The 72,089-nt window shown below is 42.1% G+C and overlaps 1 protein-coding gene across 1 annotated transcript; it reads left to right on the top strand.

Annotated features, from left to right (window-relative positions):
- Positions 1–23,558: 23,558 nt before the first annotated feature.
- Positions 23,559–42,201, top strand: LOC148016518 (uncharacterized). The gene is made up of 5 exons (XM_087664570.1): positions 23,559–23,995; positions 40,098–40,236; positions 40,481–40,572; positions 41,488–41,593; positions 41,725–42,201. Exons 1-5 carry the CDS (start codon positions 23,585–23,587, stop codon positions 41,955–41,957), a joined length of 981 nt encoding a protein of 326 aa, XP_087520696.1. The 5' UTR covers positions 23,559–23,584; the 3' UTR covers positions 41,958–42,201.
- Positions 42,202–72,089: the final 29,888 nt, after the last annotated feature.

Genomic DNA, 72,089 nt, shown 5'->3' with positions numbered 1-72,089 from the left:
AACTCTAAAAACTCTTGTAAAAAAGTGCAAGCTCCCTCCTGTGCCATTTGTAAAGGAATAGACTAGTGTAGGCTTAAGGCATGAGGCAAGAAGAGGGAAATAGGAAAAAGGACCTTGCCACAACGGACGGTCATGTAAAAAGGGATGGGTGTCCATGGGATTTTAGGGCTTGTACATAAAGTTCAAAAAGTGAATGGAAGCTCATTCTTTGGTGTGTGGCAAAGAAGAGTCCTCTCTTCTTCTCTTCTTCTCTTCACCTTGCTTGTTTGTGTGCTCTTGAGAGAGGGAGTGTGAGAGTGTGAGGGAGTGAGTGTATGGGAGTGAGGGATCAAGAGGGTAAAGCTCGTCACCATCTCCTCTTCTCTTCTCTTCTCTTTTCTTGTACTTGTGCGGCTATGGTGGATGGATCTTGATGGAGGAGGCTTGAGGATACTTGAGCTAGCATCTAGGATCATGGAGCTATCGGTGTGTGCGAGGGGGAAGACAACTCATTTCGGCATCGAGGTAGGCTCACTACACTCGTAGGTACGAAGGCGTGTCATCTAGGTGAGAAATAGCCATTAGAGCTTGCTTGAAACAATAAGCGGTCCTTTGGTCTTGGCAGTTGAGTGTGAGCTCCCTCCACATTTTGGTTCCGTTGTGCCGGGACCAATGAATTCAAGCTTGGGCACTTGCGTGCCTCATATCGAGCATTGAAGTAAGGGATTCATCCCCAAAACAGAGCTTGAGATAGGTAGGAAGTTTGGGTTTTTTATCTTTGATACAAGTAAGTATTTTGGTTATTTTGGTTGTTTGATTATTGGAAAAGAAGAAGAAATTATTTCACTTATTTGCTTTCGATTCTTGTTGCATTTAGCATAGGTTAGGATTAAGAAATCAGATTGAAAAAGCGTAGGGTTTACTACTATAAAACAGGGCAAAACAGGGCACAAATCATGATAAATAAGGAAAAAAGAGCGTTTTAAATTATTAATGTCGGCAAGTGAGTGATTAGGGATAGCAAGACCTTGCCCGAAAAGGGGTTTAAGGGCCAGGAGACAATAAAAGAGCCCATTTTTCACCCTAGCATTGAGAGAGAGAGAGAGAGAGAGAGAGAGAGAGAGAGAGAGAGATTCCATTGGCTATTCGATTCGATCTTGCCATCGGGGAGTTCTTCACACACGTCAGGTATATCACACCCTTCCTCATATGTCCTTGTTGTGATCTCGAAGTTTGTGTGCATTGTGATTGCTTGGATTGCTGGATTTAATGAAATCATTCTTGGCGCTGACGTCGTCGTAAGCAACTCGGCCCCCATCCAAGTGGCTTGGTTTTGGGCCGAGTCCCAAAATCGGCCCTTGGCCCTCTTGCATTTGGCCAATTTGACCCGTCCAAATAGACAACTCGACCAACACCTTTAAATTCGGCCCTCGGCCCTTGCGCCTCGGCCCGTCTGAATGTACCATTTGGCCTTTTGGCCCTCAGCCAACTTCATTCGGCCCAAACCAACTCAGTCATTTCCACTCGGCCTATCCAAACAATTGACTCATCCCTCGGCCACGCCCATTCGGCCGTCCGAGCTACAAATTCATCCATTGTTCCTATTCGGCCCTTGGCCCATCCGAATCCACCACTTGACCTACAATTCGGACGAGTTGGGTCAAGTCAGATTTTTGCAAATTTTTTAGAAAATTGCACCAGACCTAGCTAGATTTCAACTGCGCAAACCTTTATGAGCCATCCCGACGCTCAGAACTCAATTTTGCCACAAGGAATAGGTGATTTCGCAAGACGCGGCCGCTTAACAACTTGAGTAGGTTGTTGAGAGAGTCAACGCCTTAACGGCAACCACCAGTAGAGTCATAGACCCCGAAATGAACCAAAAACGAGTAAGATGACACAACAAGAAACCCTCAAACTTGTCAAGACGGCCAAAAATTGATCGAACAAGCCTATCAGGCCTAAGACGAAACGAGAGTGCATAAGCCGCTTAGACACTGGTTCTTCACACTCACCTTGATTTCCAACACTTGAAATACACCTAAGAATAGCCGAAGCCTGATTGACCATAAGTGCACGAAAAAGAACACACACACACACACGCGTGCTGAGTGGAGATCATTTGAGGATTGTATGCAATAATTAAGGAACTCACTCAGATAAAAGAACTTGAAGGAACCCATCAATAGGAGAATATCCCAAGACATAGATGGGCAATCGAAGCCCAAACAGTGTGATAGAGGCGTGGATCTTGACTTAGGAGTTTTCCCAAAAGCGATCCGGCAGTTGGTGAATAGCTATGATTCTCACGCTCGGTATGAGCATTGCGGTAGAATGAAAGAAGCCATCATAGTTGACGTAGAGGAGGAAAGGAAGCTAGCCCACAAAGCACTGCAAGGCATAGTGGAATACAACCAAGACCAGCAGACTAGGAGCCTAAGGCAAAACACAAAGATGCAAGAGATACAGCGAGTGCTGAACCTAGTAGGCAGGAATCAAACTGACCATGAGAGAGCACTAGAAGGAGACTTGATGCTGAGTGAGCTTCTCATGAAGCGATTACTAGACAACACAGCAACAAAGCAAAGCATTGTAGCGTTAGCAACGTCACTACTAGCAGGGTTAGGGGTAAACCAAGGCTCCAAGAGCTAGTCTAAGATACCAGTTGTCGCTAAGCAGCTCGATAAGTACCAGCCCCATGACGATCCATACAGCTTCATAGAGCAGTTCGAGCAGGTCTGCAAGGCCAATGGTCTCACGGACTTGACTCAGCACTATCAAGCATTTGGGCTTTGCTTAGGCGACAAGGGTCGAACGACTTGGTACACGAGTCTAGATGCCGTAGAGTGAGCAAGCTTCAATGGCCTCAAAATCCTCTTCATTAAGAGATTTTTTTAGCCCGGATACTCTAACCACCTGCTAGTATGACTTATGAATGTCAAGCAGAAATAAAAAGAGGACATACGCAACTATGTGACCCATATGAGAAGTCTCTTCAAGAGAATCCTGATGAGCGAATGACCAACCGAAAGAGCAGTGTCGACGGTATTCATCAGTGGAATATGAAATGAGGAGCTTTATAAAGCCTTGGTAGACAACTCGAGCTTGCAGCGAGATGCACTAACTAGGGTATTCGAAGAAGTCATTCGAGTAGATGACTAGCTGAAGGAGAGGAGCTCTAAGAACTCAAACCAAGAAGAGACTAACTCTAGAAGTTCGAAGAGAGCTTCAACATCCAACAAGCAATCTTGCACAAGTACCCAAGATAAGGGAAAGGCCACGGACACCAACCGGGAATTGGCTGACATGAAAATGGAAATAGCCAAGATGCAGGAGATGCTAAGACAACCAATGCGCCCACATGTCCAATGTGTGTACTGTGGCAAAAACCACTTGCCAACCGAGTGTCAAGACCCCAGGTCACGACCTTATGCTAATTGCGATAGGTTTGGTCACGACGTTGTGCATTGTAGATTGCCTAGAAGACTTCTGTACTCACAACCACACGGTCAACCTTACTTAGCGAATAGGCCGCAACAATTCTTCGGAAGGGGAGCCCCATTGGTCCTTCCCATGCCAAACGACGTTAAGCTGGTTGTTCCTAGAATGGACATAAATCCTACTGGAATACCTAGACCACATAGTCCATATGTGACCCATTCACTGAGCAACGCTCCAATCAACTACATGGAAGAGCCAAATGAGGAAGAGACTTACGTATACCCTTACGTCTCGCACGAGATGAGGGCAACACAGTCCTTATAGACTATTGACCAATACCGATGATGGCGTTAGGTAGGGAACGAGGTAGAGGCCTAAGAGGGCGTACCCAAGAACCTGGACTTGTGGTCACCCAGGACACGTCTCATCACGTTGTCCTGAAAGGGAACAACAAAATAGAGACAAGACTGACCTAAGGTGCCCTGAGTGCAGAATCACTCATCTCTTCATTGATTGTCCAAAGCAAAAACCATCCTCGAGTTCAGCTAACGTGCCATTCGTCCCATTAGGGCTATTCGATGTCGAGAATCTCAATGGGGAGGCTACACCTATCCCATTGCATGTCATGCCCGTGCACAAACGAAGCAAGCCGGCATATCACTGCCAGGTCCTAGCAATCTTTACGCAGTCTTGATAGGAAAGAAGAGCCGTAGGTGAAGGAAGAAGAGACCTGAAGCTCAAGTTATGCTCAAAACTGAGAGTGCCACAATGCTACTTGCTGGAAAGAAAGTCACTAACATTGAGGCAAATACATCAACCCCAAAGATGGCTGAAAAGGAAAGTGCTAAGATTGCAAAGCACCCCAACCCAAAGCTCCAACTAGAGGCCATCGAGAAGGTGAAGGAGTGGGTAAAGGAGGCCCAAGAACACTTGAAAGATGCTGAGCCCATCTTAGAGGACGAGATAGAGTATCTCTTAAGCATAAGCACTGCGCCACAAGCAGTACTATTTAGGCAAAGCGTTAACCCTATGGGCCAGCAAATTAATCACAGCCATTGGCCAAGACAATCCGGAATAGGAGAAAGACGAGCAGCCAATGACCTCCTCACCACTCTAGTGACCACTCCTGTGACACTAATCCTGGGAGATCTGCTTAGGTAGCATCCGACCCTATGGCAAGACTTAAAGCAGTGGGTTAAAGGATTACGAGAGCAAGCTGTTGCTGCAGACTACAAGAATATGATGCAGAGACACAGGTACCAAGTTTGACAATGCACTTCATGCTTAAGTCATTGCACGTTAATGCTTCTTGGGAAGGCACCAAGACGCATGCGATCTTATCGAACTTAGCCCTAGATGACACAACAAAGAAAAGGATTGTAGACATAGGGACGGGAGTTAGTGTAGTGAGACACGCAGTGCTCCAGACTTGGGGCAACCCACCTATCGAGACTGCTAGGTTCAATATCACATTAGTTGACAGAATGAAAGTGAAGCCATTTGGGGTGCTAAAAAATAGGCCAGTGAAAAATAGGTCCAATTCTTAGTTGACTTTATAGTCATGAAGGGAGTGGACTATGATATACTATTGGGCCGACCCTGGATGCGCAATGCTAGAGTGATCGAAGATTGGGGGAATGGTCTCATCTTCCTAGGCAATAGAATAGAAGCCATAAGGGTAGAAATGGACTCCTGGAAGACTACACCAGCCGACCTCAACGCCATTTCCGTGATGCTTAAGGGTGATGCTCAGATCAAGAAATCTTACGGGCCCCTGACTAAGTATATCCCATGTCCTAGAGACGAGCGAGATTGGATGCATGTCCTTGCTACCATCGACCTGCCATTCTTGAACAATTAGGAGTACGAACAGGCCATTAAAATGATCGGCAAGCCCAAGGGTACACCCTCGGTACTAGTCTACATGATGGTAGGAATTCTTCACAGAAGACCCAACCTTGTCACTTTCCAAGTGCCAAACAACAAGAGGGAACTCTTGGAGTTTTTAGAGTATTTGACCGGCAAGCTAGCTGGCAATCTAGCAACAAATTTCAAGCCACTCCAATATCTCTTAGATGAACCAAGGTGGCAATGGACTAGGGTGCATGACCTAAACCTCATGTACAATTGGGTCATAGTCCTCAATCAAAGACAGGAGACATACCAAGACCTAGGAGACGACGAGCAGTCAAATGAAGATGCTTCCGATGACGAATACAAAGACTGTCACTCCTTTAGTGACGAGAGTGAGGGTGAGATAGATACCATAGAATACAATACTCAAGGACGAGAGGTAAAACAGATACGAGTAGACTCCAAGCCATAGAGAAAGAACACCTTCAAGATAGAGTGGGGGGTCATGCACGCGTGGATTGTGACCATGATTGGTTGGAACATATAGGAGCCATAGACTTTGAACAAGCAAGCCTAACCCAACTAGGTACCATGCCAGTGCTTAGAACAGAGTCACCCTTTGAGCTGCGACCACCGAGAGAGACTACCTCTTCTAGCAAAGACGAGGAGTTCATTTCTGAGTCGGAAGTAAGTTCACAGAGTGACTCAAAACTACTTAGGCCTTCCAAGACTAGACATACCAAGGGGGACCTACCCGTCCACTTGAGGCACACACGGTTAAAGGAAGAAAGGGCAAAACAGCCTAAGGATGCACGAGCAGACGAACAACGAAAACCACAGGACCTCCCTAAGAGATATATGAAGTTCAAGAAGGGTGATATGGTAGTGATCCTACTAGGTGCCAAACGTCAAGGGCAAGCAAGTGAACCCATCGAGGGACCTGCCAAAGTCAAGGAGGTGAACCTAGCCCAAGAAGGGGAGACACCCCGACCTATCTTTATTGGGAGGAAGAGGAGACAAGTCTCGTTGCTCTCTTACGAGAGTATATAGACATATTTGCTTGGTCCTTAGAAGAGCTTAAGGAGGTAGATCTGAGTGTAGTGACTCATAACATACCCATGAAGCCAGACACAATGCCGATCAAGTAGCGACCATACCCTATGAATCCAAAACACGCTCATGCGGTAAAGGAAGAGATTAACAAGCTGATGAGAGCGGGATTCATCGATGAGATTGAGCACACAGACTGGATGTCACCCATAGTCATTGTAATGAAGAAAAATGGAAAGATTAGAGTGTGTGTGTCAATCACAAGAAGGTGAATGCTGCCACTAAGAGGGCCAACTACCCATTGCCGTATACCGAGCACATGCTCGAGAGAGTGGCAAGCAAAGAGGCCTACAGTTTTCTAGACAGCTTCTCTGGATACAATCAAGTGCAAGTGCATCCTAATGATAGGCATAAGACTACATTCGCCACTAAGTGGGGTGTCTTTGCCTACATAGTCATGCCCTTCCAGTTGACTAGTGCTCTAGCCACCTTTCAATGCCTTATGTGCACTATATCTAAAGACGTGCTCAGGAAAGAGTTAGAAGTCTTCATAGAAAACTTGTGTGTTCACTCGACCTAGAGAGAACACTTAGACAAACTCTGAGCAATCTTTGAACGGTGTTGCCTATATCGTCTCTCTCTGAATCCCTTAAAGTGCCAGTTCTGGGTAAAGTACGGATGCATCCTAGGGCACGTGATGTAAAAGAACGGCATTGCCATGGACTTTTCGAAATTAAGGGTCATTGTTGATCTTCCACCCCCAACCAACTATAAGGGAGTTCGATGCTTCTTAGGTCATACAGGGTATTATCGGCGATTCGTGCTTTATTATGCATTGATTGCTAGACCTCTATACAAACTATTGATTATATTTGAATTGATTGAAGAATGCCAACATGCATATGAGGAATTGAAAAAGGCTTTAACCAGAGCACCGATTCTACGAGCCCCAGATTGGACCATTACCTTCCATGTCCATATTGATGCTTCGAAATTTGTTGCGGGGATAATGTTATGCCAACCTGGCGAACACAATCTCAACTATCCAGTGAGCTTTGCTAGCCGATAACTCACTAAGACCGAGATGAACTACTCAACGACAAAAAGAGAAGGTCAGGCCATCATATTTGTCGTGAAGAAATTTCTACATTATTTATTAACAATGCCTTTCACTTTCTTTGTGGACCATCAAGCCTTGCTATATTTAGTAAACAAACCTTGTGCTATAGGACTCATAGCTCGATGGCTCCTTCTGCTTTTAGAATTCGACTGCTCCATGGTTGTACGAAAAGGAAAGTAGCACTACATGGCTGACCACATGTCACGCATCCCCATGGGAGAGGCCACTGGACAAGGCATCGCCGAGGCATACTTGTTTAGCCTATCCAGTGAGAGAGATTTATTTTGAGCCGACTTGATGCCATATTGGGCAGACGACATAATCCAAGTGCTTGAGCATGGACTACCTAAATGAACGATAGAGAAAGCTCGACTTAGGTGACTTATCCTCAAGATCCAACCTTATCAATTGATAGCACACTAGCTATATAGCCTAGGGCAAGACGGATTGTTCCGTGAATGCATATGCAAGTATGAGGTGCACGATGCACTCTCAAAGGCACAGAACAAAATTGCTGGAGGACATTTTAGCGAAGATACAACATCCCGCAAAGGTGTTGCAGTCTCAACTGTGGTGGCCTATGCTTTTTCATGATGCGACACGATTCATTAAGCCATGTGACGAGTGTCAGCAGACAAAGGTCCTAATTCGCAAGGATCATATGGAGCTAACCCTTATAATTGCACGACAACCCTTCAAAAAATGGAGAATTGACTTCATATGACCCATTAGTCCTATGTCACAGTACTCGCAAGCCAAGTACATCATTGTAGCTACTGACTATCTAACGAAATGGGCAGAAGTAAGAGCTATGAGAAAGGATGACGCTAGAATGACTGCCAAGTTCCTATGGGAGCAGGTAATCTCACAATTCAATTGCCCCATCAAACTGGTTAGCGACCAAGGCATACACTTCATTAATGAAGTGATTGCACATCTTCTATCCACCTTTCTAATTATCCATCGGAAATTCTCGCCATACTACCCTCAAGCAAATGGCCAGGAGGAATCCACAAATAAAATTCTAGTAAACATCCTGACCAAGGTAGTCTCTGCTTCGCGCAGTGACTGAGATAACAAGTTGATAGCAGCCTTGTGGGCTTACCGCATAGCCTATAAAATGGCTGTAGGCCAAATGCCTTTTAGGTTGACCTATGGAACTAAAGCAATTCTACTTGTAGACTTCTTCGTTCATAGCCTGAGGATCGCACTTCATGAATGATGGGAAGGAAAGAAGGCATGGACAAAATGTCTAGTTGAACTCGAACACCTCTTGAAAACTCAACTTCTAGCTACCCATGCGCTCATGTGCAAGAAAGCACGATGCAAAAGCTGGTTTGACAAGCATGTCAAGCAGCATGACTTTGAACAGGGAGACTTGGTGCTCTTGTGCTCCGTTAAGGGGCATAAACATAAAATAAAGTTTAAAGGTCTAGGGCCTTTCAAGGTTCGTGCCATTAGCCGAACTGGTAATGTCGAACTCGAGACTTTGGAAGGCGAGGGCATAGGCTTCTTCAATGGCAATCGCATCAAGAAGTACTACCCTCCCACACATCCTCTACATGAACCACCAATGTTAGAACCCTCTGTCAAGGTACGAGTATCCACAATCACGGAGATTGATTATGAAATTTGAGGAAGCTGTAGAACTTGCTTACCTCTGCATCACGGTCACTGCCAAGCAAACATGCACTTTCAGCACCTTGATCGATGAGAGAGCAGAATTCAATGTCTTAACCCATGATCATTGGACCCACATTGGCAAACCACAATTATATCCCACTACCGCCAAACTAAGCCCATATAGGGGCCGATCGTACACACTCCTAGGGAAGTGTAGGGTCGCAGTTTCTATTGAGTCTGAGAGCATACCAATGATCTTTTATGTGTTGCCAAACACTAAAGATGCAATCATGGAGTCGCTGCTAGGTCAAACCTTTAAAAAGCAAGCTCAATGCAATGTCGATTATGGGTCGTAGCATATCCACCTAGCCATTGGCAATGTCCGCATAGTAGCAGCCTTCAGCAAGGGCTGCGCGACTCCTATGAGATCCGTAAAGCCACCAATAGAAACACCTACAGGCAAGTCTAAGGAGGGGGGTTGTGACTTGTTACAACCCGCCAAGCCTTTATGCTAGCAAACTACTAAGGCCAAAGCCAATGCCCATGAACCCCAATTCAGATGGGTACCTAAATATCAGAGCCTACCACCGAGGAGCAATCGATCATGCCTTTGCAAGGCTAAGAACGCAACCTCAAAACCTAGGAGGCCAAGACGAACCTATAGACAGCGATGTACGGTCAAGCTGCAATGGGTTTCTAAGACCCTATTGCAAGGCAAGGCTATTATGAGGGTAATGCCTGGATGTGGATCCCTAAGGCTAAAATAGCCAAAGGCACTTATCAAATGCCACCCTCGCGCTTAACCATACCCAGCCACACAACGTGTCAAGGCTTGAAGCCGCATAAGCCTCAAGACACCAAGCCCATAGACTCACAACTGATTATGCCCATGAAGACTGACCAAGTCTATTGGCCCAAATCTCAATCTGTTAATCCCAAACCAGTACCATGTAACTCTACCAAGACTCAAGAAGCCGCATCTACAAGTAGTAGTCCCCCATTAGTAGTCCAGTCCTAGCCCATTGTGCTACCACACTCTCTAGTTCTATCAAACCCCAACCACCCACAGGCCTTAGACCCTCCTATGAGCGGAAACCATTATTGACACTAACTGCAAATCTAGCCGAAGACACAAGGGATGACGTGATTGCTTGCCTTAGATGCTTAGATACCACATTCATGTCCCTGGCTCTAAGCTATGACCGCTTGGACTTGGACCTATTGCAAGAGCCCTTAGCAACCAAAGTACGATGCCTTGTTCATGGGACACATTAGAATTCGCATTCGTCAAAGCACCCCACTCAGCTGCTATAGAGTTGCTCAGCACTTAGATATCTAGAGAGCAAGCCATCAAACATCGTCTCATTACGTCATACGCTAAGCGAGCTACTTCTGCTATCATTGACCAAGAAATCGAGGAGTTGAAACAGCTTGATGAAATATAATCCCCGTTCTTACGGAATTGATACGCTCTTCGATTGTAATGGGAACTCGAAGGATGCCAAATAATGACCAATGCTAAGCAACAACGTGCAATCTAGACATCAGAGTATGACCCACAACTTATGTCGCTCCAACCTCATATAGGGTGTTAACAACTATTTGTGGCCGACCCATGGAAGAGCATATCAAAGGACGCCCTTACCTTGATCGCCTCCTCTTGGCCGAGGAAGAGTTGCATATTGCTAGCCGTGTCAATTATGGTGACTTCCTAATGGATATCCTTACTTACATCACACATGTAGGTAGCCGACCCTTCGATCTAGACCGCGAAGCTCAGTTGGAGTACAATCCAGACTTCTATGCTTAGCTCATGCGAAGGTAAACACTCGACCCGTACGTTGAATGCCCTTTTCCCGCTAACCTTCAATCCTAGGAAGGATTCTTCTCAAATCCAGAAGGGGAGAGGGTAAGGTGAGTCAAATCAGAATCAATCAAAATCAAGCAAACGCATAAACACATAAGAAAAAACACACGGTCGTGAAAAGCTCAATCTACACTTAAACGCAGAAAGGAAAGAAACATGTTAACTTGTGATTGAGGAAAAATGTCACAAAATTTTTGAAATAAAGGGTGAAAAGTCTGAAAGGAAAGTTTATTTTGGAGCTTGAATGTTTTCATTCAATAAACATGAAGTATTTCTTTTTAGCAAATAATTGTTTTGAAAGCACTAATGGGAATCATGGTTCATGACATGAACAAAAGATGTCGCAGCAAGATCGTGCTCACCGACTCCCTTTCACGGAGGAGGAGAGGACGCAATATGCATCAACTTAGAAAACTATGCTTATAATCAGCTGAAATTCCACAATATCCATAGCCTCGAGGAGGTGTAGCCAAGGAGGAGGCTACAAGGAGAGTGGTGGAATAGTGCAACCTCTCAAAGTACCTAGAGAAGTTTGCGCAAGAGCCTGACCACACAAAGTATGTGGACTTTCTCGGAATGTACAACCCCGATCAAGAATGTGGAATGGTGATTATGGGAAGAGGGGAGAATGCTAAACAAGTACAAGTGCCATTGAACCAGGCCTTGGTGGAGAAGGCACTAGGGTTGGAACCTAAGGTGGATAAGAAACATAAGAGAGATGTGTATGCTATGCTAAAGATGAAGAGGGAGGATGTTTTGACAAATGACAGCTTTGGCATGCAGGATATCCCCAATGCTGAGGCCTGTATGCAGGTAAAATTGGTGCACTCACTCTTCTCCAACCAGCGCTATAACTCCCTCATGCATTGAATCAATGTGCATGTGCTGGAGAATGTGGCATTCCACACCTTTGATGAGGTAGATTGGAATGGCTAGTGCGTAAGACTATAAACCAAGCAGCCAAATCACTAGCCTTGGGCAACAGCAGATCGACAAGCGGAGAGTCCCCAGCCTCTGAAAGTATTGAGAGAAAGAAACCTTCCTCGAAAGCCTCTTTCATCGAATATGAAAGTGTGCTGATAGCCATCATCCAAGAGCCTGTAAAAGAAGCTCAGCAAGGAGAAGAAGGAGAGAATGAGACTCCAAATAGGTTGCTGATCCACTAGGAGAAAGAGCCATCGAGCGACAGGATAGAAACTGAGACAAAGAAGGAGGATCATGAGGCTCAATCCATAAGGAACAAATCAAAGAAGCCCACTAAAAAGACATCTCAGAAGAAGAAATAGGATGACGACAGGAAGAAGGAAAAAGAAGATCTAGAGAGAGCCAAAAGGGAATTCCTAAAAGAGGCTGAAGAGAGGAAGAAGAAAGAGAAGGAAAAAGCCGAAAATCTAGCAAAAGAACCAAGGAAAACAGAGGAAGAGAGAGAGAGAGAAGAGCTGCGGAAAAGGAGGCAGAGTTGAGGAGAAAGGAGGAGGAAGACATGGCCAAAGCAACTCGCCAATCCATAGAACAGCTAAGCCGACTCGATGACCTAGGGGTTTTAAGTCTGCCCATGGATGAGGGACCTGGCTCAAGCACTCATGTACCTGAAGTTATACCACATGTGGTCATCGAAGGCAAGGGCAAGGCTCCCATCCATCCCATTCCGCCCCTCTTGGTGCCCACCAACAAAGCAACCACTCTCACTCCAAGCATCTTGGCTAGCGCCAATGTAAACAATTTTGTGGCATGGATGCAGTACTTCATTAATAAGGAACTAGCCCTAGGAAAGAGTGTGGAGACTACGGTCACTGGGTAGAAAAGACTAGCCGCAGATGCCGAGTTTAGGCAGGATCCAAAACGCCAAAAGGTGAAAACTTTGACCACTCCAATCCCTATTACTATGATGCTACTAGCAAAACAATGATGAATATGTTGCTGAACTGCTCTCTTAGCTAGAGAAGGAAAATGATGAAAGAAAGATAGCGATGGTCGAGTTGAAAGCAGAAAAGGAGTCGGTGGAAACCTTCTAGCTTGAAAAGACGAGGCAAATGGCTATGCAATAAAAGGAGATATTTGATCTAAAACAGGAACTAAAGGCCAAAGATAACAAGGAGGAAAGCTGGCGGCAACGGCTCGAAGATGAAAATCAAGAGCTAGTGAAAATGCAGAGAGAATATAAACATTTAATCATGCAACATGAGGATTTGGCAGCAAAAACAGTTCGAATCGAACAAGGCATGGAAGAGTTTGCCACAAGGGAAGAAGAAAGGAACCAAAAAGAGTAGCGACACCATAGAGAGATGGAAACCATGACCAAAAATTTGAGCCTTGAAAGAAAAGAGCAAGAGAGAATGAGCATGGAATTGGAAGACTAGGAGCAGAGACTCATGGCCCTGGTACAAAGACAAGGAGAAAGTATGGAGGAGATGAAAAAGAGAGCCGAAGAGTGGGCACGCCAAAATGAACGAAGAGTGAAGACCTTGGCGCGTCGTCTGGCTCTCGTGGAAAAAGAGAAAGTCCTAGTAGAAAGCAAAGTGGAGGTAGCCCAAGTGGGCTTCAATACTTAACAATGAGCTTTCCTGAATACTCTGATAGATGCCACTCACACAGAGGAAGGGGAGTCCCTTGAGGTGGTAAAGAAGAAGCTGAGCATAGCACATAGAGCTCTGAAAGTAGGGCTACACATGCCACCACAACTTGTTGCAGTTGGGTTGAGCCTTGATGAACAATGTAAGTACCTATTGTTGGCCGACCTAACCCCCCAGGAGATTGATGTACTAGGGTTTGTAGAGGAGATACAACAAGAAAATCACCAAAGGGGTGAAGATAAACTACAACTTGACATGGGAAGATTCGAAGAAGAAGTGATCCCACAACCCCCTTCATCCTACTCTGAAGAACAACAATAGTCAACAGACACATCCACGGAAAGAAAAACTGCCTCGAGGGAAAATAGAAAGAAAATGGTGGAAGAAGTCAGATAGAGATTGAGGGCCAAACCCATGGCACAACCATCCGCACCTCTTCCACCATGCCCAGGTGACCTGTCGGCCAGCTTCCATGCAAAACTCATAGTCTAGGAGAGTCAAGAAAAAGAGAAATAGCCTTTTAACTTCAACTTCCTCCTCCCCAATGACTTGCGCAGAGTCCTTCCCCTTAAAGTAGTGGAAGAGGTGATCGACATTGGAAGCGGGCTAGGCCAACAGTGGCTAGAAGAAAGAGAGAAGAATCCCACCCTCTAGGGCACCAACGATTGAAGTGCCTCGATCTGTGCCCAGATACGAGTGCCAACCACTGTAGCAGAGACACATTTGTGACAGCAATGTGTTATCATTGATGGCTTTTTATAATACCCTCCCCTCTGAGAGAAATTACCCCACCTTCATGGCGTATCCTTGTAGGGTAGGAGTAGATTTTGATACAAATATCCATGGTCACTACAACTTCCCCATCATATATAACCCCCGTACTACTACCTTAGCACAAGCCCTCACTTTCACCTCGAACAACCTAGATGCTACCATGACCCGCTTCATTGCTGACTTCTCCTCCTGTCGTCCCGATCTCGCCTTCATTACCACATGCAACTACCTTAGGCTATTAAAAATCTTACTTAAGCAGGATCCCACCCCGACAGAATGTGGTCTCCCCCCACTCTTATTTTATCCTAACGCCATGGATAGCTGCGCAATGACCCACCTAATAATGCAACCCAGCCTTCTACCTTCCTTCTGCCTAGCTATTCTTGAGGATATGAGTGACATCCAATTCACTCGCTGTAACCAATTATTCCTCTCCACCACCTCTCTCCATGTTCGCTTGAACCTTAAGGGTTACATGCAGAGCTGTAAATTTTTGAGTCACTCCATTAAATCCCCTTCCCCACCACATTCTGATGATGATAACTAGCAAATAGCTACTACTCGAATCATGTAACCTAGCAAGCAAAAAAAAAAAAAGAGAAGGCCAAACACAAAGACAACAAACAAATAATAATGAAAGGAGCACACGATACATCCAAACACAATTCACGGCACATAGCTCACAGTCACTGCACCTAGGGGTCCTCAAGTTAGGCATGTTCGGTGGCCTCCGTCGGCTGGCTCCATTCCTAACCCCTAACCCTCTTTGACTCCCCACTTCACGCTTAGGGCACCTCAAGGGCAGGACATACCTAGGGAGGTAACACTCGCCTATGGTTAGACATGTCACCCTAAGCTACACACACCACACCTCCCTTCACACGAACGGGGTCCTCAAGTGTGGGACATCACCCAGGCTTGCATGTGATTGGACCCAGATCCCTGTTCCACCACAATGAGCATAGAGCACTACTGCATAGTGAGGTAGACACTCCCCTTAGGTGGAGTAGTTCCTCCTTTCAGGTACAACAAGATGCTGCAAACCACCAACTTCGGAGGCCCCCATCATCCACTCAACATACCTTGGGTTCTCCATCCAAATCATTACCAAAGCTTCCCAATCAACGAAGTCCACATGTGGCCATATCGTCACCCCACCAGCCACTTGCCCAAAGCCTACCCTTCCACAACAAAGAGATCGAAGTGCCATAGGACTAGCATCCGTCTTGGAGGGGGACAATGTTAACCTCAAAGCCTACCCTTCCACAACAAAGAGCTTGAAGTGCCATAGGATTGGCATCCATCTTGGAGGGGGACAATGTTAACGTCAAATCGAGATGGCGAAAATATGAAGCAAATAGCGAAAAAATGAAAAGAGCAACGGCACAGAGGCGGGCCCTAAAGCTAAGCTGAGGCAAAAAGTGTAATTTTAAATGAAAGGTGCCTCAAAAAACTCTAAAAACTCTTGTAAAAGAGCGCCAGGCTCCCTCTTGTGCCATTTGTAAGAGAATAGACGGGTGTAGGCTTAAGACACGAGGCAATAAGAGAGAAATAGGAAAAAGAACCTTGCCACAACGGTTGGTCATGTAAAAAGGGATGGGTTCCCATGGGATTTTAGGGCTTGTATATAAAGTTCAAAAAGTCAATGGAAGCTTATTCTTTGGTGTGTGGCTAAGAAGAGTCATCTCTTCTTCTCTTCACCTTGCTTGTGTGTGTGCTCTTGAGAGAGGGAGTGTGAGAGTGTCAAGGAGTGAGTGTGTGGGAGTGAGGGATCAAAAGGGCGAAGCTCTTCACCATCTCCTCTTCTCTTCTCTTCTCTTCTCTTTTCTTGCGCGCGCGCAACTATGGTGGATGGAGCTCGATGGCGGAGGCTTGAGCTAGCATCTAGGATCGTGGAGCTACTGATGTGTGCAAGGGAGGAGGCAACTCATTTTGGCATTGAGGTAGGCTCACTACACTTGTAGGTTCGAAGGCGCATCGGCTAGGTGAGAGATAGCCATTAGAGCTTGCTTGAAATGCTTGAAACAATAAGCGATTTGTGGGTCTTAGCGGTTGAGTGTGAGATCCCTCCACAATTTGAGAGGTCATTGAGGATAAGTCCATTAAGCTTGTCAACAACTCAACTAACCAAAATCTTGCAAATTTGCTCATCACTAAAAGTCTCTCAACAGAGCATTTTGCCTCCTTAGGAAGTTGATAGTCATTGGATGAGATGGCATCTTTCCTCATCCTATTGTACTTATGTACATTTGTACTTTGTCACTTACTTCTTATTCTCTCCTCACTAGGGGCACATTCACCTTTAAGTGGAAGGTTGTTGGGGGTAAAGGCTCATATGCCTAGTCACCCATGTATTAGTTACATTGACAATACCCGCACCATACTTTAGTTACCCACACCGTGTATTAATTACCTATACATTGTAGGTAGTGGGCATTCATCGCTATCACTTTATTCTTTATTCTTTCAGTGACATTTGAATAAAGGAAAGGCCAGTCACACATTGTGATTGTTGGAGTTTCCACATCTTCTCTCTCTCTCTCTCTCTCTCTCTCTCTCTCTCTCTCTCTCTCTCTCTCTCTCTCTCTCTCTCTCTCTCCACCATAGCTCTTGCTTCTGGTCCATGCTTCCACTTCATGCTCACTCCCTTCAAATTAATCATTTTTTTGCAATAAGAACGATAGTAATAATACTTTACAAAGAGATGGTGCATCTACCATTTCATAAACAAAGAGATATGGTAGTTTATATTACAACTAATGTTTAATTACAATGAGTAAGCTACATTAGGTATCCCAATATAGAATGCCATAATAGAAGTAAGAGGTAGGTCTATTACATGCATCCATACAACAATACTTTGTTAGAACTAGTCATAATGTTGCGTTTTGCAAGTGTCTACAACCAACTTCGATTGTCATCAAGGTCTGCTGATGTAATGTATTACATTGTTGGAATCCATGACTGTTACTTGCTCGTGTATGCCAAACACAAATGTTGTCAACAGATGGCTACCAAGGTATCCTCTCAAGAGAAAGAAGCAAATGAGATTTAAGTACCTCATGACATCTAGGAGGTATTTATACATTTGTACTACTTAGGGTTTCATTTGGGAAATTAAAATGTATACAGTAACCCTAGAAAGGAATTAGATGGACTCTCCATGGACTTAAATTTGTTAGGCTTCTCAAGTACACACAATCATGTGAAAGACTAGGATAGGTAAACCAATTCACGTAGTCCCTTCATGTAAATTTGGATGGTTACTAAATCTATGCATACATAGTACACCGTTTTGCATGTGATAAACTAAATGTATATCATAACAATGTGGCATAACAGAGGTTCTTTGCCTAAAACATGCAGTGAGGGAAGCATCAATTCATGCATGAGAATGGGTATATGTAGCCATTGGGTGATCTTAATAGATGGGCCAATTGGGCTATGTCCATAGACCATACAATACCTCCTTAAGTAGATAGAATCAGGGGGTTGGCTAATAGATTATCAACTCTTGATCTAAGGGTGATGGGCTATCAAGGTTTTGCACTGTTTAGAATTGCATGTGCAGACCCCCTTCGTGTACAAGTACATTCCTGGACCATACCAATGAACCAATAACAACCAATGATAGAAAAATCTAGGGATAAAGCTTGGATTTATTGCAAAAGAGAGCACTCACAATATTACACAATAGATTTTTAGGAAGTGTGACTAAATAATTCCAAGGTTGGGTATGAAGCCATTGTACAATACATAGGCAGGAATAGCACATCGATTATGAATTGAGACCTCTTGATCATACCGCTTTAATATTGGCATCTACGGTGAATCAAGCGCTATTAAAGAGCCATGCTAGGTGATTCTTATCACAGCCCCATCCTCTATATCATGGCTTTTAATAGAGGGTAGGTGGCTCAATGTTTGTAAAGCACTTGAATCAAAGAAGAAGATTCATAGGAGAAGCCATTATCAAAGCCCCATCCTCTATATCATGGCTTTCAATAGCTGGTTCTATATTATTAAAGCAATTGGATCAAAGAAGATGATTCATAGGAGAAGCCATAACTTTGTTATGAAGGTATTTGGGACCACTTCCACACCATTGTAGCTTTAAGTTGTGTCATTGGTGTGGAGGAGGAAAAAGAGAGGGATTTGTTATGCAGGAGAGGGTATTAATAAGCTTCTGAGAGAATGTGAGGACCTGAGAAAAGGTGCAACAAAAACCCATGATGGAAGCACGTATGACCAGGCAACGACTTAGTTTATCTACCCAAGGTACCATTAATAGGATAGGTGGCATATTTCTTAAGAGTTAGAAATAAATAAAATAATTGGAAAAGCATGTTTGGGCAAGCAAGAACGTACATTTACCACCACTCTATTTTTAATTAGAAAAAAGAAAATATTTACATCAGCTAAAGTTTATCTAATTTTAATATGGGTGTTCCCATAAATTTCACAAGGCTTCTCTAAAGGCCTTAAATCCTGAAAAACACCACCTTTATGGGAAATTTTGTTGTGGAATAATGCTTAGTTAAATCATGTTCTATAAGTGTTTGATCTCCTAATACTCCTAAAGATGAGGGGAATTAGAGTAGTGCAAGTAAAATAGTAACATGTTTGAAGTGCATATAGTGGTGGGTGGTCATCTAGATTAAAGTGAACTTTAAAAATGTTTTGTGTTTTTTTATTACAAGGGCTTAATTATTTTTATTTTTATTTGGAATCTGGTCGTAAGGTTACACAATATATCTATATCTGTGAGCATTGTTTACATGTATTACTTGTGTCAATAATTGATACATTCGAGCATAATTTCTTTGTATTCTTTGATCTAATGTTTGAACCTATCAATATTTCAAAGGATTAGTTATCAATTAGTTGAATTAGTTTATATTTCTCCTAAGAAGTGGGAAGCTACTTTTTTTGGTTTAGATTGACATCTAAGGATCTACGGGGAAGGATTAGTTTTTACTTGTAATGCCTAGATGCACTAGTTGTATTCAACAAGTGGGAAATCTAGGACTAGTTGAGCAAGTTGTACTTATGATGACCCCATGATCTAATTGCTTGTCTACTTCCTTTATTAAAAAGGAATTACAATTTTGATGTTATGGGAATATTTAATGCTAATGTTCTAGGGATTTTCATAGATATAATTATGCTTTTAGGAAGTACAATAGAGATAAAAATGCTAAATGACTATGTAATGAACATATTATAACTCTAAAACAAAATAATTAAAATATTTTAAACTATGTAGGATCATCATTTTAAATTGGTCATGTGGAAAATTATTTGTTAATTCCAACTCTTTTTTATAAAATTAGCTGGCTTTAATTAATGATAAATTTTTAATGCACGAGGTTAATGTATTCTTTTCATTATAACATCTAAGTGGTTTTTAAAGATCACTTGAAGTTATTTAACTTTTTGTGTTCCTTCATAATTCTAACCGTTTGATTTTAGTTTATGAAATGTGTAGCATATGGTATACCAAAAATTGGATGCAACTTAATGATAATAGTCAATACAAGGAATGAGTTTAACTAAGTTTGAGATGAGTATGTAAGGAAAAAGGATGGTATCAACCACTTGCATTAAGTAATACCTTGCGTTCCATCACTATCACAAGATTTGCTATTACTTGAGAGTTCCTCATTTTGGCAACATGTTGCCACTTGAGTGATGTGTCGGTTGCTCTAGCAAGTAGAGACATTTGTATCACTAGGGTGGGTAGAGGAGCTATGAGTGAGAGCTTGCTTTAGTTGATATTTAAATGGGCTTTAAACATGCATTTCTATTAATTACATAGGAAATGAGAAGACATGTTCCACCTTGATCACTAGATTTTGAGCTATAGGGGATCTTGTCAATGGTTCTTGCTAAAGCAACCTACCTTCTTTATCCTTGTTAAGGAAACCTACCTTCTTTATCCTTGTTAAGGAACTGCTACAGTTGCTTGTGACTAGAGTTAAGTTATGCTCAATGGTTCCTGTGGGGGAAACAAGGGCGGACTACTACTAGAGCGAGAACTATAGATATATCAAGTGTATAGCTACAGCCAAAATCCAAGTGTGAGTGTGCACAATATAAGGTAAAGTGAAGTGTGTAGAGGATGGGGAGAGAGTGAAATGCACAAGTTAGTGATTAGAGACATGAAGTGGGGAGAGGCATCAAGCAATCTATAAATGTCACTAGGAAAAGACACCGACATTAAGGAAAATAGAAGAATACATATAGCAATTATATACTCAAAAATAAGAAGACAAGCAAAGAGAAATAGAGGACAAAAAACACTCTTGCTAAGAGAATAGTTCAATATATGAAAAGAGAAGAGAGAACAAGGGATGAAATCTAAGGCCAAATCAAGCCTTCTCAAATTAGGTTGCTACCCTTATGATAGGAGGTTATCCAATCCACTAGGGCCTACCCTAGTCTTGCCCCATCAAGGCAGGACATTAGTACTACATACCTCTTATCTTACAAAGATTAGTCTCTTGCATGACAACACGAAGGAAACATTTGGTTAACTATGAAGTGTATTATTGACATTTTCAATATATTAGTAAGGGATTCGTAATGATTTTGAACAATAGTGGTGCAATCAAGCAACCCTGCTGAACTAACCTTTTGAATTCAAAGAGAGAGGAATAAATATCATTCATGCATACCACTATACAGGCATTAGAAAAAAGTTTTTGACCTAGAAAGGTACAATAGGGAACCATTAAAGGGTTGCCATTGGTGGAGGACCAATAGTTCACAGCCTAATTCTTTGCAAATGAGAACTTGAACATGATTGAGGCTAAGTCACAAAGTAGTTAGAAATATGATGGTTGTTTATAATGAGTTTTGTGGGTTGTCAAGGTCAATCATCATCACCTCAATGATAGAGCTAGTTTTCTTTGGATTTAATGACTTGGCTGATTGAATTAAAGATTTAGGATTTAAACAAATTCAGATTGGCCAAGTATTTTGGTATCTTGGGTGCCCTCTTGGCATTGGAATACCCATGATGCAAAGAGAAAATTAAATGCAATTGAGATTTCAAGGTTAAATTTATAAATGGAAAGGTTGCCAACTTTCCTTCTCAAGTAGACTGCTAGTAGTGAAAGTTATGCTGATGTGTTTGACTATCTTTCTTACAACAATGCTGAATTTAAGCAAAAGCACTTGGATAAGTATTGAAAAAGAAAGCACAACCATTCTATGGATCTAGTAGTAGGAAGGACAAGTTGGAGCTCTATAGGCTGGTCATAGATCACAACACAATTAGAGGATGCTAGATTGGGAATTCCAAATTTAGCAGTGAAGGCTAAGGAACTTACGTTCAACTTGTTCAAAAGGGTGGAAGTAGACCAAGGACCCTACTTATGAGGCATCAGCTTACCAAGGTAAGATTGAAAGGGATCAAGGGTGCTAACCTCTAGTGGCTAGTGCCGCTATTGTCAAGTCAATGTACCAAGGTGCTAACCTTTGGTGGCTAGAGCCCCTATTGTCAAGTTAATAATAACACTAAATAGGTGGGAGCACATGATCAAGGGGGACTCTTTAATCATGCAAATGATTTGGATATTTGACGAGGCTTTTGACCCCCTTATAGGCCACTCGAAGTGGATGCGAGAATGACAAGGCTTCTATCTAAGAAGGGAATCCTGCATTACAAGGACATTTGGGATTTCAGGAGCATGACCCTTAGCTGGTCTTGGACATATTACTATTTGTTAATATAATCTATTTGCATTATTCAAGCAATATAATCTATTTGCATTATTTGTTAATATACTCTATTTGCATTATTCAAACAATATTTTAAGGATATTTGGCTCCTTCCCTATATTTTGCCAAAATTCTTACATGTTTGTTTTGTTACTTTATTTACCATATTATTAATAGGATGTATTATAATCACTATCCATTAAGTGCTCTACATATAGAAGTTGTAAATAGTCTTTTGGTTTACATCCTATTTCTAGTTTAATGTCCTTCTATCTACATGTGCTAGGATGATATACTAATTTTGGATGAGGCAAAAATTAGAAAAGGTTGTTCATCATGCACCTTGACCTATTATACGGTAAGGGAGCGTATACGGTGATGACACCCTATTCTAGAGCAGCACTAATCCTTGCTTTATCACACCTTCATTTGAATGTCATGGCATAGACACTCCATCATGGGAAAATAATGATGGTAAAAAGAAGAACCATTGATAGAAAAGTAATGCCTCATATAGGGTAAAGGAGCAATAGTATGGCAACTATTGATGTCCATAAAAAACTCTCAAGAAGTATAAATTTGTTGAGGATTTATACATCATAGCTTTCTTTCGAACATACATAGACTACTACAAAATAAATTTGCATACTTGGGATGTAGGCATTGAGAAGATTGACACAAGAATGGTGGTTCACGAGTAGGAAAAAACGCCCATTGAAGAAGTGCATATGAGGACCTTCCCTAAAAATGATACGGTGCACCATAAGCCATGTAAGTTTTGAATCCTTGTCCCCCAATAAAATAAGTCCACACACTTCACAACATAACCACTTCCACCATCCATTGTTCATTACTACTAGCCCTTGCATGTGACAACAAAATGCCACCTTATCGAGGGTTGCAACTTTAGCGGCCCCCTTACCCTAGGCCTTTTGGAAAAATGTAGGCTATAAACTAACGTGACATTTTACTCTGAGAACTACATGCTAATTAGGAGTACTATTATAGAGATTATTCTTCCAAATGACCTACCTAAGGCTACTCCTCAAAATTGAGGATAGTCTGACCAATGGAGTCCTACTAGGTTGAGTTCTACGAGGAGCTGTTCCTGCAAGGGTTTTTGCATGTGGCAGTTTCTCACGATTTTCTAGGAAAGGCAGTTTCTCACGATTTTCTAGGAAAATCGAAAACCCCTCCATGTCACGTGAGGTGGATTTCTGGTTTTTCCTGAAAACCTCCTATTGAGTGAGAAACACCTCGAAGGCAATTTTCCCTCCAAAAACCCTATGTGAAAATAGATATCTAGCACATGGGCCTTGTGGAGGTTGTCCAAATTGGATCTTATTTGGTAGCATATCTCTTGTTCCAAATAGATATATAGCTTTGTTCAAAGGTTTTTTTTCTTTTTAAAATTGGGGTGGGGTCTTATAAACCCTTTGAGTGGGGTAGATTGAATCTGCAAAATTGTAAATGGCACGGTGGTTTTTTGAAACTGTTTCCACTAAAAAACCCTAGCGGGAAGAACTCCCAAGTGTGTAAGTTCGAAACATGCAAGGAGAGTCGAGACCGCTCCTGCCAATGGCCATGTGGCTGGTGCCACGCAAGCAACGTATGATACCAGAATGGTGCCCAAAAAAAAGCCAGCTTTCTAGTAATGGTAGCTGGGGATCCTGGAAAATTGTAATGGCAAACAAGCGCCAGCGAGTAGCTCGCAAACGCTTCCGGGAGACCTCAGGCCGCAGTACCAATACAAAACCAACCAGCAGCAGCAAAAGCACTACACAGGATAAGCAGAAGTCGCAGAAAAAGAGGAAGAGAGAGGATGGAGGGGGGGCCTCCCCACAGGAAGGCCGGCTCACACTGAAGAAACTCAAACGGCACCCTCTCAGAGTTCCAGGCAAGAAGCCTGGCGAAGGCTGCTTCATTTGCAAGTCTCAGGACCACATCGCGAAACAGTGTCCTCAGAAATTTGCTAAAGACAGAAAGAAGGTATGCGAGGCTTTCCTTTTCCTAGCTAGGGATGGTTTGTTCTGGTATATCAATTAGCCGTTTTTGGCAGCTATGCACTGGAATGTCTGTGGCAGCAATCGGTTAATAAAACTGCGTTATGCATGGCATTCCATTCAGGCAGCCCTTCTTACTGTTCACAGATTTTGCACCGTTTCAGAAAAACTGCATTTCAACATTAGGTCTTATATCACGGTCCACATAAGTTTACAAAAGTCACGTTCATACAACTAAGTTCGAGTTCACAAACAGGTAAATTATTTTGAACAACGTTATGTTACGGATTGTCAGATTTATGGCGCTTCTTTCTGTATGAACTGACTGGACTCTGAATCTAGGTGGATATCAGTAATTCATAGCCTTTTATTAGGCGTTTGAACTGGTTCAACCTCCCTACACAGATCAGCAACTCATAGCCTTTTTGTTGTGCATAGGAAGGGACATGTTAGTGTTTGGCCGCATAGCTAGTGTGTTGGCACTTTAGAGCTAGTGGAGTTTTCTAGAGTTGTGGTCAATGGTTGTGTTGGCTGATGTGAGAGGAAGAGCGAAGGTGTGTGAAGCTCCATGGTGAGGTGAGAAATTGTTTACGGCGGTGGCTCGACTTTCCCAAGTGGTGCCTAGACACTAATAAATGATACAAAATAAAATGTTTTTGGGGCTGTAAATGGAAACCAAAATAGGAATTAATGGAATACAATGAACTTTGGTATCTCAACAACATTGCTTCTTTTTTTATTGTTGCTGCTGTTCATTGCACTTACGATTAGCAAGCTGAGCTAGGCCTTACAAGAACAAACACTGTCTTAGAGTAGTTGGTGAACTTATTACAGTCGGGAGAGGTGGATTAAGTGAGCAAGTCTGCTAGCCATAGCAGCTGTCAAGAGAGACATCAGGTGCGACGGAATAATGAGGTAAAAAAGCTGTTAGGCATGTGGTGTGCAAAGCTAGGTAGGGGTGGACTGATAGGATTTGCAGGGAGGATGAGCTAGGTAAGGCAAATAGGATCTCCAAGGCAGTGGTGCCAAGAGTAGTGGATAGAAGCCTAATGTTACCGGCTGTGGATGGACAGGAAGCAGGGGGTGCTACCAATGCAGAGGAGTTGATTGTTAGACTGGAAGGTGAGCCATGTAGAGGAGAGAAGGTTGGTTTTCAAGTGAGTGGTGGTCAAACAAGGACGGGGTGGTGATCAGGATACAAGCACAATTGGTAGGCACTTCTTTCAATGTGATTTTACATTCGAGTTCTCTCTCTCTCACTCTCTCTCTCTCTCTCTCTCTCTTTCCTCTTTCTCTTCTCTATTCTCTTCTCTTCTCTCTCCATCATGGAGCCTCATCCACTTTAGTTCTTCTCACATCAGCCTACATTTCTATCAAAGCTACAAGTCAAGTCATCTATGTTGCTCCAGTATATAGTGGGTGCCGTGTATCCATTTTTGAATCTATGCTATCGAGCCAACTAAAGCATTGCTTTTTGCCTTGTTAATTGCATTGTCCACTTGTTGCATCCCATTGAGCTAAAATAAGCATTGTATGCTGAATTAGCTACTTCAACAGCCCCAAAAATGCTTACTTAATGAAAACCTTAAAGTGATATGCGGTGCTAGAGAGTTTTAAAAGGGTGCATTGGATGAGGTTTGGAAACTTTTGTAAATAGGTAAGTTGCCCTCCATCTAGCTTAATCTCGTTTTGCAAGTTTCAAGCCCTCTAGCTTTGCTACCCACACCTTGTTCGCCGAGGATATCTCAGCCGAAGGTGCTCGTTGCTGTCTAGATCCATCAGGTGCTTCTTTCCAACTTCCAATGTGCAATTTACATCAATTTTTACTGCGTTTGCTGATCAGCCATATCGCCTATGTTGGCAACCTGTTGAATTGTTGTGTATGTGATGTGTGGTTGTTGTACAGATTGCCACATCATTGTACTTGTGTTTTTATTGTTGTCTACTTGCCACATTATCATACTTGCGTTTTTGTTGCCATTAGCCTGCCGCATTATCATCAGCTTGCTGTTTTTGCAGTTTTCTCTCTCCTTTACTTGTTTGACATTGATTTGGCACCACACAGTCTGCTGTTGTTCAACATTTGGAGGTTGCCTTGCTGCATTTTGGGATTTGCCAAGAGTATGACACTCTTTTGCTCATCAACTTTGCCTCGGCCCCCAGTTCTCGAGACATGAGAGTTCAGGGTATAGTTTTCATTCCTACATAGTTTGTTTGTTGCATGAGCATTGCTTATTCAATATTTAGTCATTCATTTAGATCTCCCCTGTTTTTGCGTTAGGGTATTTCTTCACATGATATTAGAGCAAGGTTCTCTTCAACGAAATCTCAGTATTTGAACCCACACTCTCTTCATTGTCAATTGTGTACTCTCAATTGAGCTTCGATTTGTCCCATCTCTCACATTTGGTATTAGAGCTTAGATTCAGCTCAGTCTCTTGCATCTCTCAATCCTGTACTGACAACAATTGGATTTGCAGACCTTTTACTCAGCTCTAGCTCCATCTTGGTTAGTTGCTGACTCTGCTTGCAAGACAATCCCCAGTTGCTTGCGCAATTGCTTGCACTGTCCAACTTGCGTCATGTCTGCTACCTGCGCCTTGCTCTAGCGTTGCTTGTAGCATAGTAGGTTGCGCCTCTTGGTCGCATGCACCACTTGTGCTTCTTGGTCTAGAGTCACCGCCACCTTGCCTGCTTGGTTCGCTCACTAGCTTGCCTGAGCAGCACCTGTCTCTGGTCCAGCTCCGCCATCATCTCTACCTATTGTAGTTGCATTGCCTATTCCAGGTCTCCTTCAACATCTCACCATCTAGCTAGTTGGCTCAAAGTTAGCATTAGAGGTAAAAGGAGACATTTATTCATTTTTAAAATTCAAAATTTGAATTTTAGACAGCTTTTTGCTTGGGTAGGCTATTTTTGCTCTTGGACATGTTTGAGACACATTTATTGCAAAAATTTCTTGAAATTCGGGCAAAAAATTTGGGGCTTTTTGGTTTAGTGCAGACGTTGGCATATGTACATTATATTCATTCTGAAATAGATTGAAATTGTGCATTTTGGACAACAAAACCTTAGGGCTTTTGCATTATTTATGTTGCTGAGTAGTGTTTGTGCATTGGACAGTGTGTACATTGGACAGTTTTGATAGTGTGATCAGATTTGTTAATTATAGTGTGGTGCTTGCTGCAATTTTTGGAAATTCTCAAGTTTTCGAGTTGGTGTCCAGCTTTAGGTCTTGCTCTTGTGCTCTTTGAAAAGGTGACATTTACCATGGGAAATCAGGGACAGAGTGATGTATTCACATATGTATCCAAGGAGGATAGATTGAATTGCAACAACTATTCTCTATGGTCTTTCATGATGAAAAATGTGCTGATTGTGAAAAATCTTTGGGATTATGTTGGTAATGAAGAAGTTCACCTTGGAGTTGTGGCTCTTCAAACACCTCCTCTAGGAGGACGTGGTCAAAGGCCCGCTCTAGCTTAGCCACTTCCCTAGAGATTAGTAGCACAAAAGGCTTGGGACACATGAGATGCTCAAGCATTGTCACTCATTGTATTGGCAGTTCAATGGTCTATTATCCCACACGTATGGTCTGCAACTTCTTCAGGAGAAGCATGGTTGACACTTGAGTATATGTTTGCTGGAAAAAATGAGACACGCATCTCTTTCTTGAAGAAAGAGCTTGAGAATGTGAAGATAGATGAAGGTGATTCCATGTAGGATCATCTTAACAAAATTTAGGACTTATGTGAGCAGGTAATGAATGTAGATGAGTATTATTCGAATGCACAGTTGGTGTCTACTACTCTGAATTCATTGCCGCTCTCTTATTTGGCATTTCATATGGCCCTTAATCTCACCATGAGAATTTCCTTGTAGCCACTTACTTTCCTTCAATTGGTTAGTTTGTTCTTAAAAAAAGAGCAAACAAGAAGGAATAGTGGGGTGGGCGTAATAGCCTCTGAGTAGGGTTTTATGGCGAGGTAGAAGGGCAAGGGCAGCCAGTGTAAAAATGCTGTGCAGAGTTCTTGAAGTTTTGGTACTTTGCAAACCAACAAGAAATAGGGGGGGCACACAAGCTAGGAAGGGCAAGTGCCACTATTGCAAGAAGCCAGGTCATTACATCACAGAATGTAAGAAGCACATAGCCAAGGAGGAGGCAGGGATGTCTAGTTCTGATGTACCTTCTATTGCTACCGAGTCCACGTCTTTTGTTGTAGTGACTATTGTTTCTACACTTGTAGTTATGACTCTTCTTGAGCATGGTATCAAAACCTAGTTTGTGAGCTTCCATGAAGGGTTGTACTTTATACATGGGCATGTAGGGGTGGTATTTTATTGTAGAGGGCTGAATTGCCATCTAGGTGTAGCTATGGCATGTGCCCTTAGGCTAGGATGGTCGAGGGGTCTTGTCGTGTCAATGTGCTCGTTTATAGGCAACATGGCTCCCTTATTCATGCATTCATCATGGATCCATTGTGATCATTAGATCAGCCAGCCCTCCTCATTCCTCTCTCATCCCCCTACTAGTGTATGGCACCCACACTAACGTTAAGTGCTGTGTGTTGGGGCTGACCATTGCAGCCTTGTATCTTCAGCCATCAACCAATTTGTTCCTTCTCTCTTGTGTTTTGTTTAGTCTTTGCCTTTGCTATTGTGGCTATGGATTCCTTGGGTCCTTTGGGGGATTCGTATGATCTTGAGAAGATTCTTTAGGGATTGTAGTCTTGTTTGGGACTTTCTTTCATGCGATGATCTCTTTCCTTATCATGGAGTCACCATCCCCTACTGCTTGCATACCCTTTTCTTGGCCCTTGGTCCATATTGTTCTTCTTTGGTAGGTTACAATGCCTTTGATAGCTCCTCGTGTTAGTAGATTAGTCAGTTTGTTGAGTCTGTGCATGTGGTATAGCTGGCTGGGCAGCAAAGATATTTTAGGCATTTCATTTACCAACATTTATTGTGATTTGACATTATTTGCAGCTAGTTGGCCAGCATTTAATGTTGGCCGACTAGTCATATTTTATGGCATTTATTTGGCCTATATATTCTCAGGCTCCCTTCTCCATAGCCATTCATTCATCACTGGGGAGAGGGAGTAGGTGCAAGTGCCCCCTAGACGGTGACTCACATTGCTTTTGTACTATCTCATGTCTTGGTATATGGATTCCGTTTCCCGATCATCTCTTTTCTTTTGAGTTATCTTGTAGTGTTTCTCTTTTCTCTTTCCTCTCTCTGTTGTGTTCAGCGGTCTATTACAGCAGTTTCCCATGCTTCCATTGCTGCATCCACTTGTGACATGGTATCAGATTTCAGGTTCTGACATTGTTTCAGATTTTGGATCAAGGGTTTTTGCTGCTGATCTGACCTGATTCTGACTGCTGCGATTGATCTACAGCTTGGGCAACCATATCCTGGCAGTTTTCAGCCTGTTCTCTGCATTTTTCTTCAGCATTTGCTGTCTTGTCATTTTCGTTTTTGTTGTTTTGGGACTGATTTCAGGGCTGGGGACCTGATTTTGACCCTTCTTCATCAGCATTTTGGTGGCTGCAGGCTGAGGTGACCTGTTTGTGGGCCAACCAACTGCATTTAATGCAGTTTCAGTCTGTGATTTTGTCATCAGCCTCTACGTTTTGTTCTTCCGTGTCGTGTAGGGCTGGGTGACGGCTGTTTTTTCTTAGTTTTGGCTGTATTTTTTATCTTGTGATACATTGTTCAGCTTTAACGAGGGTTCCTATGCACCCATTTGTCGTGTTCTTCTCACTACACTCTGGTTCCTGTTGATTCTTGCTCTATGTGCTTTATCTATTGCTTTTGCACTCATGGAACTTTTGTGAGTATGTATTCTAGCAAACCTTTCTTCCTATTGCTCCCTTGCCTTTATTCATATTTCGTCAATGCCGATCTCATTATGGCATCTCCATATCCTCCTCTTGATGCTTAGCATCTTGATTTTATCTACTTATCAACGATTGTTATGTTGGAGCAGTGTTGTGTTCAGATTCAAGTTGGAATGAGGATGCTATCTGTTGGTACTCTTGCTGTTCCAGTTTCCGAGAGGGGTGACATTCGGCCCAAGAAGAAGCGACCTTAGTGCTATTATTGTGGCAAGAAGGGACATCTCCGGAAGGATTGCAGGACACTAGCAGCTATTCGAGAGGTGGTGAAGTGACCACCTTGAACGGGTGATACCTCTCTCCGTGGGTCTTCTTGATCTACAAGTTCAAGTATGGGCTCTAGTTATGTAGCTAAGGTGATGGCTACAGGGGCTTCCCTTCCAGCTTGCTAGTGCAGGTGGTGTGGCCATCCCGCACGACTTTGACTTCCTTGTGCCAGAGGGAGTGTGAGAGGGTGTTGTGATGGGGCAGTTCGACCTGATCTATACTTCTATACAGGTGCACAAGATCAAGAGAGGGTTTCCTCAATGCATCGATTGAAGTCTGACAGGTTCAAATCGTGGAGCTAGGATTGACATCCAGGTTCATGATGGGTTGATTATTTAACAGAGAGCGGGTGGCTTTCGTTTGGAGCTCACATGAGGGGACACTTTGGCGGTTTGGCCAAAGGAGGGAAATTCATGGCCATTTATGCGCTTCGGCATTGGAATTAGGATGGTCACGTGTGCTACATTAGAGGCATCATTGATGGACATGAGAGTTGCTATGATTCTTCTCTATTTTCAGGAGATGGTACAATCAACATCGGCATCAGGTTCTCTTTGAGGCACCTTGGTGGTGGCTCGTGCACCCACTACTTGGGTATCCATGGTTCTACTGTGATGGACATTGTTGTATGTACTATGATGAAACATTATTATGATGAAACATTATTATTGTATATTGTATTGTATGTACTATGATGGACACTGTTGTATGTATTATGATGAAACATTATTATTGTATATTGTATTGTATTAGATCACCCATGATCTGAGAGAGGGTGTTAGCAGATTAGTCAGTGTATGGTTGAGTCTGTGCATGTGGTACAACAAGTTGGGTACTAGAGATATTTTAGGCATTTTATTTGCCAGCATTTATTGTAATTTGGTATCTGACTAGTTATATTTTATGGCATTTATTTGGCCTATATATTCTCAGGCTCTCTTCTCCAGAGTCATTCATTCATCACTTGATAGTCCTTGGGGAGAGGGAGTAAGTGCCAGTGCCCCCTAGCCGGTGACTCACATTACTTCTGTACTGTCTTATGTCTTGGTATATGGATTTCATTTCTCGAGCATCTCTTTTCTTCTAAGTTCTCTTTTCTCTTCTCTCTCTCTCTCTCTCTCTCTCTCGTGTTTAGCAATCTATTATAGCAATTTTCCACGCTTCCATCGCTGCATCCACTTTTGACACCTCCATATTCTCTCTTAGTTGGGTTAAAGGCTTTGCTCACCCATCTTCAACTTGAGTTTTTTGGAGTGAGTTTCTCAAGGCTTCTCCGTTTCCATTGGCCTATGGTGGCCTCTGGTTGGATCGGTCTTGCATCTTGAGAGGATGTCTTGCCCCTTCATTGGCAGTGTCACTCCTACCACCACTCTCGGATTTATTCTAACTTTGGTCTTTTGGTATATCTAGGATCTAAGAGGGGTTATTAGTAGAGATGTATATCTTGTATAATTATCTCTTGCCTATGAGCCTTAGTTTAAGTAAGACAAGGACACTAAGAGCTTTGACATTATGATTGTTTGTCATTTTATGTATTTTAGACATTCTAGATGGAGAATACATCAAGGCATTTGATTTTTTGACATTGTGACCATTTTGGTTAGTTGGGTGGATTGTGAATGCACTAAGGGCACTTCATGGTTAGGGTAATCGAGTTCTATTTATAGGACTCAAGGCCCTATTGTGTAAATCCATTGTGCGGTCATTGCTCTTGGACTCTCGGCTTGTTGGTTAGTGCATCCGTATGTTGAGGTGTAAACTAGTAGTATTGGACGCCAACCCTTGGGATGCGGTCATGACTTAGAGTGGTGCTAGCTCCGAGACTTGGGGGTGAGCCTGTTTGGCTCTATTGGCTAGGAGGTGAGTTTGATGTGCAGTCCCTTTCATTGTGAATTTGGCTTACGTTATGTCTTGTGTGCAGGTTGGATTCTAGGGGAACGTTTCATTAAACGGATTGATTCATTCCTACAAAGATGACTGTGAAAAGCCATGAGTTGGCTGGTAACAATGTAACTTCATAACCAATGAAAGATGAGAGTAGCTAGCATAGCACTTGGTTCAAACAGAGTGTGAAATGAGAGGGAACTAAGCATTGCCCCCTTTGCTATAGCATAGCCACACATTTGGACACATAAGATAGAGTTGTGTTTAACATACATGTTTCTTTCATGGCATCATTAGCACTCATTCGTCAAAATAATACCCTTAATCAAACAAAGATGCACAAATAGTTCTTTCTTAACAACTAATAAACTTTTATCGATATATTAGTCTTTACAAAATTGCCAATTACTATTGCCAATACAAATTGCTAGTAAACTAGAATTTGACTACCAGTCTGCCATTGGTCTTCTAGTCCATTGCTAAGTATATGCTCTAAGCAATGACACACCTTATTCTAGGTAGCTAGTAAGGTAATGAGAACTAGCCGGTAACCCTTCTTGGACCTCACACTCAAGAAATGTTGCTACGAGGGTTGGGCTTTATTACCACCTATCTTGCATCCATGATGCTAGGTGATTCTGCTGTTCACTCATTATGACTGCGCACCATTGGTGGCCATCTTACTCTAAGGGAAGAGGAACGCCTTAAGTGCAACATAATTTAACTTACTAGTAGCTTCCTTGGTTGCACAAGTACGATGGAGGGAGTTAGTATAAAGAAACACAACAGTTTTTCCACAATTTAAGCATAAAAACCAAGAGTTGCGATGCACCGTTCTTTCATAAAAAACGGTTCCTTTCCAAACATTAATTAGTTATTCAATTTATACAGAAATAATAAGTACCTAGGCTACAATAATCTGCTTTTAGGTGTTTGAATTTCATTGCTAGATGGAGCCATATTCATGTCATTGCTCGTATCAAGAGCGGCAGCGATGGCAATGTTTACACTAGCAGTGGCAGTACTTAACCTGTATTTTGGGTAATGAGGTCTCTTGGTGAGAGTTATAATGGCATTAATGCTTTGGCTCCTCACTCTGTGGAGTTTTCGTGAGGGAGCATAGGGAGGCAAGGTGTCTTGCTTTTGCAAAGACAAACTATGCGAAGTCTAGAATTAGTTGATTCACTTGTCAAGCAATTGGTACTAAATACATTGTTTAGCCGATGAAATAGTTAGGGTTTTTCATCTTCAGCTCACTAGTGGCTAGCCATTCTTGGCAAATGGACTTCATAATTGAAGTCCTACTTATTTATGTTATCCTTGGAATATGTAGAGGTCAATGGCATAGTACGGTGGAGTTTCGGAAACGGAGGAAACAGAAACGGAAAAAATCAGAGTTTTGGTCAAATTTTGGAAACGAGAAAACGACGTTTCGGATTGTACACTTAAATAAATACAATATTATATAGCTATGTATTCAATTTTCAAAATTAAAGGCAATAAAATGAATTAGAATTTATGACTCATGAATAATCTATGATCTAAAGAGCAGTGAATATTGACATCAAGAACAATGGAACAAGAATCAAGATGCATAACAAGTGGGATCAAGATACAATGATACATGTAACTATGTTATGTGAATAATATGTCAAAACTCCAAAGTGCAGTAAGGCTATAAGTATCAATATCAATGAGCAATTGACAGCTATAGTTTGGACTCTGCATTGCTAAACTGACTCGTGTATATTACGAGTCATGGCTCATGACTCATCTAGACTCTGAGGATTTGTGCACCATCTTCTCGTTTGACTTCGAGGAGCCTGATCGAGAAGTTGATGAAGCAGTCTCAGCCTCATCCTCAAACTTTGGCTTTGACTTTGCCTGTGATGCACAACCATGTGTGGTCCTCACTCTAACCTTTCTATGTGCACGAGTCTCATGTACCGGTACCGATAGCTTCTCATAGAGTATGGAGTAGATATCCTGCTCCTGTGATATCTGCGGAATGTCACGCACCTTCTTTATATCAATCTTGTCAATATTCACATATAAAGATGAACGAGACAAAGATATATTATATAGGGAGGAGATTTAACATGTTCAATGTTCATATATATCACAATTTACAATCCAACTTTCAAGCAAATTAGCACTGTTAAGTGTCAAGGACTCAAGGTTAAAAAGTTAATTATACATAATACTAATCATTACCAATTTACGTGTGAAGGCTCATGGGACAGAGCGGTTCTCTCAAGAAGCTGGAGATTGCAATGGCAAAACACTAAAAGCTCTAGTTGGACAGTTGTGAGCTTGTTTCTCTTTTTGGTGTGAAACAGGACCCATGTGCTTCAGTTCCTCTCAGCAAGCCCTGAACTACAATCTTACGAGAGGATCCGAATGACAATGTATTTCTATTCAAATTTAAGAGATTGAGGTTAAGTAATTGGCAATTGCTAATATGCAAGGTGCAAAATTAACATTTGAGTGGACAATAGATTATAGAACCTGTTACCTAGGTTGCATAATGCATTATATAATCAAGATTCAAAATATAAAAGTCACCAGTCACATACCAAAGCAGGAGCACTTTACCGTATTTCTTCCACCAAAGAGATAGGTTGAAGCTGTGTCTCTCAAAGCCTAGCTACGGGTCGGCCATAATGAAGAGAATGATTGTGGAATGCCAGCAAATCATCCTCTGCTCTTCTCATGATATCTATATCATCCCCTATGAGGCGCCTCATGTACTCCATGAAGCCCTTCTCTAACTCCTCGCTAGTGTATTGCTCCTCGTTGCGCCAAAGGGGATGTGCGACAGCATGGATTGGTTTATGGAACCAATTCCATCGTGCATTTCACACTGCATGAATCTAATTAACGCTTTAGAGCAAAGGATAAGGGATCACAGATAAAATAAGTAAAAAACTTAAAAGTTAGAATAATGATTAATCATTAAGGAGTCGTTAATACCAAATAATTGCACGTATAAAAGTTAAACAAAAACTTGTCTTGGAGCAAAAAGCTGTTGCGAAGCAAGGCCTCACTAATTTTATCCATATACTCATATAGAAGCCCCAAAGCACTCCCCTCCATATCAGTGATGCGTAATATAGTGTAAATAGGAGTGAGACTTTTCACCAATGCCTCTGCCTCAATCCACCCACTCTCACTTAAAATATTGGGCATAAAAGCAAGAGCCTTTGGAGACACTCTCTCATTCAATGTGAGCCATTCTTGGCATGCAATGGTCTGTATCAAATTTGGACAATATATAAGCAAATGTAGTGGTGGAGGGCTTCAATAGCTCAAGTGTGCTATTGGATTAAAACATGCTTGTGACGGATGACCTTTTCTTCACACATCTTACTATGCTTGTTGCCGTCTTGAAAATTTCATCCACCCAAGATATTTGCTTAACATCTTCAATAAGTAAGTCAAGGCAATGGGATGTACATGGAGTCCATACTATGCTAGGAAACTCCTCCTTGAGCATATGTTCCATAGACACACAATTGTTTCCATTATTTGTTACCACCTGCATCACATTTTGGACTCCTATGTCCATGATGACTTGTCGCATGTGCTCCCAAATGAAAGCTCCTGTGATGGTAAGACCTGAGGTAGAGGCATCGATGGCCTTAATGAATATGGTGCCTTTACATGAAGACACCAAAACATTGTAAACATTTCTTTGCCGCATATCTGACTATCCATCGCATAATATTGTGCATCCATATTTCACCCATGTCTCCTTCAAGGGCTCCAATTGAGCCTCTATGGATGCTTTTTCCTTTCAAAGCTCCCGTGTGCATAACGCATCTGCGGATCTGCCTTCCCACTCACACCCTATGCGGCTTACTGCCCTGATTGTTTTCTTCCATTGATGTGTAGTGGCCACATTGAAAGGAATAGCACACCGAATAAATAAGCGTGTGAGTTCTCTAGTTGCCTCCACAATTGCCTGTCTCTAAAGTTGTGCATGGACACTGCACCATGCAAGGAGTCTTTTGCCCACCACCACTAGAAGATGGCAACGAGGTTCTTTTTGCACTTGGACTTGATATGGATATGGATGCAATTCTTTTTGATGGGCCACTGACACCTTCAATTTGGCTAGCGCCACTAGGCCCACTAGCCTCTCTTTGCCCCACTTGTGCTTCATTAGCCCGATGTGGTGTTGGATGAGAGGATTCATCCTCTTGTAGCTCAATACCCATACGCTTTTGGCGCCAAGATGGAGACTTACTGTTACTTTTGTCGACACATTTGCGCAAGGCCCGATGTCTTTGTTAGGAACACATGCCAAGTGGTCTTTCACGCGCATTATGCTTCCTGATTTCTCCAATTCACAATAGTTGCACCGCCACTTCTTTGATCTGCCGGAGCCCTCGTATTCCTTGATTGAAGTGACGTGCCTCTAGGAGGAGGATGATGAAAGAAGAAGAAGAGGAAGAAGAGAAGGAGGACTCATGAGGAGGCGGGAGCTGGAGGTCCGAGGAGGAGGCGGTGAGAGCTAGAGTGTGCTGCGCGAGTCGGGAGTCCGGAAGCTTGGAACCCGACTCAAATCGTGATCCGGCGTGCTGGATAACCAGCATCGAAACAAGCCGTAGGATCGCGAAACGGCGGTCTGCCATTTTCGTTCCAGTTCGAAATGGGCGGTCCGTTTTGGTAGCTTTGAAACAACATTTTGGGATACTATGTGAGTCGATGGATAAATCAAAGAACTAATCAAATCGTGGACAATATGTATCATGCATATTTTTCATGTTGTTAAGTTGATTTGAAGCGTCGTCTTTTTCGGATCATAGATTTTACTTAAAACAATAGTGTGATTTTGGCATGTCTACCTAAAGATGCCAAAAGACTCCAATATGATGACTCATGAGTGTTGAAAAATAAGTAACAAATCCTTTGTCAGAGGTGGATGCAGCAATGGAATCATAGAAGGGAGCTGAAATAAATAGCTAAACACAAGACAAAAGAGAGAGAAAAGAGAAAACTCAAGAATATTGCAAAGTCACTAGCTGTGTGGGCATTGGCTCCCTCTCTGCTGGTTGGCCAGCAGTAAATGCCCAAATCACCATCATAAGGACAAATAAAAAATACCTAAATAATACTAAAATGCTTTGTCCATTGGAACACATGCCCAGACTCATGAGTTGACTAGAGTACTAACATCCTCGTAGTTGGATTTACGTGCCTATAGACAGTTGGCTACTAGATATAGCTTGTTCTCACTGATGTACAATTACGAGTTTGGACCATTGATAGTCTAATTGCCAGATAATGGAGTCCATGGTACTTTTTGCATGATATGCAAGAAATATGGAATGATTGCTAGCCATCATTGTGATTCTGGCATTTGGATCTCTACTTAGAGGTTCCAAAAAACTCCAATATGATGACTTATGAGAAGTGAAAAATAAGTAATGAATCCTCGTAGTTGGATTTGCCTGAGATTGCATTTGTCCCGTGTCCCATACAAATCTTTGGAGGGAATGCTTGGGCCAAGCTGAAAAGCTTATCCCCATTGAGGGGGGTTTGTACTTGGGAATATGACTTGTTACATTCACTCAAACTTGAATTGGTTCTTGGCCATAGGATTACATGATCCCATTGGACCATTCCTTGGTCTTTGGTCAGGTGGGGGTTAGATGGGAGTTGGTTTGGTCACTCTAGGGCCGCTTTCTTGATTTCTTCCATGTGCATAACATTGAGGACAACAATCATTCATAATGGAAGTGTTACATCCTTGGACATCTTGGATGGGAGCCGATAACATTGGCCATTGACCATTAGGTCACTGGGTGTATGGCTATGAATTTACAAATTACTCAACTTTTTACTGGTATGAAAAATGCTCAGTGGAGCATTACTCAACCAAAACAGATGGAGGTGGAGCATTGCTCAACTTTTGGTTGGTATGAAAAACGCTCAACTTTGGCAGATACGGAGTCCCATAAGGAGGAGTGAGGGGCTCATTAATTCCACATATTGTGTGATCACCACACTTGGAATCTAGACCCTAGGCATGCTTATCCATACACTAGCATGGTGTGGACTGATGGTATGGGATGGCAACTCTTTTGATGGGGGTTTGGCCCAATATGCAATTGGTCCTAGTTGAAAGTGAGCCGTTTGGCTCTCTGGTTAGGAGGCATTGGGTGAGGTCCATTCCTTTATGTTTCTTTCTACGACTCTATGGCTTGTGCCACGTCGTGTACTCTACGTGGGCCTCCCAATGGCTGGCAGCTTCACTCATAGGTAGCTGTCCTACTGCATCTAGGTGGTTTAGACTTTTGGATGCTATCCAATAGGTTGGTTAGAAGTTGGTTGAGACTGGTCTGATGCTGTTTATATTTGATAAGTTAGCAACATATTGGGTGAGTCTAGTCGTAGGATCACGGGTGTCCACCCAACCTTTTTACTGGTAATTTTCCTCAAGGCTATGCAGTATCAGCATTCTGGCTTTCTTTTTACCACTAGTGATGTCTTCAAGCTTTGCTTTGTAATGCTTGAGAATTTCTTGGTTTTGATTGGTCTCATCCTTCATGATCTATGACGGATCATGTTATATAGTGACCAGTTGCTCTTGAAAGTCTTCAATCACAGTCCTGTCAAACATATGATCTCAGCAATGAATGCTATGCACTTGGAAGTTTTTAATTTGTGTCCAGTAAAATATTGGGTTACAACATGGCAAAACCACAAGTGCCTTGGTAAATTGAGTAGGAATTATTATGTGCATGGCATTATGCCTAAAGGGTAGGTTTGGAGATCTATATGATAGACACATATGTTTAATAGAAGCAAACATGTAGGTTGGAAAAGCTTGACGATGAAGATGCTTGATCATGGATGAAGAGATTAATACGACTAAGTTTGGTCAAAGCGAGAAAGGCTAATAAGTAGCTAAGGTCCAATTTATTTTTGGGAAATCCCACACTTATACAAATGAAAAATATGTTGATATCAGTCGTAACTGAGATCAAAATATGTGCTAGTAATTCCCATGATATTATCCCTAACTTTGTTTGAAAGGGATATATAGGGTCCAATAAGTAAAAGCACTGTAAAACGGTGAGGCTCAGTGTGCAAAACTAGTCACTTATAATCTAAAACTTAGATAGCAAGGACAACTGAAACTAGTACTGTGGAGAAGCCTCACCACATTTTAGGATCTCTTCCTTAGAGAATCTGGATTTGTGGCTTGGGTTTGGGCTTGTGATCTTGGATTCTTACATGTGAAAACAGGAACACAATGCAGTGCTTCTTTCTGGAGAGACTATGAATACTTTAAAACTGAGTCATTCTTCACATGAACACAAAACAGTGCTTCTCTCTGGAGACTATGAATACTTTTAAACTGAGTCATCCTTTGCCAAAATGTTTCCAAGGCTGGCATGGATTTACGTGTTGGGTGTAAAGTCTCTTCGTCTCTGTGGACCGTGTATATAGTCATATGGGTGTGAACACACCCTTATTGTACCCTAACATATAAATACCTTCTTTTATTCTTTGTGTACCATCATGATCTGGTACACCTATCACTGCGTTCACTCTCTCTAACTCTCAGCTCTGCAGCTCGCGCCTTGATCTCACACTCCATTGCGCACTCTCTCCCCTTCATTACGGGCCTGAAAGAATATTGTGTGGAGATCAAACACATTCATGACCACCGAACAGAGTGACAATGTAGCCTCAGTTGTCAGTGTTGTGTTCAGGCTCAATTTGTTGTTTGACAGTGGCAAAAGCAGGCTGAAAATGAGCTCACCAGAGTTGATCGTCGAGCAAGCTGACTGCAAGCACTTTATGCACATGCCATGATGTGTTTTTGTTATAGTTGTTTGTTATGTTAGTTACCACAGTGACAGCAGAATGACTTGAGATTTTAAACATTTCGTGTATTCTGAATAAGGCGGTTGTGAGGCTTATGTGTTCATGTTTTTGCTGGCTTATTTCTGTTATAGGGAAGTGAGAGTCGAGACACATTACATTGTTTCTATTCAGTTTTTTCTTATTCATGTTTTGTAGGTTTGTCTATTTTGTAGAGAGTTGGGACATTCTCTAAACCATTGTCCAGCCAGGCAGGAGACACAGGAGACAAAATTTTGTTATAATTGTGGGGAAGTGGGACATCGCTTGGCAGAATGCCAAAAACCCTTAAAAGATGGTTAGTTGTACCTTCTACCTTACCTACTTGGAGAGAGTTGTAAAGAGGGTGCTGGCGTTGTCTATCTGATAAATTTCAAAGCAAGCAACTCTACAGTCTACACGTTGCTAGTTTTCCGGTTATAAATTAGTGGCAACTTGCAAGCTATATTTGATCCAGAAAAGAAAAAGTTTGTTGATACATAAATTTCAAGAGAATTATTGAATTTCAATTCTGATCCTTTTTGCTCTGTGGGATGTTTCAGGTGGTACTACGTTTGCGGAATGCTTTCTTTGTAAGCAGAAGGGACATCTGAGCAAGAATTGTCCATCGAACACTCATGGCATATACCCGAAGGTGCCATTATAATATTTTCTTGTGGTAGTTTTGTTGCAGAGTGTGTTTTATAAAGATAAGGATGCTCAAGAAATTGACATATTTATGGCACATCCCAAGGCGTCATTAATGATGCATAGCGAACAAGTTTCAATGGAAGGTCTTTACTAGCCCTGATCCCAGTTAAGTGGCACTGTGGCGGATTATTCCTAGGGACAATGGAAGGCCTTGATAGGATTTTTTTAATCAACAATCAAATGTAGTTGGTGGTGGTGGATAAGGACACTGATGCTTCACTGGGAAGAGAATCCCTCATAACCATACGGTGAATGTAGTCATGATCATACATACATCAAATAAATCAAGTATGCCCTATGCCTGGTAGTTACTCACATTATGTACACTGTATGTGTGCTTAAGTTTTTTGGGACACAGCATTACGGGGGTTAGAAATTTGGAAGACGGTTCTGTAATACATGGAAGGGGGAAAATGAAGGGATTCGAAACTCAATGCTGGTAGGATACCTGTGTGTTAATGGTGTTGCTGATGGAAGAATTTTGGGTGATTTTGCTTCCACACACTTGAATTGCATTTTTTGCATGCAGTCTTTCAAAGAAATGTCAATTTGGGCCAGTTTCCAACTTGAGCAGCAATTTCAAGAGTTGTCAAAATCAGCAGGAAGTGTTCTCCCGATTTTATAAACAGCTGTGGAAAATGTCAAAAATCTGCAGGACATTTATTTCAACATGCATGGCTGAAGTGCTATACAGCCAAGACTCTTGAGGGCTTGAGATTTACACTTCAAATGTTTCAGTTGTTGTGGTCCTAAATTAGGTTTACTCTAATAATAACTGACATTCAGATAAGGGCTTGGACATCTACTGTGTTAAATTATTTTGCTTCCTTTTCTCATTGGTTTTTTAAATCTGAAGCAGGGAGGTTCTTGTAAGATCTGTGGAGGTGTCACACACCTTGCGAAAGATTGTCCCCAAAAGGGCACTGCAAAGCTTGATGGAACTCCACGCATGAAGCTTCAAATATGTAAGTTGTCATCTAATAGCTTCAGTCTTGTTATCTGTAGTGGCTTGGATAAATAGTATTCTTATTGTGTCTCTGTATCAAATTAGGTAGTGCAGTTAACATTAATAGTTCTTCTTTTGGTTGTTGAACAGCCAAGGAAGCCCCACCTTCATCTAAACGAATCGTGTTTGGAAGCGGAGATGATCTGGAGGATGATTTTGGGAATTTGGATGGTGGTGGTTTACATGTAGGAAGTGAAAATGAGGAAGCACCTCAAATTGGTAAGAGAATTCCAGGAAAAGCAAGAAAGGTATTACGGATATCACCAGGATCCATGATAAAGAACTCCAGGACAAAGTCTACAAAAATTGTCAACTTCACATAATGCAATAATGCATTTACATTTCTGTGGTTGCAAGGTTGAGCATAGTCCGTATGGAATGCCAGAAAGCATCAAAAACCTAAGTACTGGTCTGCCTAGACTATTCAAATGCATCGCTTTGGGGGTTGGCTCAATTTTCCTCATGTCCAAAGGTTATATTATGAAAATAAATGGAAAGTTTTTAGAATGTTGTTGGTCGAATGACTAAAGCATTCATTGTAAATGCTTAACGACTTTTGTTTTGTCTCTTTTGCACCCATTATGATATCTCTAACTATCTCTTTCCTCACAAGCTAGTCTCTCCTTCAATGAGTATACATGCTGTTCGTAGGAATAGTTGTCAATCACATAACTTGGTAGGCATCCAAATTGGATTGTTCTTAAAGTACTTAGTTAATGAGAACTTAATATTAGCCAGGGTAGTCTCAAAGGTGATGGCCTGAAATTTGAAGACTCATGTGAGGTTGTGGTTCAAGTCTTGCTAGATGCATCATTTGGTTGGAGACCTATGTTCACTAGGTGTGTTTGCAAAAGTTCGGGTTATTGGCTACTCAAGCACTCGGTTGATTCTCCTTGGTAGGGTCACTAAGGAGGTTCCCAATGTGATTGTGTTTCTTGTTTATTTGGCTTGCTAGCTTTTCTATTTGTGCGTAGGAGCAATGCGAACGTGAATATTTGGAGGAGAGATTTCCTCGCTTTTGGGTGTTTGTGTGTCAGGAAATGACTTTTGGGAAGATTTTTCCTTCCAATTAGACCACATTTTTAGAACTTTGCCTTGAAATTTTAACATGTTTATGCTCAAATTGTGCAATGTACTTGAATTGGGTTTCAAATTCAAGGTTAGGTTTGTTTCGTTTTTGTATTTACTCATTATGGTCAATTGCATGAGTCTTGGGTCCAACCATTGTTGATCACGAGCTCTATTGAGCTTTGGTATGTGCATGAAGGTTTTACTTTTCTACATTTTGGTATGTCAACTAGACTCAAAACTATGGTAATGGTCATGTGCAGGTAAGGTGCGTGAAATTTCATAGGAAATGCTAGCTCAGATATTCTATGGGGTTTCTAGCTCTAGTAGACATGTTGCATTATGTTTGTTTAGCTTAGTTGTGCTTAGTGTTGGCTATGGTTTGTATGCATATTGAGTGGTGTATTTCTTTGAAGATTTCCCTCATGTCTTGCACAAAAATCTTGATTTCAATCTAGCTAGGTGAATGCCTCATTAAATGGTTGATTGCTATTTGAGGAAGGTATCAATGCCTTATATAATTAAGTAGCTTGCATTCTATAATTGAGTAGTATGTTTATGCATTAGAATGTCACTTTTTGACTTTGTCGGGCAAATACTATAGTAACCATCCTCACCATCTATTATGATGTTTGGTGTTTTCCCTTGTTTGATTATCCAAATAGTTGCATACATTTTCTAGTCTCTTCTCCTAGACTCTATATGATGCTCAATTTAGATACATGATGGTAGTGGTTAAAATTTGCCAATTGATTTTTTCCCCTCACTAATTATAGGATTGGGAAAGTTTACTAGGCTCAAGGCAACCTTTTAGAAAGATGTACGACAGTTAGGGGGGGAAAAAACACAAGGTTTTCATTATCTCCAAGGAAATTTTAGAGTGAGCATGTGCCCATGTCTGGATATATTCTTAGGTTTTTGGTAACTTCAGTTTAATAAACCTTTCCCAACTTTTTTAACTAGCTTAATAATTTCATCTTCTTTTAGTTTTAATAAACAATATCCAACCCTTGTGTAGTTGGTCTTTGGTAGTGCTTTTGTATTAGATAGTTGTTACCATTTAGATGAATGATAAAGTTCTGTAAATAGGGAAGTGTGGAAAAACACATGAATGGTTGGACTAGTTGGCAAATACATTGACTAGTAATAGCTCTTTATAAATGTGATCATGAAGCCACATTAACGAAATGCAACATGCACAAGCAAGTGTTGGCATGTTTCTCTCCAAAATTTGTAAAGAGGGGTCATGCCTTGCTTCATTCACCAAGTTGCACATCTTAATATAGATGTTTCTAATCTAAGTACTTAGTGGAACTTTGTTTTGTGTTCGTACATGTTTCTCCATGGTCGTATGCACCTAACTCCTCTTCTCTTGCTTGGGAATTGATAGATACTTGTGATGTTGATGTATCTAGCTTAATGTTGTTGCAAATGGTGTTGTTATGAACATAAGCATGAACAATTGAGTCAAAGTCTGCAACACCAATGGAAAAATAATAGCACTTATGGTGCATGAAGGTACACAAGTGCAAGGATCAACCTAATATTAGGACCATTAGGGGCTAATATTGAGCATCTTTACGATGGCAAAAAATGTAGCAAAGGTTATTATATGCAAGAAAAACTTTGGTTAAGGATGGAAGGACAAACTAGAGGTAAGGCTCAGATAATAAATAGGAAGGGGACACAAGCTAAGTAAAAGAAGGAAAGAAAATGTTTTGTAAGGAAAAATGCTTTGCACATTGAATTTTTTGAAGGTTGGTGTTAGGTTTATTTTGGACTTAAAAATAGGCCTCCTAAGAAATAGGAGAATTTTGTTTTGATACATTGGCTTCAAAATTTTCTCTTTTATATTTTTCTATTCTTGAATGAAGACATATAGTAGCTTTAATGCCAAATTAAAGATCGAAAACACTTATGTTTAGGTGGAATTCAATGGCTCATGTCTCAAAATTTGGCCATTAGGTAGATCTTTGAAGAATTTCTCATGCTATCTCCTCTTGTCGTCTTCTCATTTTGTATTCTTTCATATGTATTTTGCATTCTCTCACTCACCTAGTATTGTACATGACAATGATATTTAGCTCACAATGTTTATTTGCTATTGCTTTGTTTTTTCCACAAGAAAAACAATCCTATCTACTTTGCATTTTTTCTAATTGAGAGTCTACAATCTTCATGTTGAGATTGATCTTGGATACCAAACCTTTTGTAAAAGAAACAAATATTTCACTTTATCTACTAGTAAAAAACAATTGTTCAAGATATAGGGAGCAAACAATATAGCTCTATGGTTCGATGGGAAGCTCTAGTCTAAGGATCCTTTGGAAAATCTGACCACCTCATCTAAGGACCCTTTGGAAAATTTGATGACCCTATCCAAGGGCATGTCATCTTTGCTTACCTTTCTTGGTGATAGGTTCAACCACTTTTAAGATACACACATCATCTTGATGCAAAAGAGTAGGTCCTAAGGTTAGAAAATGATTTGCTTGAGAATGAGAAGAGATGTATAAAGAAAATCATAAATGCATGTTTTTGAAAAAGTTAGAAAGCAACAAAGAGACCATTTTGTAGCTACAAAATTAGAAGTTGCAACTTAAGCAAGTAACATGCCTTAGTAAAAAACAAAAGAAGCTCCAAGTTATTATGCAAACTGAAGGTAAGAAATAGTAGCTAACAAAACAAGTAAATGCAATCAAGTTAGCATCTCTTCTTACTTTGATTATCACTTTTTTTTCATAATATGTGATTTAATATATATGCATGGTGTTTATCGATTTTGATGTGGAGTAAGTTGCTATTGCACCTTGATCAAAATGGTCGTGTCATGCTTGGTTTTGTTGGGTAAGGTGATGAGGCATGACAAGAGAGGTAATATGTATATTGCACACAAGGAAATAATAGAAGAAAACACAAAACGATGAGGTATGACACAAACTGGGTGCAATGACATATTGGTCCCAGTTTATGTCATTGCATGTATGTTTGGGTACATTATCAGGAAATTGTTTATTGCAAGAAACTACAAACGTTTAGTGTGTTTACTGATGTAATTTCTTGTAAGAAAATTGCAAAATAGGTGAATATTGGTCCCAATTGTTTGGTCGATCAATTGTGTAGGAACTAAGAAGGTCTAAGATAGTGCTATTGATTGCTTCCATCAAGCCATTGCTTTCGGGGTGAAAAGTGGAGCTTAAATCCATCCTAAAACCTAAATGTTTGAAAAGGGAAACCCATAAGTGATTGCATAAATGGTCATCTTGATCAATAACAATAACCTTGGGATGAGGAAAGATGGTGTATATGAATAATTCAGTAGCATGAGGTGTACATAGGGTCTTTCGATATGGTATAAAATATGCTTGTTTGTTAAACCTATCAAGAATGGTCTAGATGATATCATTATATGTAGAAGTACTATTATAAAATCCATGGAAATGATACATTAGGTGTAGGCAAAGGTATGAGCAAACCATAGGTTTTCCATGATGACGTTTAGTGTGTTTATTGATAATGTACTCAGGCATATATGCAATGACATCATGCTTAAAATGAAGGCAATAAAATATTCTTTAGATGCAACTAATGTGGAATAAATTCCTTGATGTTCCATGCATGGGAGTGTAGGGATTTCATTCACATTGATTCTATTGGTAATAAAAAAATCCATTCATGTAAGTGTAATGATTTTCAAACATTGCGAAAATCATTATCAAAAGTTTAGGCAAAAATTATTGGATCAAAAGTCTAAATTTCAATAGTAGAAATATGATTCAGATAAACATTCATAATCTTATCAAAGCCAAGCATATACTGATATGTTTTGTTTTTCTTCTCAACTACAATTATGGGTGATCCAAAGGGTGAAGAGCCAAAACTGATTAGGCGTTTTGTCCAAAAGTTAAGTGACTTGTCTATGAATTTCTTTTTGGTGAAGCAAGTTATGCCGTTAGGGTGTCTTGTATAGGAAATAATTCAATTTGTGGTCTAGGTCTCCTAGTTTGACTTTGAAATTCATAATTGTTTGGGTATGATAGCCAATATTAGGGTTGTATTGATGAAAAAAATGTATGCCTAAAATAATATTAGAAGACTATAAAGGGGCTACCAAGAAAAATCACAAATTTCCTTATATCAATTCCTAATTATTTCTAATCCTTTTGTTATCTCAGATGCTTTGAAGAGTAGATTTACCTTTATACAAAGATGGTGTGGTTTCTAAGTACAATCTTTCAACCAACTTTTTGAAAATAAAATTGCGTGAGCTACCATAATCATGCAAAATACAAACATTGAAATAGTTAGTGAAGCAAAGCATGGATATAGAATTACCTAATGATGATTTTTCTTTATTGGCTACCTCTTGTTGTAGGGAATCCATTGTCTAATTGGGAGTGTAGTTTGGTACCTCTTCTATATTGTAAGCTCCACTATAGTAGTCTTCTTAGTAGGCACCTTTACATGACAAGAAGCATGCACATGGCCTAGCTTTCCTTATTAGTAGCAAACAACACAGGTTCACTTGTATTGAACATAGATGTTTGTACTTTACAGCTTATCCTTGACTTCAAGTGACTTAGGTTCAACTCCATTCGTAAGTGGTACATTAGATATATGTGGAGTTGTGTTTGTGTCATTACAAAAAAGAATTGGAAGACCTTTTGAAGTTTCTCTTATTGCTTATAGACTATGATTCTTCCCTTGGTTATTGCAAGTTGAACTATGGTCTATAATTCTTTCTCTACATGATGAGCATAGCTTTGTAGGGAAAAGAAGATTCAAGGGTATTTAAGTTCATTTGAATTTCTGGATGCAAACCGTCTTCATTTGGAGCCTATCTTCAGTAACTTCTTCTAGCATGTGCAAAAGAATTAAGCACTACCAAAACCTTTCGATGTATATGGCAATAATGTCTCCATCTTGCCATGAAAGATTTTCCCAAGTGTGCTTTTCTTGTAAATAGAATTGTGGTGGTAGGAATGGTTCTTCCACTTTTGATTGGATATTATCCCATGTAGTAGGCCTATTTGCACTATGGTGGAGGATATTCCACCATAAAGAAGCTTTGTTAGAGAGGTAGCTAGTAGCACACTTAATTTGATCATTTTTAGGGAAGTATTCTTCAATGAAATAGTCATCAAATTGACTAGTCATGACAAAATATATATTTTTATTTTTTTCCATTAAATTTTTTAAATTGATATGACCGATTCTTTTCTTCTTTTGTGCTGCTTGCTGCACATTAAAGGCCTTGCGAAGGATGCATGTGATGCAATCATCTTCATCTTGGGATGTTTGGGCTTGTTGTTGTTTATGTTATTGTAAAATGTGTGTGACTCATCGTAATTATATTGGAGAAATGCCACATAGGGTAAGGAGAATAGTCTTCATTGGCATTGAGGCTCATAGCTAGGAATTTTGAAGAGAAACTCTTGTAAGAAAACCTTTCACAAGTTATAAAAATTCATATGACAACAATGAACTAATAAAATTTTGAGATATTAATTTGTGATGTTGAAAAAAATATCAATTCGCACATAAATGGGGGTGTGATACTTCTTATGAATAAGCACTTAGTTCTCTCTCTCTCTCTCTCTCTCTCTCTCTCTCTCTCTCTCTCTCTCTCTCTCTCTCGTTGAGGGTTCAAAATCTTGTTCTCTCTCTCTCTCTCTCTCTCTCTCTCTCCAATGATGCCATTAATAGTCATCTCTCTTGAATTGATTGATCTCACTAATAAGATTGCTTGTTTGCTCATATTGTATATTTACATGTTGATGTACTAGCACTTCAATTGTGCACACGAGTCTCAATCACATACAAACATACACTTATGCATCACACACACACACACACACACACACACACACACACACACACACACACACACACACACACACACACACACACACACACACACACACACACACACACACACACACACACACACACACACACACACACATTTGATTAGGCATTGTATATGGATTGAACTTATTCATCCGTTTACAAAAGACCCACACAATTGCTTTAGAATATCCTTAAAATATAGATCTATATTGCTTTGTTACATGCATCAGATGTTCCTTCCAAGAATGTATCATTTTAAAATCCGAGATTTAGCAATCAAATATATTGTACATATTTTGATACAATAATATATTTCACATTAAACTGCATTAACTTACTACAAAAGAATATTTTAAATCCATTAAGTTTTACAAGTTGGAGAATTGTTTAGCCTAAAGCAAACAAACATATTTATTGCAAATGTCAAATATTAATCTAGCTCCATTGCTAGAATGGATTGCCTGGCTAGATGGGTCCGCACGTCTACACTTAGCACATCGATGGTCATTATGATTCTCATATGGCCACTAACATATCAGTTATTATATTTAGTTTGTTATACCTACCTACAACTGGCATAGATATAGCACCAACCGATTAGTATAGTCAGTTATGCACTGTTTGACTTAGTAGGCCACTTTCCTTTATCTTGTATCTTATCTATACTTTGTGTACATTCAAGAATGACTACTCTTCATGGAAGTTCCTTGTGATGACGAACTTCCTCATTGGAAAGGGCCTTCATGAGTTTGTTTCAGGTGAAGAAAATGAGCTAGAGCTGAGTATCCCTCCGACTGTAGATGAATTAAAGGCATGGAAAGAATGGAATGCAAAAGACAAAAATGTGATATATTGGCTATCTGCAGTCATTGATAATACTATGTTAAGATATACCAAGAATATAGAAACTTCACATGCAGCTTGGACAAATTTTAAGAACATGTTTTCAGTAAATCTAAAGGCACGAAAGATTCAACTCAAGCAAGAGTTGAATACCTTGAAGAAAGGAAAACTTTTTGTAAATGTGTAGAGACGATCAACCACCAAGACCCACAGACCACTTATTGCTTCAAGCGTTCCAAGTCGAGCACTAATGGATACTTCTCACATAGCCGATGTACCATTCATCTCTACGGGTGTAGTGAGCTTACCTCCATGGCTGATTGAGTTACCTCCTCTCCCTAGCACTCCGGTAGCTCCATGATCCAAGTGCAAGCTTCATCCTCAAGCTCCACACTCCAAGCTCCATTGCCGCGAGCGAGAGAAGAGAAGAGAAGAGAAGAGAAGAGAAGAGAAGAGAAGAGAAGAGAAGAAGAGAGGAGAAGATGGAGAGCTTCTCCACCCCGCTCCCTCACCCTCACACACTCCCTCATACTCCCTCTCTCAAGCACAAGCTCAAGCAAGCAAGACGAAGAAGAAGAAGAAGAAGAGGAGAGCCACTTTTGGCCACACACAAGAATGAGCTTCTCATTTACTTTTCAACTTTATATACAAAACCCTAAATCCCTTTTGGGTGGTCATCCCCTTATCCCATGTTTTACATGGCTGCGGCCGTGGCCTAGGCCCTTTTTCCCATTGTCCTCTTATCTTCCTAGCTTCCTTCCTACCGCCCATCTACCTTTATAAATTGCATGGGTGAGAGCCCGGCACACTTAAAATAAATCATGGTGCGCCTTGCACTTTTTTACAAAAGTATTGACTTGCGCTTTTTCTCGTACACTTTTTTCCTTGATTTAGGACTTTTCTGCGCTTCTTGTGTTTCCAAATTCTTCTTGGCGTGCCTTCATCTTCTGCTTTAGATTTTTTGGCTTTTTCACATTGTTTGTTTGAGGGTTAACATTACCCCCCTCCGAGACGAGTGCCAGTCCCATGGCACTCACCATTGTAGGTAGTGGGCTTTGGCATGCACCAAAGACGTGGGTGGAAGGGACTGCTGTGGCCTTGGAGGAATTTTAGTGGCAGTGTGAATGAAGGTGGTTGGTGTCGCCTTGTTGGCATGATTGGTTGGTGATAGGGTTGTTGAAGTTGGGGATAGGGCCAATTTTTGTTGGGAGTTTCACTTAGGGGCTGGCACAGGTGTTGATGTTCTCAGAGGGATTCTGGGGCGGGAGATGATTCTTTTGTGGGCTTGTAGGATGATGAAGGATAAGAATTCAGAGTTGAGTGTTGATGAAGAGGTGACAATACCTTCGTTGGAGTCTACAATACATGCAATTGAAAACCTGTATATGTGGTCTCTCCCTGGGGGTTGTGCTAGTCTTCTCATCGTGCACAAGACGCAGTTTGATTAGTTTGGGAGACAAGTTGAACTCTAAGCAAGCTAAGAGTATTGTCATGCAAAAGATCATAATAGCCAATGAAGCCATGGATCAATCATGTGGCTACTAAGCTTAGATTAAGGGGGGATAGGGACTTCATTAAAAAATTGCAAATATCAACTTAACCTATCCTTGCGGGAAGTTATTGAGAAACCAAGGGTAATTAGGCTAGGATCAATAACACAACTATTATTAATTCAGCCTTATTCTAAAGCATGATAGCTAGATCAAATCCAATTTAATCACCAATGTTATAGTTGGAGAGTCCTAGTTCATTTAGAACTCTATGAGAATGAAAAGAGGGTGAGTGAATCTAACATAGGAGTCAATATCCACAAACATAGGAGGCAAACATGGCCAAGGGTTTACCATTTAGGGTTTTTTGAAGCTTATAACTCATGTACTTGATGCCTATTTAAAAGGCCTATGATTAATGATAAGTTATGTGTGTCTAGTATCAAATCTCTTGCTTAACCTTTCATTCTCATCACTATAAATCATTTACATTAATCCCAATTGAGGTCCACAATTTCACCAAGTAGAGAGGCTACACATGTGGTAGTAGCGATTGAAAACACTTCAACTAATGGTGCAAGAGAGAGATTGTTAGAAATTCTATGTATTGCCCTTGTCACTCCATTGCAAGTAGCTGTGATGCCCATCAAGCTCCAAATGCATCTATCAAAGTCTTACAATTGATTTGTGACTGCAAAAAAATCCTACTAAAGAGACGAATAAAGGGAAGGAGAAAATGAAGTCTCGATCGGGTATGCTAATTGGACTTGAAAACATCTCCCCTAATTGTATAGAGCCATGACACATTTTTGAGCCATTTCACCATTGTTAGTATATTACTTTTGATCCCCACTCGCCCTTATAAATGGCAATAACATGTTTTTGCAAAAACACATTAATATAAATTGTTTCAAAATGTAACATGCCTATCGAATGAGTCCTTGATGGCAAGATTTGGGTGGCCCTACAAGAGGTAGTCCTAAGTGACTCCATTCAAAACTCCCTTGGAATATCACAAGTGTTGTTCCCTAGGCTTACTTGAGTCTACCTCACAAGGGAAGCTATGATCCATAACCCTGAGGATTTACTTGAATCTAAGGTTCCTAAGTGGTACTTCAGTCACCTAAAAATTTATCTAGCATCCATCATCGAGCAGTTGCTTATGCAAACAGCTCAAATTGAACCAAACCCACGTGTCGCACTTGGTTCATAGAGGGAAGGAAACAAGGGGGAGCTAATGCGTCAACCCCTCTATCCATGAGGAAAAGTCTCACCCTTGCTCCCTAAAACAATATGAGGTTAGTCTTTAGAATATTTCCTTGGACCTTTCCTAAAACCTCCTAAGTCTAGCACTTTTAAATGAAACTCTATGCTTATTGAGACCACCCAACCATAGAATAGATTCATCCTCCCACTTTCCATTTTAAGATGGGATTTCTTTATTATTTGATTACCTAGCATTGTTAGTGTAACATACAAAAACAAAATAACTTCCTTATTTAAATCCATTAGCACAAGATTCATTCATGTAATTTATGCACAAACACAAATATGAGATCAAACATTGTTTAGAAAACAATGGTAATAATGTATTCACCCGCAGCTTCTCCAAGGTGCAACGCTAATCCAACATTTCGTCCTTTACATGGGGTCTCGTATCCAAGCATCTAGATACACATGTCCAAGTCCCATAGGCACAATCCATAATCTTCCCTTTATCTAGAATAGAGTCTTCCAATGTCCAAAGAAATTAGGCCACAAAGGTTTTCCAAATCCATCCTAAGCCTTGCATGGGGTATCCTACCATAGAAGTTATTGGAGCTTTTGCAAGCTTGATCGTCGAACTTGATATAATGCTTATTGTTTCAAGGACTTCATCCAATTTGGCAACCTCCTACCTCTCACATAGCCTATATATCCTCCACACTCATTGACCTATCCACTCTTCTCCTAAACCACATGAAAGCAAGAATGAACAAACCGATAAGGGTGTAGTGAACTCACCTGTTGCCACAAAAGCTACAAAAATAGATGCCAAGGAAAAGAGTGAGAAGTTGATAACCCTGACAAACAACCAACCCATGGATAGATATTCCCATTCTTGCTTCTCCCAAAAGCACTAAACTTGTGAAAGCTTCTAAAATTTCCAAGCATTCCAAAAAATAGGTGCTTCCAACTATTGCAAATAAAACTCAATCATAGATAACAAGGCATGTGATGTCCAATCAAGTGTGAAAATAGAATAGTCACAACCATTAGATGTGACTACACCTATCATATCCAATAAGGAACAAGACACGGTGGAGGCTCTGGATAAACAAAAGAATCATGAAAGCACAAGCAATCCTACATTCCTTCAATCCTGCCCGAGAACATCACAATTGACCACGATAAACTGACTTTACGGATGGTAAAACCTTTGCTTACATTATTGTATCCAATAAAAGTAGATTTTATAACCTTGTCATCCAACTTTTTGCATTATGTCATTGGAACCAAAAGCATAAGCCAAGAAACCAAAAATACACAAGGGAGACACAAATGGTTTTTGACCATGCCAAACCTCATATGGAGTGATAGACTGCAAAGTCTTAGTGGAGGGCTACACATAAAACAACTTCAGGCCAGAAACTGTGGGAAAGCTTGACTTTTAATTATGCATCATGCCATCTCCATGAGTGATCAGTTTTCCCTCTCAGCTACAGCATTTTGTTGTGGTGTATATGGCACTATCCATTGGTGTCTTATCCCATGGTCATCCAGATATGCATTAAATTTCTTAGATATATACTCCCCTCCTTGATTAGAACGGAGGGCAACCACTCTCTACATCTTGACAAATTTTAAGCCATGCTAACAAACTTCTTGAAGTAGAAAACACTTTAGACTTAGCATTTAAACCATATATCCATGTATGCTTGGAGTAGCCATTAATGAAAGTCACAAAGTGCAGGTAGTTTCCAAAAGATACTATTTACATTAGAGTGCAAATATCATTGTGTATAAGTTATAGTTTGCAAATAGCTTTCATTAAACCATCTTTTGGAAATGAAGCACATTGCATTTTATCCAATATGTAGCCTTAACAAATGTGTTTTCTAGGTGCTCCAAAGAGTAAGCAATAAAGGCACCATATCAAATTTCTACACAGACTCAAACAAGCTAACAAAATTAAGATGACCAAAATGCACGTGCTAGATTTTTGCAGTTGCCTATGAATCTACAATAACACATGCCATGTATTCCACACATTTTCCATAGTTATTAAGCTTCCTATAACATAATGAGTGTGGTGCAATAATCATATCACCACAAGAGAGATCATAAATTGTATATCTATCATCAACAAACTTCACAATCAAGCCAATCTTGGTAAGTGCAGAAGTTGATAGCAAATTCTTTTGTGTACATAGTATATTCAAAGCATCCATAATTGTGAAAGTACTACCATTTAACAATAATCAACACAACTTTTTCAATTTCTTTAACATGACAAGAGAAGTTATTGGCACGTTATAGTATTGCCCTTAGGGGCAAGCTCAATGAATAGATTGTGTAGAGAAGTAATATGTGTTGTGGCACCATTGTCAAAGTGCCATACATTTGAATCCACAATAGGTACGCAAGAAACATTTAAAGAATGAGAATAAATTCATTGCATGCTAAATTCCCATTATGTATCTTGCACAAAATTTGCATTGAGAGCTCATTTATCTCTACTCAAAAGGTACACAATATAATAAGCTTTCTTTTAGTTTTTCTAGATTTTATAAATAGATCAACTTGTAGGGTTTCCTCCTTGAAGTTGGGGACCCCATCCTCTTTTGAGGCTCTTTGGTTGGCCCATTTACACATCGTATTTGGCTATAAGAACTCATCTTTAAAAAAAAAATTGAATCTAGATGGAAACACCTAACCTTCTACCTAGTGATCTTACACCTTGCATGTACCCCAACTCTCTCAAAATGAAGTATATTACCAAATCAGTGATTGTACATGATGGTTTAGTTTAATTTAAAGAGAATTGGAAGTGGTAACATGGAGGTTTCCTCTTTCTACTAAATTATGTTTGATTTGTGATATTGATCTTGTTTAGGTCTCTTCTTCATCCATATATAAGTGAGAGAGATGATTTAAAAGTAACTTGATTTTATTATCCCTTTCTGCCTTTAATAATCCCAAAGGATATTATTGAGAGGAAGAAATTCCAAAACCCAAAGAGATAATTCTTGTATTATTTCATTAAGCATCATTCTTTGGATAGTGAGCTCTAAAATCCATCTCTATTATCATGATGAATATTTTGATTCAACACAACTAATTTGCCCTCCCAGCTCAAGATGGAGATCCTCTTTCTATGTCAAACTACATCAATAACTGCTCCGTCTACAAGCACTATCAAGTACAGTTGTTCCACACCCCATGAACTAACCTTCACTTAAGTGCCAAGGGACTAGTACCCATCTAGGAGGGGGATAATGTTAACTCTCAGTAGAGAAAGAAGGGGCCTCCAAGTTCTTATATCGAATTCTATTCCAATTAAGTGAAAGCATCATGTATAGAAAAAATCATGGATTTACCAATGTACTTCATTTTGCGAGAGTTGAGCTCACTCTTGTGCAAGTTGTAAGTTCTCCCAATAAAAGTCTAGTCTAGATGTTTACGTCTAGGAGTAAATGTTTAAAAAATGGGGTTCCTATAGGACAAGTATGATATATAAAAGGGCCGATTAAAGAACCTCAAGAGAGGATGGGTATCCAACTTTAAGGGGGAAATCCAAAAAATTGGTCTATGTATTAAAGTTGGAAAAGGTGAATGAAGCTCATTCTAATGTGTGTCTTGCTCTTGCTTCTTACCTAGCTACATGCTATAGAAGAGAGTATGTGTGTGTGAGAGGGAGAGAGCAAACATTGGTTTGAGAGTGTGAGGGACAAGAGGTGAAGTACTCCAATGGGTTCATCATCATCATCATCATCATCATCATCATCATCATCTTACTCTCACAATAGTGGCCCAAGCTTGGAGGAGGTATACGAGTGTGGATTAAAGCCTTGGAGCAAAGGAGGTAGCATGGGAATTGTGAGGCCATCTCCAACTTTGGATTAAGACTACAATGAGAGCAAGGGCCAAGGTGTGTCTACTACAATTTCGAAGTCATTGGGTTGCTTCTGCATGCATGTGAGAGTGAGCTCGATGGTTGGAGAGGGGAAGCAAGCAACTAGGTGAGAGCTAGTATGTTGAACTCTTGAAAGAATGAGAGCTCCGACCATGTCTTGATATTGAGTGCATAAAAGCCTCAATAGATGTTGCATACTGGGCTATCAACATAATTAATGGTTTGTCCATCTTTTACCATTCACTGTGGAGGCTGAATCCACAAAATGCAATTGCTCACATTAGGGACGATGTGCCCAAAGTGTCAAAAAGCTATAGCTTTCCTTGGATCCTAGAGTTAGATTTGGTGCACTACATATTTATCATGGAAAACTGAGGTCTTGCAAAAGTGAGCCAAAGGTAGAAATAACACGATTTGTGCTTTAGAATATCACCCTTGTAGATGAACTATTGTGCTAAGCTAGTATCCCAACTAGATGAGATATTAGAGATAATGGATTTGATCTTCCTAGAGTTGAATGTTGAGGTCTATCCTAATAGAAAGCATTCAAGGTGGCATTGTAATCCCTCAATAAAATCTAAAATTAGCACATTATCATCAGCATATAGTAAGATTGGGATTGAGTCTTGTTAACCCTCAAACAAACAAGGTGGAAAATCCGGAAAATCTAAAGCAGAAGATAAGGCCAAGAAAAAAGTGAAAGAGAAGACGAAGGCGTGTCAAGAAAAATCTGGAAACACAAAAAGTGCAAAAAAGTCCTAAATCAAGGAGAAAGGCGCACAAGAGAAGTGCAAGTTAATACTCTTGTGAAAGAGCGTGAGGCGCACTAGGATTTATTTTAAAGAGCGCTGGGCTCTCACCTGTGCAAATTGTAAAGGTAAATGAGCGGTAGGAAGGAAGCTAGGAAGATAGGAGGACAATGGGAAAAAGGGCCTAGTAGGCCACGACCGACCATGTAAAAAAGGGGATAAGGGGATGATTGCCCAAAAGGGATTTAGGGTTTTGTATATAAAGTTGAAAAGTGAATGAGAAGCTCATTCTTGCATGTGGCAAAAAGCTTCTTCTTCTTCTTCTCTTCTTTTCTTCTTCTCTTCTTCTTGCCTTCTTGCTTGTGCTTGAGAGAGGGAGTGAGTGAGTGTGAGGGAGTGAGTGTGTGAGAGTGAGGGATCCAGGAGAAGAAGCTCCCCATCTCTTCTCTTCATCTTCTTCTCTTCTCTTGTCTCGCGCAACTATGGAGGATGAAGATTTTTGGAGAGGGATTGAGGTTGCTTGAGCTTACCTCAAGGATCGTGGAGCTACCGGCGTGCACGGGAGAGGAGGGTACTTAATCGAGCATCAAGGTAAGCTCGCTACACCCCCCATAGGTAGGGAGAGCACGTCGGCTATGTGAGAGGTAGCCATGGCCGCTCGACTTGAAACGCTTGACCAATAAGCGATCGGTAGGTCTTCGGGGATGAGCTTGAAGCTCCCTTCATTTTGGTTTCGTTGCCAGGACCGACGGAATTGAGCCTGAGTGCTGCGCACTTCGAATCGAGCATAAAAGTAGGATTTTCAGCCCGAACCAGTGCTTGAGATAGATAGGAGATTTAAGTGGTTTGATCTTCGGAACAAGTAAGTATTTTGGTTTGTTGTTGAGTAGGCAAGTAGGTAAATCAACCTCATACATTGTTTTTGATTTTTGTCGCGTTAGGATAGGATTAGGACCAAGGAAACAGGAAAAACAGAAGGGTTTTCTGCTGCTAAAAATAGGCTAAAAATTGGGAGAAAGGGGCATTAAATCTAAATCTTGAGTAGATGGGTGCAGGAGGGGCAACATAAGATTGAAGGAGACTTGTGCAGGGCAATAAGAGACTCAAAAGGTCAGGGGAAGCCTAATTTTACAGATAGACATTGAGAGAGAGAGCTTGAGAGAGAGACTGTGAGTGCAGGTACAGAAGGGATTGGATCCGGTCATTTCGTTGTCGCCTAGCCATCCCAGGTATTCCTTGACCTTCTCTGAGTTGTGCTTGTTGGATCTCGAAAGTTGGAGCTTCTGCCAGGATCCCCATGCGTTGCATTCATCATTCGTGCCCTCGCAACTGTGTCGCGGCAAATGCAGTCGGACCACTCTACAGGTGGCCGTGTCCCAGAATCGGACACTCGAATTGTCCGACTCTCGGAGTTGAACCGTCTACCAGTCGAACCACCCAACTTGAGCGCACCACCTTAGAGTCGGACCACTCGGTCCGATCGCGGACCGCTGTCAGACAATCGGACGACCAAGACTAGGATTGGACCACCCGGTCCGATTGGACAGTCCGACTTGGACAGTCGGACCACCCAGAATCGGACGGTCCGATTCTGGGAATTGGACCACCAGGGCAGAACATTCTAAACTGGTAAGTGAGCCACCTCCTCAGGCCAAGGCCACTCTGAACATATCCCCAAATATCTGTGAGTACCTGACCCGGCTCTCAGAAGCCAAAAATTGGAGAAACCACACCTGGGCAGCCTAGAGTCTACCTCTAGTAGCAGGCCATAGAACCGAGAGACCGTATAGAGCCAAAACCACATCATAGATCTATCACTCAGCTGAAATCTAGAGCAAGTAGTTCAAAACTTGGCTATAAATAGTCCCCTAGGCTTCAGGTGCTTTGGCAATGCCAAGGGTGTCAAAGATGTTGGTTGCGACACCTTTTTCACAGGTGGATGGCCAAGGATGCCTTCCACCAGAGGTGTCGTCATGGCCAAAGGATGGCTAGTTTAGTGGACTGGCTATTGTTAGTAGATTGCCGCATCAGGTCCTCAAGCAGATCGAAAGTGGTTGTGTCTTTTGTTGCCCTTTGAGCATTCACTTGTGTAGATTGAGTCTCAGTTGATCTAGTCACATTAGATTGCACAAGGATATCCTTGGGCCGAGATCTATGGGTGGTGTCATGTCCCACCTCTTGGATATTTGGAAGCTTGGATAGAAATTGGGATTGAGCAGCTGCACTTGACGACTGCTATTGTGCTTTCAGTGTCCATTTAGGGAAAGAGGGTGTAGGAGACTTGGGACTCCTAAGTGGCTTTGACACTGGCTGGACGATTTGCTCGTGGCTATTAGATAGTTCTGCCATTTGCTTCATTGAGCGATTGGCCTTATCATGAGCAGCGTTGTGCCTGTGATGCTCATTATCCTCTTGGAAAGTCAAAGGCTCCTTGGGCACTAATGGTCTTTGTGCACACTCAACAGTTACATCTAATGTCCGCTTGTTAAGTATGCTAGGCTGAGGATCTACCTTTCGAATAGTCCCGTTTGGTTTCTTGATTTCAATCGTAAGGGGCTCGGCCACTCCAATGTTTTTTTACTAGAGACTTGTTTTTTCATTTAGACTTCCTCCTACGCTTCTCCACTCTTGATATGTCTTGGCCTTTAGCTGTCAGAGGTTGTTTAGCAGGGGGTTTTGGCACCCAAATCCATCGGTTACCTACATAATACCCTTGAGTATGTAGCAATGCTTTGGATATCCATCTCGACATTGTGCTGGCTCTCCATTGATGCCTTCGTCTATAAGGCCTAGGCTTTTCTTGTGGTCTTCTACGATATTTGTAAGTCCAAAGCCTGTCCTTGGCATTGCCTCCTGACCTTCTTGTTGCCCGGCCTTGCTCATTGGTTCTCTCTGCTCAACCTGCACTTCTATCAACTCTTTCAACAAGTCCTTGCTCTCATCACTAGACTTGCATGGTATGTCAAAATGTTCCTTGTCCTTTCCTCGAGGTTTGATGAGGTCACCTTTGCTAAAGGTTGTGATTACCCTCACCCCTGGTAGCGTTAAGTGTATCTTCTGTGCTACATAATCGGCCTCACACTTCATCGCCTTTTTGAAGGGTCGTCCTAGGAGGGTTTCTTTTCCGCAATTAGCACTATTTGGAGGAACATGGAATAGGATAGGCAAGCTTTCCGTTTCAATGGTTACAAGGATTTTACACTTCTCCATAAGTGCTTGGAAGTGTCCCCCGTAAGGGCTAAGAGTTGCATTAGTTGGTGTGAGCTCTGGTTGGCCTAGTAGGGTCCATGCTTTATAGGTCAAGATATTAAAATCAGCTCCTTCGTCGATGAGAGCGTTTACATAGTGCTCCCTTTTTGCGGTGAGTTTGACCCTAAGATAAGCAGGTGGTACTATGTCTTCGTCTTCCGGGTCTTGGTTTGTAAATTCAAGCCTTCTGATACATGCCTTTGAGTCCCTAATTGCACAACTGGATGTGGATTCTCCATTGATGTCTTGGGTTGTCTATGCAGTGGCACTCAAGGTGCATCTATCGTTGGGACTATCATTTCTAGTCATCCTCCCAGTTGTAGCTTGATGTTGTTTCGTTCCGCTTTGACTAGATGCAATCCGAATGCAACCTCTACATGTTTTTGTGGTGTGGCCTTTTTTCCCTTGTTGGCTAGATTAGCCCATTGAGGTTCTAGGATCTCTGTTTGTCTTTGTTTGGGTATGGGCTTTTGGTTGCTCTTTTGCAAGTGCGAATTCATGCTTGTGAAGGGCCATTACTACACTAGGATCTAATTTGGAGGACTTGTCACGGTGCGCGTTTTCTCTCCAACCTACTTGGGGGAGGTGCGGAGGAGCCCCCTCTACGGGGGTCTGGGGGGGCAGTCCCCCCCGGCCCCCTGCAGGGCTGTTACGGTAAATGCCATGCTTGAGGAGAGTCTCTTGAAAGGGTGGCCAAGGAGAGGGTGCATCTGACCAATCAACCTAGCAAGGCTATTCAGCAAGCCGCAGCCATGCCCCATAAGGACACACTAGAGAAAGAGAATGTTGAGGCCCAACCAAATACATCAATGGTTGACCTAGTTCAGGGTCTTAAGTCCTTAAAGGATGCACCGCAATTGCCTAAGAAAAAGAGGAGAAAACAACGGCAGTTGCTAGTGGCTGTAGACAACAAGAAGTTTGAGACCAAGAGTGCTGATGAGCTAAGGAATAAAGCGTCGAGTCCATCTACCAATGAGCCCGTTGCCATCTCTCCTAACAGTGGTGAAACCTCAAACACATCTGTATGCTCTAAAAAATCAAAGCAACCATTACCATCAACGGTTGCTTGCAACACTCAATCCACCGATAACATAACTCGCATTGACCAATCAAGAGTGGATACAACACTGTCACAATAGGGTGACAAGACTATACCGGTTACATCCAAGGAGAACCATGATACAATAGCAGCAAGGTCTCAGGAGAAACATGGAAACCCCGAGAGCATAAGCAATCCTAGCATTGACCAATCTTGCTCATCTAGGCCTAATCCCCCAGCTATGCTAAAGCCTAGGGAAACTCCTAGAACCTTGCATAAGATAGCAACTGAGCAAGCCCTCATTGAATATAGAAGTGCCGTAGAATGCTTAATTGAGTTGGATGCTAAGCTCAAAGTGTTCGCACGTGTCTACATCCTTGAAGACATGGGTGCATTCCCTAGGGAGCAGCTCGAAGAATACTTGCCATTTTCCCTATCCTGGGAAGAACAATAATATCTTGACGAGCACTATGGCAGGCTCCTGCATGAACGCATGCGACTCATTTCTGATGAGGAAGCCGATGAACTACGCTTAACTATGACATTCAATGACGTGCTCTACCAACCAAATTCCTTAGAGATAGAGCAACTAAAACGACAATCAGAGGGTCGAAGTCAAGTTGAAAAGCGTGGGTTCGAAAACTGCATTACAATGGCCGAACTGGGAGCCCAGATCATGACAGTCTTAGAGGAGCGGTTGGCCAAATGGCGGTCTTAAAGAGATCCAACCTATGTGGCGCCAACTTCCTTTCGAGTACTGACTGCCATTCATGGTATGGACTTAGCCGGGACTAGCTAAAGGAGCTCTCTGGTTGATAAGGTTCTCATTGAGGAGGAGCTACATGTTGCCAATAGACTCGGATAAGGTACCATGCTGCTTGGTGTTGCAAAATATCTATTGTTATTGAGTAAGCTGCCACGAGTACTGGATGCATGTGCCAGATTTCAGTACAATCCTGAGTTCTACAATTGGTTTTTATCCTCACAAAAGTGACATGGGTTCGTGAATATGTACATAAATAAACAATGAGTTTTGTGACCATGTATAGATAATACCAACATACACAAGCAATGATAGTCAGGCGTAGGGAGAAGAGTTGGGTTTGATAGGTTAAGCTCCTTAGGTCCTTCTCTCACCGTACGTCTAGAAGTCGTATGACTATTTCCGCCTCCAGGTGGAGGGCATGCAACCCTCATTACCGCCATAGGAAGCCTTGACCAACAATCTCTGATGGTGTAGATGGGGCACCGCCCCCTTTTATACACCTTTCTCCTTTTCGGTCTATCCTTCTGGGGATGAGCCCTGCTCCACTCCATCACATCCAGTCTGCGCAACTTAACATAAGCCAAGATTTGCTAATGGCTGGAATACGCCCCGCACTCGAAGCAAGATGAATATCATGATGGGGGTCGTCTCTCTACAACAAACACTGCATACCTCACCTCACCCCTCCTCATCATATGCGCTTGATAATCCACTATTTAATCCCTTTCATGTAAATAATTCTATCCTACCTCAAAGCCTAACCTTGGTTTACACTTTGCAGATTCCCCCACAGTAGCTGTCATGGAGCACAAGATGCAGCTGGCATGTAAGGAATCTCTCCTCCATAGAAGGGAGCATAAGGCACAAGCGCCTCCACTAGAGCGATATGTGCCTACCCTTAAGAGGTACGCACCAAAAAGAGGCCCTAAGCGACACCATCCAGGATGCAGGCCAAAAACTCCCCAAGCCAGGAGGACGGAGGCTCAAGGGAGCACCCGGGTGTAGCAACACCTGCCGTGCAGGGCCTCACCAGACACCCAGGCACCAGCTGCTCGAAAGAGGAGAAGGCGGCTAGAAACAAGAGGGAATTTGACGAAAAGCATTCTTGAAACAGTTGTGGCCAGAGACTACACCATTCGGGTCCTAGCCGATATCTTCCCTGCCCGACTTGATGGGAGTCCCTCACCAGCACAGTCCCAATCGCCCGACCACCCAAACTCACCCTGTCTCATATAAATAGAATAGCTCCTATGTTGTATAAGCTGCTTAACAAAGGCCATCTTGCCATAACTTTTTGTTCTTAAGTGGTTAAAAGGACAAGATGGCATGTCTTTAACAAGCGCCGATGAGATGCATTGCAGGCCAACCCCATAGGATTTAGATGAAGTAATATCTTCTTGCATTGCATCTGTTCATCATAATTGACGCATGTGATTTGCATATACTCTCACGAAGCATCAAGTGGATGCAGGATAACGAAAGTGTTTAAGGTCCAAGTCACTTAAAGACCACCAACCCCACAAAGAACCATTACGGAGAAAGTGACATAAATACCAAGTGCAAAGAGCCATGACGGAAGTCCCGTCGGAAGAGAAAATCAACCATACAAAAAGCATGGAGTGCATTTGAGCATGGCCCAAAGCATAGTCATTGGCTACTCTTTCTTTCTTGGCCAAACTCAACAGCCAGGTAGGAACCATGCTCTCAACAATGACAAGGCAAACAGTTCTTTGTCTACTAGGATGCCATTTGCTACCAGATGCTCTATCCCTTGTCCATATATAGCTCACTGCATTCGCTACCTCAATTGTATCGATGTCTCACATGTTACAAAGAGGTTTGCAAAATCTCAAGTGTATCTCTCCATCTCAACAATTGTTCCTCTAGCATCGAGGCTAGTAACACAATCATCTTTGTAATATCCATTTTTCACAGCCTTTGGATCTCGATATTTCCTAATCCAAATGAAAGACTGATAGCCTTAACATATTGCAATGGTTGTATTCATTTTATCCACAAAAAAAAAAAAAAAAAAGAACAAGAAAACAAAAGAAGAAAGGAAAAAAAAAACAGAGAGAGAGAGAGAGAGAGAGAGAGAGAGAGAGAGAGAGAGAGAGAAGAAAAAAAAAGAGGGGGGCATCCACGATCACAGCACCAATACCTAGGGGTCCTCAAATCAGGTATGTTCAGTAACCATAGTCGGCTGGCTCCGTCCCTAATCCCCTAGCCCTTTTCCACATCCCGCACAATTGTTCAGGGCGGCACATCAAGGGCAGGACATACCTAGGGAGCTCGTCTCGCTTAGGCTTAGACCTGTCACCCTGAACTATTTGCAAAATTCTTTTTTGCACTCCATCTCAGTGCCATTGCAATCAATAGTGGTACACAAGGCATGGAAGACTATGGAAAGTACATTGTACTCTTCAACCACTACAAGTAGTCACCAGCTACCAAAGCTAAGGCATCAATGAGCTCAATTATGCTATATCGTGTTGTCAAAATCACAAATGATGTCTCAAGAGCCTTCAAGTGTACGTCTTCTCAACATCAAAATTTTTTCCCACCCCATCGAACCCTTGCTTCATCCACCCATTGCTATGAGGAACCAGACCAGCAGTCTTCTACCTACGTAGTATCTAAGTATGCACGTGCACTCACATAATATCTGCACCATAATATATACACAGTTTGGGTCCTCAAGTGCAGGACAATACTCTCAGCTCGACCTGTCTCTCAAACTAATCAAATTACGTCTTGTGCATGATAAGAAGACTAGCACTAACCCCAAGGGGAGACCACATATAAGGCTTTTCAATTGCAGGTATTGTAGACTCCAACGGAAGTACCGTTAGCTCTTCATTAGCACTCCACTTTGAATTCTTATCCTTTATCATCTTGCAAACCCACCAGTGATAGCCTGCCCCAGAATCCCCCAAACATCAACACCTGTGCCAACCCATGCATGCAACTCCCAACAACAACCGGTCCTATCCCGTCCTATCCCCAACTTCAACACCCCTATCATCAACCAAGCAGGCCAACAAAGTGCTCCTAACCACCTTCATCCGCATCACCACTAAAACTCCTCCAACACCCGCCATAGCAGTCCCTTCTACCCACATCTTTGGTGCATGCCCAAGCCTGCTATCTACGATGGTGAGTGCCATGGGACTGGCACTCGTCTAGGAGGGGAGTAATGTTAACCCTCAAATAAACAAGGTGGAAAAGCCGAAAAATCTAAAGCAGAAGACAAGGCCAAGGAAAAAGTGAAACAGAAGACGAAGATGTGCCAAGAAGAAATTGGAAACACAAAAAGTGCAGAAAAGTCCTAAATTAAGGAGAAAGGCGCATAAGAGAAGCGCAAGTTAATACTCGTGTGAAAGAGCGCAAGGCGCACTAGGATTTATTTTAAAGAGCGCTGGCTCTCATCCGTGCAAATTGTAAAGGTAGATGAGCGGTAGGAAGGAAGCTAGGAAGATAGGAGGACAATGGAAAAAAGGGCCTAGGTCACAGCCGGCCATGTAAAAAAGGGGATAAGGGGATGACCGCCCAAAAGGCATTTAGGGTTTTGTATATAAAGTTGAAAAGTGAATGAGAAGCTCATTCTTGTGTGGCAAAAAGCTTCTTCTTCTTCTTCTTCTCTTCTTCTTGCCTTTTTGCTTGTGCTTGAGAGAGGGAGTGAGTGAGTGTGAGAGAGTGAGTGTGTGAGAGTGAGGGATCGAGGAGAAGAAGCTCCCCATCTCCTCTCTTCATCTTCTTCTCTTCTCTTGTCTCTCACGGCTATGGAGGATGAAGCTTTTTGGAGAGGGATTGAGGTTGCTTGAGCTTACCTCAAGGATCGTGGAGCTACCGGTGTGCACGGGAGAGGAGGGTACTCGATTGGGTATCAAGTTAAACTCACTACACCCCATAGGTAGGGAGGGCGCGTTGGCTATGTGAGAGGTAGCCATGGCCACTCGGCTTAAAACGCTTGACCAATAAGCGGTCCGTAGGTCTCGGGGGTTGAGCTTGAAGCTCCCTTCAAGTCTCTTATCAGGGGTGCTTTGTGGTCACCAATCCTAGTGTAGTAATTGTGAGAGTGCGCTGCGGAAGAGGGAATACGAACACGGAGGGAGAGAGAGAGAGAAAGCAGAAAATAAGGAAGAGAAATCTGCACTGACTGAAATGAATGCTGAATACAAACGGGAAGGCGGAAGGAGACTGATCAGTCCCTGCACGCAGCCCACAGCGTCAGTGAGGGCACCAGATCAGGCTGATGATGATGGCAGCACCACCACGGGGGAGGAGTGTCGGAATCTGCAAGAAGACAAGTGACAAAGTGGGGAGGGGGGTTGCCAATAAATAGGCAATGGACAAACCCTAACCCTAACCCTAAAATGGGCGCAAACCCTAAAAATGGGCGCAAACCCTAAAAGTGCCCTAAAATGGGTGCCCCACAACAGTGACCAAAAAGTGGCCGGGCAGCCAGTGGCTGCCCACTAAAAGAGGCCAGAAAGAAATACACAACCTAAGACAGCCAGTCAAGAGTGACTAGCCTCCCTCATCATAACACATGACAGGCATGTCAGAGCTCCTAATGTCCTCGTCTGACTCAGACTGAGGCTCACAGGCAGGAGATGACAAGGCATGACAAACATGACTGCTAACACCCCCTCTCAAATCCTGGATGTGGCTGAAGGCCGAAGAGGAAATAGATCCGGGGATGGCAAGAGGAATGCCAATGTCGATGAAGTCCGTCGAAGTAGACTGCTGCTGAAGGAGCTCCTCACGAGCCTGGAAATCCCCCTCTAAAACACTAGGGGCCAGGGAATCCATAGCCGCATCACCGAGATCGTCTCTCTCTGAAAGGGATGGGGGGTACGAGGGAACCACCGGAGGAGAAGGTGGGGGATGGGAAGAAACCTGTGGAATAAAAGGTGCACAAGCGGGAACGGGTGTAGCAATAGAATGCCTCGGAGGACCCTGCATCAAAGAAGAGGAATGGAGCCTGTAAAGCCCGCTCTCCTGCCAACCTGTAGATAAGACAGCTCCTGTAAGAGAATCCTCAATAACAACGGCATGCTCGGTGAAGATCACGCGTGTGCCAAGCCTTGTAAGGCCATAAACTGAGAGGAGGGGAAGGCCCAAGTCCGGAACATGTAGGGCCTGTGAAAGGAAGCTCGTAGGTCGGTCTGTAAACAAAGGCAATGTGCCAACACCACTAATAGGCACCGATAAAATGTCACCAACAGTGACTGAACCCTCTGATGGATGGAGATCCTGTAACAAATCACCTCGGGGAGTCATATGACTCGAAGCACCACTGTCCACTAACAAAGGCTGCATAGAAGACACTGCAGCCACGGAAGAAGGATCCTCCTCCAAAGCATGGATATGAAGGAACACTGACTCATGGGTAACAGCTGGTGTAGAGGTAGAAGAAGGCTCTGATGTAGATCCACCCTTCGCTCCCGGACGAAGGTGAGGGTACTTCTTCCAACATGTCTCCTCGGGATGTGTCCCTTTCCCACAGTGTGGGTACTTCGGTCTCTCTAAATCTGAGTCAGAGCCTGAAGAACTGTCCTTCTTCTTAGCCTTTGACTTCTTCGTCTTCTTCTGTCCTCCCGAACCTGCAACAAAGGCTCTAGTAGAGTCGGATCCACTAGCACTGACCTCTCTGAGTCGCTCGTCATGCTCCAAGACAAGCGGGGATAGCTCCTCCCATAGAAGCTTCTCACGGGTCCTCGATGTAAGTAGGCTGGTGTAGAAGACATCAAACCGAGGCGATGGCAACTGAGTCAAGAGAATCATGGCCATATCTTCAGAAGATATCGTCCGACCAAGGGATGCAAGCTCATCCCTCATATTCTGTAATCTGTTGATGTGGTCCTTCATGGAAGGACTATCATCAATAGCGAGCATCCGCAACTTCTTTTCAAGAGATATCAGGTGGGCAAACGTCTTCTGTTGATAGAGAGACGCGAGCTTTCTCCACACGTCCGCTGCAGTCTTCAACCTGTGAACATGAACAAGGACAGAATCCTGCAAACTCAGAAAGAGGAAAGATCTGGCTCTAGAATTAAGCCTATCCCATAAGGCTGCACGATCCATAGATGTCCCATCTGCGGGATCCACCTTAGGCCGAGGAATAGGAACAGAAACAAGCTCCCAAAGATCGAAGGAGTCCAAGATACACTCCACCTTGCAGGACCATAGAGAAAAGTTGGAGCCATCCAACCGGTCCTCTTTGGGCAGCTGAGGAAGTACGGGTACCTGTACAGGGGGTACCAAAGGCTGCATCTTCGGCCCACTGGAAGAGGCCCGCCGAGATACATGAATAGAAGGGGGACGGGAAAGAGAAATAGACTCCGGACGACGGTCCCCGTGATAGAAATCACGCCTCCGTTCAGATGAGTGTCGAGACAAAAGCTCGTCATCTGAATCATCAAAACCTGTAAACTGATGATAAGACATCTTCTAAATCTGCAAAACACCAAACACCAAAGAAAAACTGTGCCAATGCCGAAGAATGACCACCAGAAGGGTCACCAACCACCAGAAGAACCACCAAACTCTAGGAAATCAGGTCGCCTATCACCAGGAGGTGAAAACGCAGCTGTGTAGGGCACAAAATCCGGAGATTGTGGGCATTGGAGATGTTAGGCTGCAGTTTCCTTCTGGCAATTCTTTTATTTTGCTTGATGTACACCATGTATTTGCGTTGACTCGCAGTCTTATGTCAGTTGGACAGCTTGATGATGCAGGGTATTTTGTGTCTTTTGGAGACTCTGCATGGAAAATTACTCGTGGTAGGCTTGTGCTTGCAAGAGGTGCCAAGTCTGGCAACCTCTATCCCTTACTTGTATCTGGAGCTAAATCGAATCATGTTTTGTCTGTGGGTTCTATTTCCCATGTATCCCTTTGGCATGCTCGTTTGGGATATATGTCTCTTAAAGGAATGAAAATGCTCCGTGCTTTGTAGTATCTTCCGCCTTTTGCCTCTTTGCATTTTGATTCTTGTGATCATTGTTTGTATGGAAGGCAGGTTAGAAATACACATAAAAAGTCTGGTAAGAAACGCATGGGTAAGCCCTTGGCTCTTGTGCACTCAGATGTATGTGGGCCCATGCCTTGTTAGTCACTTGGTGGGGCAAAGTACTTTGTTACTTTCATAGATGATTACTCACGCAAGGTTTTGGACTTATCCCATAAAGAGAAAATCCGATGTCTTAGACACATTTCAGCGTTGGCTTGCATTGGTAGGTCTGGAAAAAGGCTCAAATGTCTAAGGTCAGATAATGGGGGTGAGCATGTATCATGTGCTTTTGAGCAGTTTTGTGATGAGCGCGATATTAAGCGTCAGTTGACCGCCCCTTACACCCCTCCCTAGAATGGTATGGTTGAACGCATGAATAGGACCATTCAAGAAAGGGTCCGTAGCATGCTTAGCCAGGCTAGCTTACCGCAGCACTTTTGGGTTGAGCCAGTTACTATTGCAGTGCATCTCATTAACAGGTCGCCTAGCAATGGCATTGACTTTTAGGTTGCAGAGGAGGTATGGGTAAGCAAGTCCCCCTCTTATGATCATTTGCGTGTCTTTGGATGTGAGACATTCTGTCATGTGTCCAAGGACAAACGCAATAAGCTGGATCCTAAAAGTGTCAAATGCATTTTCATTGGCTATGGAGATGCGGGAGAGATGGGCTACTGTCTATGGGATCCGCATGCGCGGAAAATCATCAAGCCATGATGTCATCTTTCATGAGGACAAAATGCATATGCAGCTTGAGAAAGTGGTCGAGGTACCCCTGGACACCCCAAGCCGGCATACAAGGCATGATTGGTTTTAAGTAGGAGCATGGTGTTGACTTTGATGAAGTTTTTTCTCTTTTGGTCAAGATGACCACCCTATGCTTAGTCTTGGCCTTGGTTGCACAGCTTGACCTGGACTTGTACTAGATGGATGTCAAGACGGATTTTTTACATGGGGACTTGCATAATGAGATTTACATGGAGCAGCCTAAGGGCTTTACAGACCCTGGCAGGGAACACTTAGTGTGCAAGCTAAAGAAGAGTCTAAATGGCTTGAAGCAGACACCTAGGGAATGGTACCATAAGTTTGATGCATTCATGCAGTCACAGGGCTACAACCGCAGTGCTATGGATCCATGCTTGTACATGAAGAAAGCCCGTGACGGTTCTTTATTGATTTTGGTACTCTATGTGGATGGCATGCTTTTAGTAGGGACAGCTTGTGAGGAGCTAGATGCTCTTAAGGCTCAGCTCAAGAAGAGCTTTAAGATGAAAGATCTGGGACAGGCCTCTCATATACTTGGTATGCGCATTACGCGTGATAGATCTTAGGGACTACTCTATCTGTCACAGAAGGAGTATATTCATAAAGTCCTTGAGCGCTTCCGTATGCAGGATGTTAAGCCTATTGGCTGTCCATTACCTTCTCATATGAAGGTTTCATAGGCCGATTGTCCGCAATCAGATGAGCAGAGGGCCGAGATGGCCAAGATTCCTTATGCATCAGCCGTGGGCAGTCTTATGTATGCCATGATAGCCACCTGCCTAGATATTGCTTTTGCAGTTGGGGTTGTGGCACATTATATGGCTACACTTGGCAAGAAACATTGGGATGCTGTAAAGGGTATCATGAGGTACCTGAAGGACACAGCAGATATATGTCTTTGTTATGGCAGCCAAGATATAGGAGTCATGGGGTACACTGACTCTGATTATGCAGGACACACAGATAGTAGGAAGTCCACTTCTGGCTATGTGTTTACTTATGCTGGAGGGGCTACCTCTTGGATGTCCAAGGCGCAGAAGTGTACGGCCCTTTCTACTACAGAGGCCGAGTATATTGCAGCCACAGAGGCTTGCAAGGACATTTGATTGCTGACCTTGGTATGACAGATGCTATGTCTACACTGCATTCGGATTCTATGAGTGCGATTCAGTTGACCAAGAATCCGGTCTTCCATGCGAAGACGAAATATATTGAGGTGAGGTATCATTTCATTTGCGAAGTCGTTGAGGACAGGTCTGTTGGCCTTGTCAAGATTCTAACTGAGTAGAATTCTGCAGACTTGCTCATGAACTACCAAGAGCTTTGCCTTCCTTAGGAGATTGATGGGCATTGGATGAGATGACGTCTTTTTCCTCATCCTGTTGTACATGTATACATGTTGTACTGTCTTTTCTTTTTTTTTCTCTCTCACTGGGGCAGATTCGTCTTTAAGTGGGAGGTTGTTGGGGGTAAAGGCGCCTCCTCCTAGCCACCCATGTATTACTACACTGACAGTACCCGCCACTGTACACTGCAGGTAGCGCGCGTCTGTCACAGTCACTTATTTTTTATTCTTTTAGTGACAATTTGAATAAAGGAAGGCCCGGCCACACATTGTGGTTGTTGGAGTTCCCACTTTGAGTTTCACTCTCTCTCTCTCTCTTGCTCTTGCTCTCCATCCGCCATAGCTCTTACCGCCAAGCTTCTTCCTCCTGGGTTCCACTTCCCTTTCAAATCCATCATGGTCCTGTCCTTTGGCATTCTACAATAAGGTCAATAGTGCTCCTTGCCATTCTACTATGGAAAACGAAGGAAGTAGGAGGCAAGGTCTATGAGAGATGATTGGAGTGGAATTAATTAGGCACATGATGAAAGTAAAAATTTATACATACGCCAAACATCTAAGGAGGCAATGGTGGTTAATAATGATGCACTTGGAATATCCTATAAGCATCCTTATAGGCCTAGCTTAGAAACAACTTGTAAAACACCTCAATCCTAGTGTAATGGGATTACTTCTTCCATCTCATGAGACATCAAATGATGTGGGGTGACTTAGTGCATGGGTTGCCCTATCATTACCCTTCTATGGAGTTGCACTCCTATGATGTAATATTTATAGTCATACCAACTATTCTATTGTACGGTCTCACATGGTAGCCTAGATCTCCCCTTAAGAAAAGCTATCATGGCTAATGTATGTAGAGACCCACCAAGAAGAGAACTAAGATCCTTCAATGGTAGTGCTATGTCTAAGATCCACCCATATATATGGTCAACATATATACAAGGGTGGTGGCTCATGATAAGCAAATCCTTTGACGTCGAGATGGGGCTATACATAACATATGACCGACATATACAAGAGTGGTGACTCACGATAAGCAAATCCTTTGATGTCAAGATAGGGCTATAATGCTAGTAGTATGTTGGTAGGTACATATTTGGGTTAGGGCCAGATAGGCATGGTTCACCCCTGCTCCAATAAGTTGATATATGAATATGAAT

The sequence above is a fragment of the Lygodium microphyllum genome, chromosome 23 (genome assembly GCF_053477565.2).
Source record: "Lygodium microphyllum isolate KBCC chromosome 23, Lygodium_microphyllum_v1.1.10, whole genome shotgun sequence".
NCBI lineage: Eukaryota > Viridiplantae > Streptophyta > Polypodiopsida > Schizaeales > Lygodiaceae > Lygodium > Lygodium microphyllum.
This window is presented reverse-complemented; position numbering and strand designations above follow the sequence as displayed.

Excerpts from the sequence above, each read along its gene's own strand:
- LOC148016518 (XM_087664570.1), top strand. The coding sequence starts at position 23,585 with ATGGCCATGTGGCTGGTGCCACGCAAGCAACGTATGATACCAGAATGG. Across the intron at positions 23,996-40,097 it reads TTGCTAAAGACAGAAAGAAG|GTTTGTCTATTTTGTAGAGA; the intron begins GTATGCGAGGCT and ends CATGTTTTGTAG. Across the intron at positions 40,573-41,487 it reads CTCATGGCATATACCCGAAG|GGAGGTTCTTGTAAGATCTG; the intron begins GTGCCATTATAA and ends AATCTGAAGCAG.